The following is a 72,089-nucleotide window of genomic DNA, read 5'->3' on the forward strand; positions in this document are numbered from 1 at the left end:
TCCTTTTCCCCAACCCTCGCCTCAAACATGATATACTAAGGGAGGAAACTGAAGGATTTGCGCGCAGGTAAGGCAACTTTCTCTCCTATTTATTTAAAAAGATAAGGTGGTGGCATTTAATTCACGCAGCGTCCCAAGGAACGCTACAGACAAAATGTCTCCGGCTCGACTTCCCACGCCATCTGCAACCATGAAATTAAAGGAGTCTCGTGAAGGCGCACCTCGAACACTAGGACGCCAAAAAGTACCGCGTGACCAAAGACTACGGAAATACCTCTTAATTTGTGGGCCCAGTAAACTCGCGGCCCAGGCCCGTTCTGTATGGGGGCCCAGGGACAGAACCAAGGCCTTGCATGGTCCTCGGACTCAAACCTATGGGGAAACCAAGTACAAAAAAGAAAAATTACAAGTTTTGGACAGAACCAAGGCCTTGCATGGTCCTCGGACCCAAGCCTATGGGGAAACCAAGTACAAAAAAGAAAAATTACAAGTTTTGGACAGAACCAAGGCCTTGCATGGTCCTCGGACCCAAGCCTATGGGGAAACCAAGTACAAAAAGGAAAAATTACAAGTTTTGGACAGAATCAAGGCCTTGCATGGTCCTCGGACTCAAGCCTATGGGGAAACCAAGTAAAAAAAAAAGAGAAAGAAAAATTACAAGTTTTATAACTGCTCGGATGGGAAAAGTCCCCGGCTCAGATACTGTAAAATGTTAAGGCCAACAAAAGTGTTAGGATGATGGTGGGGCACTCCACTATTCGGTAGCCTAAGGGGGCTGTTCATTTTTGCGGGTGATATGTCTTCGAACGATTACTTCCTACACCGCATAGAGCATCCAGTTCTAATCTCGGCATTGTTTCGGGCAATTACTGTTATTCATAGGTACGCATTGCTAGTTCAAGCAATTCTATTAAAGTTGTGGTGACTTCTTTTTATTAGCAAGCATTTTGGCCTTAGTTGTCATCGATTCAAATGCTATATTATTGTGCTGAGCAGCGTTTGCAAATTTGTAAAAACATAGAGACAGAGCATGCGAAGTAAAATAACAACAATTTTTATTAATATGAAAAATTATTACAACGTACAAAGAGGGGCTCAAACAAGCCTATACAAAAGGTGAGCTGTCGAAGCAACACTAACATTCGCAGTACAGATAAGTAAACAGCCAGGTGTCTTTTAAACTCGTCTTCAAAGTCTCTCCAATTTCTGCCTTAGTATTGCTCATATCGAAAGAAGAACCTTCTTTGGAAAAAGATGAAGGAGAAGGAAGAAGAATTTGAAGGAGAAGGAAGAAGAAGATGGAGGAGATGAATGAAGAAGATGGAGGACATGAGTAAAGAAGGAGGAGAAGAAGAGAGAAGAGATGAAAAGAAAGAAAAATGAGTAAAAGAGGGAGAAAGAAAAGCACCAGAATGGAACTGGTGCTGGGAAAACTAAGAAAGGGAGGTAAAAGGAGGCGCCAGTGAACGAAGAGAGGAAGAAGCAGGGGCCCTTAGTCCCTGCCTCGATCCTGACTCCCAACACACTGGAGCCATATTAGGTATGCTCATGAGAGCGCGGTTGGTACTGATGATGGGTGTTCTCGACTCAGTCACGCCGAAAGTTTGACGTGACGAGTCCCTGCTTCGGATTTTGGCTGAAAGGAAGGTAAGACGAATCTTAAGCCTCCGCCATCCTTGCCCTGACTGAGCCGTTTCGAGCTTTATTAGAACATAACGCTTTGAGGAGGGGTATGGTTTCTTCATCATTTGTTATGGTGAATGTACTGTGATTTAGTGCATAACTACTGGGTTAAGTAAACGCTAAGGAAGACAAAGGGTTTCAAATCTCAGAAAAATAAAAGGGTCTCTGCACGAAAATGATAGCCTCCTACTTGTCTTCTTATAGGAAGGGCAAAACGGAAGGCATTAAATTCGTTCAGGTTTCCAAAAGAATCTGAAAACGAAGATGTGTCCGTTTCATTTCTCCGCCTTGTCAGACGAACCGTCGAATGTAAATAAGTCTCGTAAAGGGAAGTCATTAAAAGCGTGTTTTGAATAATCAAACGACGAGAACGCGTCAGGAGTAAAATCAAAAAACGCCTCGTAGATCAGTATATTTCTTGGACAGATGGAAAACCGTCAGCATTAATGAAGGGCCGAATTAAAGGAGCCATCATAAAAGCTCGGCATTACCAAAACCCCCTTTCCAACCGAGAGGTTGGACAGCCGGGTTTTGAGGGGCTATTGTGGGGCCCAAATGATTTATGGGCCAGGCCCATCTACCCGGGGAGAATCCAAAGGCCCAAGCCAAGGAGGGCTATGGCCCAAACTCGACAAGATAGCCTATGGATACCGCCGAGGGCAGTTCAGTCCTCGGCAGACCCAAAGTCCCCCCAGAAAGAGGGGTAAAAACGGTATAGGACTGAAACTTGGAAAAAAGATCTAAAATATCCAGGGAAAGCTGCCCTTACTGCCATTCAATACTCTTAACCTGACATAGCCGCATTCTTTGGCTTTTACAACCACCCCCAACGACTTTGGGTATGGGCTGATGGGACAAATATCAGCTTTGGAAATGTTGACCCTATACGTGGACGAAGGACAGTGAACACAGGCGAGTATAAAAGGAAAAATCAGTAACCTAGAGAGGAGGCTGGGAAAAATGGCCAAAAACCAGAGCCTCCCAGCCCACCTCCAAGAGAAAGACTCAATGGGTGAAGATAACCTAGACACGTACGAATACCACGAAAAACCCACCGCCTGGCGATCAAGGCTTAGCCTTTTAAACCCACGCTCTACAAATGATATTGTTTGGGCCTTTTTACGTGGCGCGAACCCGATACTGTTACGGTCCGTCACGAATCGTGTCCTTACATTAATATATTCAAGTTTTATTGTTATTAATTTTTTTAATTTAATTATTTTTAATGACCACCTTGAAAAGAATTTCTAGAATCGCCACTGCATTATAGGTACTCATAATGGGAGATGATATTGACTTGGCATAACCATAACTTGTAGGACACAACTTTTACTATACATAAGCTCATAAACTAGTTTTAAAATCCAATTTCAGCTTATAACCCAAATGCAGGCTTAAAATATGTTTAAAAAAAATTAGGAGATCTCTAATAATTATAACTTTTTTCCTAGGCATATCTTGAATTCAAAATGAGCAGAAGAATTAAATGGGTGCGCCTCTCATAGTCTCATTGTAATTATGGTGTGCAATCTTCATTTTTATTTATAATCAATTTCTAACATATTTTGGAACACATACTATTACTGTATCAATGATTGTTGCTTTATTTTAATGTCTTTCTGTCAAAGGAAAAGAGAAAGATGAGACCCTTCACCAAATCACCAAACAAATACTATAAAATACCACATATGTGGATCCCATTACTGTTGTAAATTTTGTAATTTTCGCATTTTGAATGAACTACCAGTGAAGATTTCTTTGCAGGAAAGTTGACCCAAACTTCACTTTCACAAATGGAGAGTACAGTATTACTAAACCATTGACCAATAAAGAAGTCTTCGTTGGTATTTGGTAGTTCATACAAAATTATTTTTATATTTCATCAATCCGTGTGGACCTATCTATATAATTATATATATATATATATATATATAATTTTATATACCCTCCCTACTTTTCTTTCGGCTCCATTTCAATTTACATTACATGGTGATTTATATCCTATATGCACCGACATTATATCTTGTTCTTCTATACGGTCGTTACTTTGTTCCATGTTTTTTATCCCTTTGTTGAGGTTTGTTCATTGCGTCTTTGTGCTTTCTCGTTTGTGGACTATTGCTCTGTGTTTTGGTGCAAAGACAAATGTTTTGGTTCTTTTATTATTATTATTATTATTATTATTGTAGGTGGGGATAGACGTGGCAAAACAGGCAGGTCGTGTCAATTGGGTCGAGTTGGGTTGCGGGTTGGGTCAAGTTGACCCGTATTTTTCAAACAATTTTTTTTTTTTTTTAAATAGATGCAATTTGTCAATTGTTTATAAGTTCCTTAACTATAATTAAATTCTCACTAGTGATACTGTTACCACTTACCAATTACCACTAAACACTTTATACCCAAATTTGGTGCAACTCTTGTTCTAGCTTTTTATAAGCTAATCTTGGTATAATCTTTGATCTGTTTAAAGTAGGAAGAAAAAATGAAGGTGGCAAGTAAAGAATGACAAACTATAATGAAGTATATAACATATTAAGTAAAGAAGAATAAGTAAATATTTTATAAGAATTACACTTCAATCTCAATTTACTTAACGTTGGTAGACATGGCAAAACGGTCGGATCGGGTCGCAGGTCAAAACGGGTCATTTTTAAATGGGTCAATTGGGTTGCGGGTCAATCAGGTCGGGTCAGAAAATTCTGACCCGTTTTGCCATGTCTAGGTGAGTGCATATATGGTGATGGGTATTTGATGTAAACTCTCAAAAAAAGGTTTGTTTGGCTGGTGCCTACACACAATAAACATGATAATCCCAACTAGGGTGGCTATAAGCCTATAAGCACTCTAAAGATTAAGTTAGTATTATGGAAAATGTCTAATTGGGTGGAAAGTGGAAACTAATTGGGTTAAGGGTTGCACGCCTTTAGGAATGCTACAGTGGGGTATTTACACCATTGATTGGCACAAGCTTAACTATGAAAATCCATCATTACCCTCTTATATTGCTTTCATTGAATCAAACATGCATGTTCTACTAATCTGGGCATGACTCCAAATGGCAGTTAGGAATCCCACTGAAGGGACAGGTTACATCTCATTAAATGTTGAGTGAGTGGGTGGTTAGGTATAATAAATGTAATTTTGTAGATTTAACCATCAAACCCGCCTTTTGAAGGGTTCCCTTTAGATAGATTGAGATGATCGTTACACTAAATTGATTTGCGTATTTTTCTCATCTATTGATCTATTGTCTAGTTGACAGGTTCTTCGATAGAGACTGGCACGTATTGACTACGAAATTCCTAACTTATGGCCAAAATGGCAAAATACCCATTTCGTCGAAACTTTCCAATAAAATACCCTTTGTCTGAAACTATTTAGAGATATGCCCCTATTTTAAAACTCAATTATTAGAAAATCGAGTTTCAATAAAAAACTCGATTTGGCGAAAATCGAGTTTCTTGAAAAAACCAACATGGAACTTGAGTTCCATGTTTTTTTTTTTTTTTAATTATTATTATAGTTTGATCCATGTTTTTTTTTTTAATTATTATTATAGTTTGATCGCCTATAACTTGATTTTCTAAAAATCAATTTTTTCATTGAAACTTGACTTTTAGAAAATCGAGTTTAAAACAGGAGCATATCCCTAAATAGTTTCAGACAGAGGGTATTTTGCTAGAAAGTTTCAACGAAATGGATATATCCCCATTTTGGCCCCCAACTTACTCTTATGTTGCTTGGCCCCTCACGATTATTATTATTATTATTATTATTGGTTAAGTAGCAATCTTCATCAAACCAAGAAAGAGCGCAACAATCCATACAGGATAAAATACAAAGATGCATAGAACAATCCACAACAAAGGGATACAAAACAAGAACATAAAACCTTATTCTTACTTTTAACAACTAGATTAGTCACCGATATAGGAGGAATGGCCATTTTAAAATGAATTCAAACTTAAAGGATTAAAGTGAAAACTATATAAACTTTTTTTTTTTTTTTTGAGAAATAAAAAAAACTATATAAACTTAAGAGATCAAAATGAAGAGGAAAAAATAAATCAAACTTTAAGGGTTAAAAATATAATTTAATCAAATTTAGAGCATTCCTAACATCGCGCTCTTAATAAAACAAGCATTACTAATATATTGCATGTGATAATATAAGCGTCTTACCATGAAAAAATAGAGAAAACACCTAATAAATTTGTAGTTGTACTCATGGCTATAATTATAGAGCTCAATCATCTTTTTATTGTCCACTGTTATTTAAATCTCTCAATTTTAATTTAGATTTAAGACAAGTGATATTTACAAAAATCTAATGGTCTTAAAAACTCTATATAAATCACACCCAAAAAAAAATGTCATGTATCTTATAATTAACTAAAAATTTGAGGGATTTAGAGGATTTCACGGAAGAGGATTTTATCCCCTGTAGCATGAGTAACATGGAAATGTTCATCTGAAACTTGAATCTTACCCAAATAGATACTATGTCTATTTAGAATCCCTAATAAGTAGATTTGAAATGAGATGATAATTTCACCCAAAAAAAAAGAGATGATAAGATATAGAAAAGACAAAAAAGATATGATATTATAGGAATCTAATGTGTTATATTATGAATTTTTATATATATGGTGATTTTAAAATGATATGCCAAAATGCATCAATATATAAATCCAGCTTTAATAGATAGACTAAACTAATTAAACATATAGTATAAACTTACTCTTACTTATCTCCTTTTACTTATTTTAAAAAATAAAAAATAAAACAATCAAATGGAATTTATAATAGCCTTACTAGGTCACATTCACACTTTTTCTTGTTCGATTTTTTTGAACAATAGAAGATTTAGTGTAGAACAGAAGTATCTAAATAATTTATGAAGCATATATATGGATTATCGCTGAATTCGAATCTTTTGCTCGTGACACACATTTTGTCAATGGATCAATTGCCTATCTTTGATTTTTTTTTTTTTTTTTTCAATTTTAAATATAACCCATGCTATTCGTAAATCACAATGCTTTTTACGGAGTCAACTTATTCCAAGATTCTTTTCTCCACCCAAAAAAAAAAAAAAAACAACTTACTCCGAGTTTCTCATAATTCTTTATTTCTTACCTAATATATTAGCCATATCTTACTACAATCTTTCTGATATTCTCTTTTAAGGATTCTAAGACATTTTGCAATGTATCCAAAAAGTTGGTGACATATTATTGCAGCATATAATAAGTTTAAAATATATAAAATATCCAAGTGATTGTAGAAAACTTTGGAATGGACAGATTCTATAAAAATAAATAAATTTAAAATTTTGAAAATAAGTCTTTTCCAGCCCATTTAAACAGTGAGAGGTTTAGTAAACTACCTTGAAACTTCTTAAACCTTGAAACTACCATTTTTATTTGGGTTTAACATAACCCACTGCTTCAGTAAACTACCTTGTAACTTTTAAAAAATAGACAAAACATTCCCCTAGTGCTTTTAACATGCAACAATGTGTGAATGGCTCCAAAAATGTACTATGTATTGCCATGATGTTGATGATTGGTGACAACCCAAGATGAGTAAAATGCCAAAATTCTTAAAATAATTCTAATATGGGAGGAGAGTATTGTTGCAGTTTTTTTGAACACCATGAATCAATGATGACAAAAAAATAAAATGGTGAAAACACCAAAATTTGTACTTCACCTCCCTAAAATGGTTCCGACAGAACTCAAAGAATAAACACTTTTGAAACAAAGGTTAGTAATGTTAGCGGTCCACTACATTTATTATTATGCACCAATCACAACATGTCTGTTATATATATATATTTATTGGAACCTCAAAATTCAGTATTCACTATTCGACTAGTTTTGGCTAATTACAATCTATGAAGCACGGGTGCGTTTCCAAATTTAGGTGCGGGTGTGGGTGCGGAACTCGGTAATTTTTGAAAAAATAAGGTGCAAGTGCGGCGGGGTGGGGAGATTAAAAAATTATTTAAAAAATGATTATTTATATTTTTTATATATTTTTACTATTAAAATATTCTTAAAAAACACATTACGCCTTGATTCACAAAACAAAGAAAGAAGAAGACAAGAAACACAAAACACAAAACACAAAAGAATCATCAAATATTCAGAATGAAATTGAGAAATGACAGATTTAGGATGTTTGGGCCTCATTCAAAGCTGATTTTGGTTGTTCCGGATTAAAGGCCGATTTCGACAGTTTTGGCCTTTTTGATCGCCAGCTAATACTACTCGATACAGCTTGATTCTGGCCGAATCGGCCCGGTTTGGTACGAATAGAAGCTGAGTTGACACGAATCCGTGAAAAAAAAAAAAAAAAAAAAAAAAAAAAAAAAAGGGCTTAGAGGCGGCACCGACGCGCAGGCAACCGTGTCAAACTCCGGTGCAGCACCCTCCCAGCCGCATCCGTGCTTCATAGATTACCGTCAGAAACGTATAGTTTCATTATAGCAAGGCATTTAGTTTGTTGTCACCACTGATTATTGGTACTAATCCAAGCTTTGCTAGCAAATTACATTGACATTGTATGTATAAATAATGGAATTTATAGGGAATGAAGTAAAACTCTGAGGTGACCCTACTAACCCTATTACGGTATTACACTATTACCCATATATTATCTGATCTTCATTTTCCTGTACAAATAGACAAAATATATATATATATATATATATATATAAAATAAAATAAAAAACCAACAATTCATCTGTATTTGTTTGCAAAAACCCATATTGATATTATCCATTATTGATCAGCTTGAAACCTCATCCAAAAGCTTGTACCTTCTAACCTTATTCCTGAATACTTGCCTTGTGACTCCAATTCTGTTTGCTATTTCCTCTGACTTTGTCCTCCTTAGCTTCTCTTCCATTCGAGCTCTGGTTATAAGCCTCCTTCGTGTTGTTGGTGATGGGGTTGGCGATGGTGAATTTTCAGCAGGCGATCGCTGTTTCTTGATTGGGTCATTGAGTTTCAATTGCAAAGTGCCTCTTTGGCCCTTTAGGTTTGCAAGGTTGTCACTTTTTTTTGTGTTCCCATTCCCTTCGGTTTGGCTCTTGTTTGATGAGGAAGAATTGGAAGAGTTTTGTGACTTTTCTTTGGTGTCATCCTTTTGACTTAGACACCAATTGCAAATCTTGTAGGACTCAGCCTTTGGGTAGAGATTGCTACAATACCTGTAGTAAAGATTTGAATTGTGAGATAACAATCAGATAGCTAAGATCACAGATACACAAAAAATATTTAAGATCCACAAAGAGAAAACCAAAATTGAATCATAAAACTGTGTTCTTGGTATATATACATACCTATGCTGTGATCTGAAATGGCAGACTTTGCATTGGAAAAGCTCGTGGGATAAACCATAGTCTCCACACATGCAACACTCAAGGCCAGGTTGTGAAGGCACAACAACAATACTAGTCTCTTTGTTTGTTGTCATAGTGTTTCATTCATTCAGAGAGAGAAAGAGAGAGAGAGAGAGAGAGAGAGTGATGATGGTTTGGGTAGCTAGGAAGACGGGAAAGCCACAAAACAGAGCCACAAAATTGGGTTTTTAGGGTGTTTTGGTTGAGTCACATATACTATTGATTAGTGCTACTTAATAAGGATGTTTGGGTGTCGCCGTGTGTACGAAGCAATAGAGTAATTTCCAATTGTTGCCAGGAAGAAAGAAGTTATAATTGAGCTGGGGCCAGATAACAACATTCTTTCAAGGTCAAGTCTTTATAAATAAAATAAAAAAATTTAAAAAAATCTCAAAAAAAAATTCTTTAGAAAATTAGCTTGTCCTATAAAAAGTTAAAAAGAAATTGATTATCTCATAATGGTAGATGAAAGGTTTACTTGGAAAAACATTAATGGGGACAATATATTGGTTAGAGGAAAGAGTTGTAATTTTTTTTTTTTTTTTTGCTAGGTGATTGCGGGGGCTAGAACCACCCGAGCATCAGGTCATACGGGTACCTGGGTGTCAATAGGCTACTGAGGCCAATGGCAAGTGAGTTATAATTGACATATATATATATATATATATATTGAATGAATGTATTATAATATAATAGATCATGATAAATTCAAGACAATATTGGATTTTTTTTTTTTTTAAATTTGTTTGTGTGTGTAGGCTCTAGAGGGATTTCAAACTCAACATTTTATTTAGGACAAAACTTATTTACAGTAGTTTAAGTATTGTTCTATAGGTTTACCTCTTAAGATTCAGTCATATGACTACTTAACTAAAAAATACACTTTCATTTCATGAGAAAAAATCCACATAGCATAATCTTAAGAGAGAAACCTAAAGAACAGCACCTAAGTACTTTACCTAAGTCTTACAATTTTATTTAATGATAAGATAGTTGAGCTAATTAGAACCTAAGAAATTGATGAAATGTAGATGAAAATTTTTACTCAGTATCAATACTAAGGACACAATCATTCTCACACCTAAATTCATAACTTTTTTATTTATGTGATTATGAGTAGTCAACGAAAAGTGATAGGTCACACAAATCAATATTCTATAAGAAATGTTCGCCCCTTACAGTCCCACAATTCAACAAGTTGTGAAATTAAGTGTACCATTTGGTGTATCTCTAAATATAATCTTTTACTTAAAAAAACAAAAATGGGACAAGATATTGGCTATAGGAAATTTCAATAAATATATATATAGACAATATTGGACTTTTTTTTTTCTATAAGTGGGATTCAAACTCAAGAATTTTATCCAATAATAATAATAATAAATTTTTTTTTTTAAGGTTAAGCTAATTGGAAACCAAAAATTGATACTTCATTACTTGGTGGTGAAAAGAGCTAGTTTGTCATGGAACCATCATATTTTCAAGGTAAAAATATTTATTTATCACACTATAAAAAAATCATTTCACGTTTAATGTATTTTTATTATATTTTAATGAAGTTTTAGGTTACACAATCAAACTAGTTTTTATCCCTTTCTAAATTGTGTCCTCTCAACTTATTACCTTGATCGCTTGTCTAGGAGAGAGGTATCGTATATATATAATTAAAAAAGTTGGAACTCAAACTTTTCCTAATGTTAATTGCCAACATGAAAGTAAGATTCCACTATGAGTGGTTACTAGGCAATGAAAATATTACTGGCTTTCCCTCTCGGAAAAAGAACGGTTGTTGAATTCGTGTTTGGTCCCTTTTAGTTATCAGTTATCAGGCACAAGATTGCGAATGCAACATTATGCTTGAAATTAAGGCATCAAACCATTTTAGGTATACCAGATTCCTTCTTGGACCATAGACCCCACATTTGATGTGGCCAGTCAGGGTTGGTTGACCATAAAGGAGTAGGAGTTACTTACTAAACATTCATAATCCATAGAAACTAATATGCTTTTTTGGTCAAATTACACTGTAAACCCTATATTTCAAGGGTAGTTTTAAATTTAATCCTAAAATTTAAAAGTTAGAAATTAAATTATATAGTTTCGTTAGTTTCAATTCAACCATGAACATTTTAAATTGTATCACTTTAAACTCAAAAATCAAGATGCCAAATCGAACTTGAAAATTTCAGTATTAAATTGTGATATAAAATTTAAATTGATATGACTTTAAAAGTTCAGAGTTCGATTTGAAACTCTTGAAATTATAAAATTTAATTTGTAACCGTTTTAAACAGGCTTTAATTTGAAACTATTAAAATTATAAGATTGTATATTGCAATAAAATGAGTTTTTTAGGGTGAAGTGCCTAAGGAAAACCAAAAGGGTTTAAAGACAGAGGAAAAGTAAAAGAAAAAAAAAGTTAAGGCTTTTTCACGTGGAAAACTGTCCTAGGAAGAAAAATATAAATGAAAAACAAGTTTCTTTCTCTTTTTATAGGTACAAGGAAAGGAGAGATATTGAGTAGTTTTAGGATCACATTATTTCACAATTTTGTCGTAATTTTGATATGATAGATTATGATACAATGAATTTGTTAGGGTGAAGTGCCTAAGGAAAACCAAAAGGGTTTAAAGACAGAGGAAAAGTAAAAGAAAAAAAAAGTAAGGCTTTTTCACGTGGAAAACTGTCCTAGGAAGAAAAATATAAATGAAAAACAAGTTTCTTTCTCTTTTTATAGGCACAAGGAAGGGAGAGATATTGAGTAGTTTTAGGATCACATTATTCCACAATTTTGTCATAATTTTGATATGACAGATTATAAGTTTTATCACTTATATAAGGATTTACTATTTTTCCTTCACCACTCACGCTCTACCACATAAAAGTTGTAGTAAAAAAAATTGTGAGATAAGTTGTGATATTAGATTGTTTCATATATATATATATATATATATATATATATATATAAAAGGTTAGCTTCTCATTGGCTAAGATGCATTTACATATGGTAACAGTTTTTACAATCCTTATCCTATAGGTTCGAGACATTGGGGCATGCAACCAAAGCTAATATGCAACTTCACATGGTGCTCAAATCGTAGGACACGTGAAAGGACTCCTGAGATCACCCAGTCCAAGATAAAATTTCAAAAGGCAGTTTTTTTATTAACACTTTGCCTGAGCAAACAATAACTCCTGTCAGTTTTTATCATGTGGTGCATGCATGTGCTTAATACAAATTTTCCATTCCAAATAAGTTAAATAACACGGACATCTCAAACAGTTACTCTCTGACATACTGCCAGTTTTGGTTATATACTCAAGGGTGTTTGGATAGAACTTATTTTGCTGAAACTGAAAATTGAAAACTGAAAATATTATAGCAAAATAATTTTTAAATGTGTGAATAGTACTGTGTGACCCATTTTTAATGAAAAAATTGATAAAAAATGAAATTTGTGGGTCCATAAACAGTGCATACGTAAACAGTGCACATATGCATTGTTCACTGCAGGAAGTCAACATTTGCGGTTACTGTTCAATGAACAGTAACCGCGAAACTCAAAAAACGCGTGAAAACATATTAAAAAAAATTTAAAAAAAAAAAAAAAAAAGAACCAAAACGCAGAAACAAGAAACGTAACGCAGTTAAAGTCGAACCCAAACACACACTCAGTATCTAATAAGGGGAGGAAGAAGAAAGAAAGAAAAAATGTAAACATTGGAGGAAAATAGCAATAGGATAAATTGAATGAAATAGAGGGTAGGCAGTTTTGGTTAATGCCAATTCTTGCCTATAGATGGGTTGGAATTTCGGCAATTTAAGGGAGTGTTTGTTACACCCACTCAAACACACATTTTCATACACTTTTTCATTCACACGTATTTTCACACATATTTTCAAACACATACTAAACATCCCCTAAGTAAAAAAAAAACATAAATTATAAAGTAGGTTGGAGTAAGATAACTTTAAATATATTTTGGAACCAAATTTTTTCCTTTAATTTATATGTATTGGCTATTTGCATGAAAATGAATGCTTCACACCCAATGCAGGCAAAAAACCTGCCAGATTCCATCTGGAATATTGCTTCATAATGGAACACATTGCGCTACTTGAATAATTATGTCCGCAATTCCTCCCATAAAGTTGGTGAGTGAGTCGAGACCGTAGTACTGTGCACACAGTTGTGCACAGAATTTGTGTTAATAAACTACTATATTTATTTGAAATGCTAATCTTTCTGTAATACTTTTCTTTGATCCTCTTTTTTATTATGACAAGTCCTAAAAGCTAAAACGTGATTTTTTATGAAAAGTTAATAGATAAATATTGATTACTTTTCTAACCAAAGATTTAAATTATTTGATATTGTTTTCGCTTGCTTTATTTAGTGTGTGTTTGCATAGCATTGCGTTTGCGTTTAAGCTGCATTTGCCTTTTTTTGGCTGGTCCCATGACATTGTTCATGGACCAGCCAAAGCACAAAAATGTGTGAACAATGTTTTGTCTTTATAAATTATTTTGTTATAATATTTTCAGTAATAAATTTTCAATTTTCAACAAATAAGCGATATCCAAACACACCCTTAATCATAATGAAAAGTCTAGTCACTGAATATTTGACCAAAAATTTTCACATGCTTTGCCGACTTAAATGAGGTTAAACATGACCAAAATTTTCACACATTTTTCCAACCTAAGTGAGGTTAAACATGAGCTCATACAGTTTTTAGTGTAATTATTGGTAGATCATCTCAATCCCTCTCCACGAGAGGCTTTGGAAACCACATGGATCAATAGTATGGTAAATTGATCCTAAATTCTCTAGGTTCACATTGCGCTTGAGACCAATGAACCCACCACTCGAACACTAACTATTACTTGAGAGTAATACTAGTATATTTTATATAAAAGAAAAACCATTTAATAATTTGCCCATAAAAATTAGAATTTTCTAAGAAAATCCACCCAAAAATAAAAATCGAATTAGAGGAGTGCCAAGTGCCAACTAGTTTTCTTGGAAAAGACAAACATATTATGTATTGGCCGACAATGTTACTTAAAGCGTACACGTCAATGATTAAAATTTATTGGAGTCGACTTTCTTATTCTACAACTTTTAGTCAAGACTCATACAGCCATTCACTCCGATCCCCTTCTAAAGTTTTCTAATCAAATGCATGACATAAATTATTGATTTGCATTAGACGAAGTACTTCCATTTTGTTAAAATAAGACATCAGGTACAATATAAATAATGTGAACAAAGTCCGAGGAACCAGCTAAAGACAACAAACCCAAGCCTATAATATTGCTGGCATGTTGGGCTAACTTTACGGAATTGGTGTGTTAAATTTGTAGTGAATTAAAGAATTCAATATCCAGAAGTTTCGAATTTTTAAGTAATCAACCAGAACTATGATGAACACCGTTATGATCGATGGAAATGATAAAAGTGATTACATTACAGGTGGCAACTGCACTGTGCACCATGTTATAGAGAAAATTTTAATAATAAAACACAAAATGTGAGAGTTCTGTGTTCTTATTCTGTACACCAACTATACAAGAAATTTTCAGATGTATATTACCAAACAGATGTATGAAAATTTGAGAGGAGAACTCATTAATATTAGCATGAAAAGAGCCAAAAAGCTCTAACCAGGGATGAAGGGTGTCCTTATTCAATCTTCAATTTATTTTTGCAGGACGCCACTTAGTATCAAAGTATCAACTGGTTTCCTATTGCCAACACTATGGTTGATCGTATCTCTCCCTTTCACGACCTTCTGCATTTCGCTTAAACAACTCCACTCAATATATACATTTAAACAGGCAGCAGCTGTTCATGGTATAAAAGTAGAAAGCAATCAGGGTCCGGAATATAATGTCCTTGTTGACAATTCTATAAATAAAACAATCCATAGCTTTTATTCATAAAAAAGAAAAAAATCCAAAGGTATCCAGGGTCGAGAATACGGATATAACAACATCAACTTGTTGCTTCCACTTCATGGTGTGTGTGTGTATACAACTTTCACATTCAGCAAATCAATTTGTTTAAATTACTAGCAAACCTTATACCTTGAGATTCATTTTGATTGTCTGTACATAACAATCTCTAATGATCCGTTTGGATTGAGGGGGAGGGAGGGGGAGTAGAGTAGAGTAGAATAGATTTAGCACAAAATTAGCTTATTTTTAGCCGACACTACTCTACTTCTCTCCACTCCCCCTCCTTCCCCCCTCTATCCAAACAGGCCATAAAGAAATACTAAGCGATGATATGAAGTACCAGGAAACACAAATATAATGATCAAACAGACAGCGCATAACTTACATGCATGCTTCAATAAGAAGCCGATTAGCTCTGTGTACACTCAAACGGATGAAATGTCCCTTCACTAAATTCATGCATCCGAAACCGCTCAAAGATTTCCAAAGGCCTGCACGTTAACAGAGTAATTCTTCATTGTGAATATAATCAAAGTAAGAATCCATCTGAAGAGAATGGGATTAACAAAACATATAATCCTTTAGTAGAAACATAGTTTGATTCTGCATGCTCACACATGTTATGTGCAACATGCAATGTGCAGGCTAGTCTAAATCTTAAAACTAAATTTCCCTATTTTTTATTGGTAAACTACACAGACCCAGTAGACCTTGAACCCACAACCTCATTTTCCGACCCATTATGATGAGAGAAGAAAGTGCCAGTTGACCCCCTTTAATTCATTGGCAATCTGAAAACTAAATTCTAGATCTTAACACAAGTAGCAAATTTTATCTATTCATCCCTTCTGATTGACTTGGACGTTGTGTAGGAGGAAGCATTCACATATTATGGCATGTTTGACATTGGTGCTTCTACTCGATTCAAAATAACAATGTGGCATGTAACATGTTTTCATTTCAAAGCAGAAGATCGCATTTCAGTTTTTCAATCTTAGGTATCTGTCAAAAAAGTAGGGAGACTCATGACAATAGATTCAGGCCCACACCCAACTCATTCTTGTCTAACAAATTCTAAAGAATCCACACTCATGAAAGTACTCATAAAAACAATTTTGCAGACAACTTACAAAGCATGACAAATTCCGTGACTATCAAAGAGAAGTATATATTTAGAATGTCCAATGAAAAGGCACAAACCACCAGGACGCGGACTATTAATATTATGAATTTATGATATTTCACAGCACATTAACATATTGCACTCTAGGTTGTTGTTGTTCTAATAATGTTATTTTAGGTCTTCCTCTACCTTTTTTCTTTCCCTCGACTTGAATCAATTCACTCTTCCTCATTGGTGCATTAATCACTCTTCTATACACACGACCAAATCATCTCAAGCAACTCTCCCTTATCATTTCATCAATATGACCACCCCTATATTTAAGGGGATTTCTTCATTTCAAAATTTATTTTTACTTGCATTTCCAATTATCCATTTGACCAAGGAAAAAGTTCTCTTCCTTGGTGAAATATGTAAATTATATCTCAGAATTTCTCCTGGTAAAATCACATCTTTTAAGTATTTCTCATCCTCTTTCTGAAGTAATTATTTGCATTTCTCTTGACTATTGTGGAAGATGTAAATACACAAGAAGGTAGTGGATTGGCCAAGTACCACTTAATACTTTTAAATATTAGCATGATTACACAGATCTGTTCAAGGAAAGAGCAGCTATAGTATGAATCTGGATTTTAACAAATTCAGAACCACACTTTTCCCTTTAACAGAAAACCAGCCTCTGCACATGTCAAAATCTCTTCAACCAGAGACACAGAGAGAGAGAGAGAGAGCAAAGAGGAGAGAAATTAGAGTGAAGAGCGGGGTAGTGGGGTTAGTGAACATCTTGTAGCTAAAATTTATATTTGACCTTTTTCATCTAAATTTTCAATTTTGTTTTGCAACATTATAAGATGAAGCCTTGAAGGGCTTTCTAGGAATTTTATGTGACAAAATTTTTTGAGTGAAACTGTTATTGGGATTGCCTTTTGTTAGTATTAGCAATTAACTAACTGTCTACATATTATAAAAGAAATGAAAACAATGAAATGTAATTTAGTATAATTGACTATAAATATAGAGATAAGTAGGATAAGGGCAACATATATGAACTTCAATTCTAGTATAACCTCCAAAATGGAGGAGGAAGCAATCAAGTTTGATCGCTGGTGAGAAAGGAAACTGATTTGACAAAAGCAGGGAAATCTTCTCACAGAATGATGTACTTGCCAATCCAAATAAACAAATAAATAACCACCAGAATATTGATCTAATAAAATATCAGGAAAAATATTGAAGGCTCAATAGGGCTCACAGTATAGCTTCACGGTTACGGGATAATTTTCGTTGATTGTTTTCCATGGTAACCAGAACATCAGCAGTTTCTGGTCTTTCTGCTCCACCTGCTACAATTGATGGGACAGAAGCGGTTGGAGTCCATATCTACAACAATGGACCACCAAAATTCAGAAATTATCCTTGTCTTCTCCAACAGACTATTACTGATAACCCTTACCTTTATTGTGTTATCAATCCCACTAGTTGCCACAACAGAATCAAATGGGTGGCATTGGACGCAGTTCACAACTAAGAAAGGACACGAAAAAGTGATATCAGACAATACAATCAATTAAGAGACTAAAGTCTGCAATAAATCCCATTTATCTCACAGTTAAAGAAAACAATTACCAGCATCATCTCCCAGAAGCATTTTTATCAGTCTACCAGTTCGCTTTTCCCAGATAAACCATCTTCCATCATCGCTTCCACTAGCAACAAACTCACCTTAAATCACAAAAGAAACAATGTGACTGCTACATTATATTGTCCATTGACTCAAAAATTCCATCCATTAAACTTGGAAGATGCATGAATAAGAGGATACATCAACATCAACTATCATATCAAGGTTCCAAAAAAACAGAAATACTAATGGAGGTATCAACATCAATATCAAATATCAAAAGTAATTTAGAACTAGGACAGAAGTTCATATTGAAACATGCGAATCGTTATGAAAATTAAGATTCAAAATAAACTACCATACATGTATTAGCATCACGCGTGCACACACACACACACACAAAAATAGTCGAAAATAGTATGTACGTATGCAAAAGGCTTTTTTTCCCCCCATAAACGACAATTTTCTTGCAAACCAGTTTAAAGAAATCTCCTCCAATGTAATTTGGCCATTAATAAAATCATTCTCATGTAATTTAAGCACATCACCTATTAAGTCATTTAAACAACTGTACTTTAATCACATCATCTATTAAGTCATTTAAACAGATCAGATGACTATTAAATAGGTCACATGACTAAAAGCATATGTGGATAATCATTTCAATCACCAAATAATAGATTGACGAAATTTTCTTTTAAATCAATTTGGAGGAAAATTCAATTCTTTAATAAAATATAGACATCCAAGAAGCCCACCCTCAAGTAAATGGGAAAGGAAGTGCCATTTACAGTAATAGGGCCCACATTCACCATCTTTCTATAAGTAAGACTAAAATAATTTTTTAAAAAGGCAGAGAGAGAGAGGATATAGGAGGTTTATCTAATTAAACATTATCCACTTAAGAATTTTTTCAAGCACAGATTTTATTAGATGAGACATAATCACCAATTGGAAGTTTGAATGTGAACAGATGCTGACTAAGATGTCAAGTGAACAAAAAAGAAATGATGATGTGAAGGTAACAACCCTTATGTCAGTCATCTTTTACATTTTTTACATATTTAATAAAGGCCAATCACTCTACAGTTGTACTCTCACAATGTGATGCAAGAGACGCAAGAAGATTTTTATTTAGTATTATTTATGTTTGCAAGTCAATTGTATTTTTTATGTTTTAGGTCCTAGTAGTTTATTAGGCTATTAATATTTTAATTTGGAAACAAGATTATTTTCATAATAAGGCAATTAGGGTTTTCTAGCCAATTAGAACTAGGGTTTAGTAATCCTTTATAAGAAACCTATTGTATTCCTTGAGGAGATAGTTAATATTTTGATAAATGAAAACAATGATCGTTTGGTCTTTCCTTGATCTGGTGCTGACTCCAGGTTCACCCTAGGTGCTGACTCCTAGTGATTTCCCCGCTTGGTGCTGACTCCAAGCAAAGCCTAGGTGCTAACTCCTAGGTCATATCCCTTTATTTTATTGTTGTTTCAATTTTGTTCTGGTTGTCCTACGTCATATTTGGTATCAGAGCAAACACCGATCTGTTGAAGCATCACCGTAGAAAAGAACCAGAAAATATCACCCAAAAAAAAAAAATTCATTGCCGTGTTTCTCATCCCATCAAACCACAATACCCACACAAAAGCCAACCACCATAAAGGAAACCAGATCCAGAAAACCCATAACCCACTCCACCAGAACAGAACCGCAAGAATTCATTAATACCGATCTCACCCCGTCGTTCCAAAGCCACTGCCCACAGCCATCACAAGCTGCCGGAAGGGCCAACCACCACAACCACAACACCATCAAAAGCCTCAGCCTCGCACGCCACTGGTTCTACTGCAACGCCAAACCTACATCTATCCAATCTCATGAGGTATCCCACTGGCCTGTCTAAATTCCCCTATTTCCCTTCTTTAGCCATTTACGTAACCAAGCTTTTTGTCAACCAAAAAAAAAAACCAGCGCATTTGTCTCTCAAAATTGTACCTAACCCATTAGCCACTCAAACACAATTTTACCCGGCCCAAATAAAGAACCCAACACAGCCCATTATAAATTTAGCTCAATCCAATAGGCTAGCACCCAATATAAAAAAAATAAATAAATAAAAAGTCATCCTATTGCAAAACCCATAGCCCGATCCTTTTAACAAGCCCTAAGCCCAGCTTATATAACACTAGTTTTCCTTTAAAAGTAGAAGACCCGGCCCCCCCACACACACACACCAAAAAAAAAAAAAAAAAAAAATCAAATCAAATCAAAACATCAATTTCAACTTTCAATCTCTGTGTTTTGTGTCCCTAGGTTTGAGCTAAAAAAAAATGACTTCCTTTCATAGTGATCTTGAAAAGCAGCTTAAGGAGGCTGGGAATAGACTCCTTAACCCTCCTTCCTCCATTGATGACATCCTTACTCTTCTTGATGAAGTTGAAAATTTGTTATCATACGTGGAGCAAGTACCATCCAAATCAATGCGAGATGCACTTTTTCCCTCAGTAAAGGCTCTAATCAATAATAAACTTTTGAGACATGCTGAAATGGATGTGAAGGTTTCAATTGTATCTTGCATTATTGAGATTACAAGAATAATAGCACCAAATGCCCCTTATAAGGATGAGCAAATGAAGGAAATATTTCAATTGATTGTGGCAGCATGTGAAAATATGTCTCATTTCTACTCGCTCTTATAAGAAGGTGACTTCAATTCTTGATACCATTGCAAAGGTCAAGTTATGCTTGGTGATGTTGGATCTTGAGTGTTATGCATTGGTTGTTGAGATGTTTCAAAGTTTCTTGAAGATGATTAGGTCCAACCATCCACTTGCTGTACTTTCAACCATGGAAACAATTATGAGTCTGGTCATAAATGAAAGTGAAGACATTTCCTTGGATCTTTTTAGTTCACTTTTTGCCATTGTAAGAAAGGCAAATCAGAATGTTTCACCTATTTCATGGACGTTGGGGGAGCAAATAATCACTAGGATTAATGCCTAGCTAGAAAAGATAATGGCACCCACTCAAAAACTACCCAGCAAGCTTGAGGGTGCACATGATGTGTAAGTTGAAGTTGTTGAACGTGCTTCTGATCAACCCTCCACAATACTTGAAGATCTACATCTTGGTGAAGTCGAAAAGGTTAAAACCAGAGTGCTTCCTATCATTCATAAGGTTCAAGAAGAGATTATACTGATTCCACACACTGATTTTGTTATTCCAAATGAGTTTGATGTGGTGGAATTCAAGGTTTTTCTTTTCCCTATGCTCCTTAAGGTGATTTCAGACTTGAAACAAGTGTTATTTGTTAGCATCCTAATCCTTCAATGCTTTAAAACTCGAGGTTGAGTTTTCTCCAACCAGAGGAGAATGATACGGGAGACGCAAGAAGATTTTTATTTAGAATTATTTATATTTGCAAGTCAATTGTATTTTTTATGTTTTAGGTCCAAGTAGTTTATTAGGCTATTAATATTTTAATTTGGAAGCAAGGTTATTTTCGTAATAAGACAATTAGGATTTCCTAGTCAATTAGAACTAGGATTTAGTAATCCTTTATAAGCAATCTATTACTCTTTGAGGAGATAGTTAATATTTTGATGAATGAAAACAATGGCCGTTTGGTCTTTCCTTGGTTTGGTGTTGACTCCAGGTCCACCCTAGGTGCTGACTCCTAGTGGTTTCCCCGCTTGATGCTAACTCCAAGCAAGGCCTAGGTGTTTACTCCTAGGTCATATCCCTTTATTTTATTGTTGTTTCAGTTTTGTTCTGGTTGTTCTGCGTTATAATGATTTACTTTCTTTCCCTCTAGCTATTAACAACAGATGATTGAAGCCTGATTGTTTGTGAGGCCTATCCTTTTTTGGTAATTTATCTATTCTCTATGTGCAAGGCCCATAATTGGTTCAGCGTTATTCAGCAAGTCTACAAATGAAGAATGTTAGTGTAGTTATTTTTGTTGGATCAGCATACAGTGCTGGGATACTATGTAGAAGTTTAATACTTGGGACAAATGTTTTTACAACTACTATGAACAGTTGAAATTTAAAACCAGTGCAAACTTGCACAGTATAATCTAATTATAACAAGACCAATACTAAAGAAAGTACCTTTCTGGCCAAGAAAACTGGCCTGCTTTATGTCAGTTCCAACATTACAGTGGCCAACATATCTCTGCTTCATATCAATAGCTACCTCAGGCTGCACAATAAACAAAAGCATGACTTACATGGCCAATGCAAGATGAATGGGAGAAAAAATTATGTAATATATGATAAGAAAGAGAACAAAGGATTCCATATTTCGGGCAACCCATTTAATGCGCTTGCGTGTGCGCATTAATCAGCAATTCCAATGGCTGCTTCTTTCTTCTTTTTTTATAGTTAAAATGACTGCTAAATTATAAAGGTGAGCTATTAAGTAAACATAACATTTATGAGAAGGAAAATCCAGAAACAATTGCATTTGCATATAAAAAAACAAAACATGAAAACGAACCAGATAAGGTATCCTGTCATTTTGTGACGATGATGAAGGTGATCCACATATGCCATTTGCACCAACACTTTCTCTACCTGAATCACCTCTTCGATGAAATCTCACATTTAAACTCCCATGAAGAATGTTTGATTCAACATCACGTCCTTCATCACCCGATATTGAAGTTTCAAAGTCCAACTCCACTTCCTCATCATAATCAGAATCTTCTCTTTCAGATCTTGGACCATCTTGCGAAGCATCACTATTAGCTTCTGAACGGTAGAGTATATCACTTAATGAGAGTACTCTTCCACCTCTTGATTCAGACCTTGGCAATCCATCATTTGCTTTATTTTTTTCAGCTTCAACTATTAATGCAATCATGAAGTTAGATTTACATTTTACACAAAACCAGGATTTGCTAACATAAGGCAACCTGTCCTACCATGGTGACTTGAACTTAATAGAATTGGAAGTCACATTATAGGAAAACACTTTTCAAGGGCTACAATGAGCTTAGGTTCTTTGCCATACACTGGCCAAGTTTCCTGACAAGCATACTGCATATTCAAAATATAACATGTGGCAACCAAGTTTCTTACAAGAATATACCACATTTAAAAGTATCCTCGTAGACCTGTTCAAGCAGTGATTCCAGCTGGCAAAACTAACTTGCCCTAGATTACATATGCTGAATTACAACTTCCAAGAAAATTTTCATCTCTCATATGACAGGCTCCACTCTACCTCCAATTTAAACAGGTAAAAATCACATGTTATGCCCTATTTATTATATTTTGGCTTAAACATGAGAGGGGTTAGAATAATAGTTAAATGATTAAATTCACTGTTTCCTAATAACTTAAGCTTTTCGAACATATGGTCATTTATCAATATCAAGTCCCTAATGCACAGGAGAATTGATAGTGACAGGTCAGCAGTGAAATCAAACCAATGAAAATGATTTATCTAAACCTCTGTCCAACAACCTTTCAATCAAATCTAGAAACTACTTCAACCAGGGTTTCTATATATCCTTTCCCCAGCAGAAGAATAAAATATCATGGGCTAACTACATTAAGCTTCAGTGAGGTTTCTGATAGTTAGACTCATCTATTCTTCTAAACTAGACTGAATTTCATCTTAAGATTCTTAACCCACAAATGCTAAAGCCTCCTCTTTGTAACTAAATATTGAAATGCGCACTGCAATACTAATGACATTCAAGGTTGCTTAAAGTTGGCAAGTTATCTCACTTTAATTAATGACTAAAAATATCTTAATTTCCAGGCACTATTATGGAACCAACTGGATTGACATTACACTAACAGCTGAGAAATAGGGTGTACCAATAGGTGAAATAATAAAAGGAGAAAACATACTATAGACACAAACCTGCAGCAAGATCCCTTTTGACATTGTCCACTCTGTCTACCGCTTTAGAATTGGATGGGGACAACATTTGAGCTGCAAGGGCAAATTCTAGAGCCTCTTTATGTTTGCCTAACTGCAAGAAAATAAGACTCATTAATCACTAAATAACTAAAGGGACAGATTCAGTCATCAAATTCACATGCCTAGATGACAAGGCAGTATCTTGTAGTCCCTGGCCCAGCACAAAACCCATTACTAAGTTACAGATTGTGTTCTGTGTAAACACGTAGACCAGAAGAATAGAATGAAGTTGGATGATCCATACCTGCGATAAAGCTTCAGACATATAGTAATGTGCTTGAAAAGAGGAATTATCAATTCTTCTAGCATTGTAACAATCTCTTACGGCCATATGAGGATCATTTTTCCACTTCCTCTGGGAAAAAGAAAAGAGTATATATCAAATGAATGAAACTGTACTTCCAACCAAGTAACTTAATTTTCAAATAACCTTTTTTTTTTTTTTTTTTTGGAGGAATAACCTGGAGCAACAAAGCAGCACGTAGACATAGACATTCCTGCTTTAGCATAGGCCCAACATCATGAACATATCCATCCAAAACCTCACTGCATGCCTCAATGCCGTAGAAATAATTTGTTGCCTCCTCTAAGCATTTTTCCGCAATTTGAATTAGTTTCCTGCACTTTTCTCTCTGTAACAACCATGTTAAACAAACCATAACATATTCAGGAAATAACAGCCAAGGTTATCATTCAATTGAAAACAAATCTATTCCTAGAACAGTGACAATAATAAGTAGAAAAGCAAAGATGCAAACCGTGGCAGCAACATTGTTTTTCCTAGGAAGGTGACTTGTGAAGACATTGGACACTGGCGGCTGCAATTCTACCCCGTCAAGTATAGGACTGAAGCTCATCAATTTTGAAACATCTCCTGGAGTATATTGCATAGCACTCCTGCCTGCTGTGAATTCAAAAACCACTTAAGCATATCATCTTGACAATTTTGCTGATCTGACTATACCAAACAATAGAATATAGACTAGACAAAAAGAAGATACTAAAACTATGTTGGCAAAAATATCATTGTGGATATCTAAAGAATAACATATTTAAATCTTAGACCGTAACTTATGTTTAACACTTAGCCAACCAAAAACTGACACCAAAACCTATTTTACATCAATATCAGCTTAGATCACATTTAGGGTGACACTCTTGGAATGCAGAGGCTATGATATTGAAATTCAAAAAGAAGTCCTAAACTTAAAATGTTTTAGGTAATTCATAACGGCCAGCAAGGAAAGGATTGAAGCCCATTTTTTTTTTAATAAATAAGAGTACATTTATAAGAAATAGGAGAAGATGAGGAAGTTTGTTTGAACTACTCCTAAAGAATTTCAAATATCTAAAAAAATAGAGAAATGAATAAAAATTAACGCATAAGGATTTTAAGTCAAAAAAGAATATGGATCTGTCATCACTAAAATTGCAAAATGACATGTTCTTGTATTTGAAAAATATATTTCAAAAAGTGAAAACTGAGGTTCTGGACTGCTTCAAAAATTGAAATTGTTCTGGTGCCTTATCTTTTATCTTCTTCTTTTTTTAATCAGTAAAAAGTAAGTAATTCATTGAAAGATGAAAAATGAGATATGAGGTATACAGGAAGTTGACACTTTCCTGCACTTATACACACGAAAATTTCATAGGAATTAATTATTAAAGGCAGGTCTTAAGATTCAATTAAAAAATGTGTCTTTGCAGTACATTAACAGAAAGATGGTGAAGAAAAATAAACGTGTCCATTCACTAAGATTTGATTAAAAAAAATGTCTTACCAGTATATCAACAGATAGATGACAAAGAAAAATAAACATGTCCAGTCAGAAACTATTTCTGTGCCCACAATTGTTTGTCCATAGCCCAAATTGGCACAATAAAAGTATCTTAATTTATTACCTACAACAACCAAGCCTTGGGAGTTAGAGGTTTCAGGTGAATAACATACCATTATTTACATCCATCAGGTACACATGCTCTCCACTATAACTAAGGAGAACCTCTTCTCCATTTGGACTAAATGTAACATGAGTAAGGTGCAAGCTTTGACGCCCCTGCAAATATGAAAAAAAAGTAGACAATGTCATTCTTCTATAATGCTAGCCCACAGCAGACAAAATTTTCCTCCAAATCAACTCCAAGCCACAACATGAAAATTCAAATGATCATCCATGTGTGCCTTCAATCACATGACTTATTTAATAGTCATGTTATAGGTCATGTAATTAAAATACACAAATGCATATGGATGCCCATCTGAATAGCCATGTATGAATTGGAAGAGATTCCTTCAAGCTACAACATGGCAATTCAAACAACCATCCACATGTGCTTTCAATCATGACTTATTTAATAATCATGTGACTTCTGTAGATGACTTACTAGGTCATGGGATTAAAATGGACACAGGATGGTCATCTGAATAGCCACATAATGGGTTAGAGGAGATTCCTCCAAACCAGTTCGAATGAATACGCTGTCCTATGGTAGCTAACATATGGAACACAGTCAAAAATGTATCATAAGCAGCAACATAAGAAAAAGTCAAGAGAAGATGCAGTTAGATAGAATCAAAATTGACCAAAAGAGGCTTCTATTAGGGTCTATAAAGATTAAAGACTAATTAATGTCAAAACCCAAAATCATACAACCCTAATTCACAAATGGTAATGAACATCAAAATATTTTCCTCAAAACACAATGAAGATAAAGAATAAGTAGAGGAAGAGAAGTCCCAAAAAAAGAAAAAAAGAAAAAGAGTGCCAAAGAATGAGACCAACAGAATTGAGAATGCTCAAAAAAACATTATAGGTTTTTCTACCATAAGAAATGTAAATTCTTGAAGCACCCTAAATTACTATTCCTATGAGCGATGGTGCCACAAATGCAAAAATAGTTTGAGCAAGGAGGTGGCAGCATCCTTGTAATCACTAGTAGCAAAAATAATATAATATGTAAAGTGTAAATACTAGTGGTAGTAGTCATAATAAAGCGCAATAGTAGTCAGCAAGAACTTCTAAAACTCACACGGTCAGAGAGATGCATTGGGCAGAAATAGTTAACACAAGGAGGTGGCAATGTCCTTTTCCTACAAGAGGTCAGTGGCGGCAGCATCCTTCTATCATATAAACGTGCAAATGCATCACTGCAAACATATGAAAATCAGAGATCTGTTGGATCAGGAATGTGAGTAATTTTTAACTTATGAAATCATTATTCACCAACAAAATGAAGTACCTCCCACCAACAAGGAGCAAATGAGGCCTAGTGGAACTGATATCAAAAGATTTTAGAGCAAGAACTTGTTTAGGAGGATCAGAAAGTGACCTCTTTGCTCCACTCCGCAAATCAAGCTGCCATTAAATAATAATTGAGAAAAGAGGAAAAATATTCAAAATTTCCAAAAGAACTAAGCTTGGATGAGATGAAGTTCAAACAGAAAGCACCTCAAGGTCAGGAACACCAAAGAATCATTTCAACAAAACTTAAAAAGCATATTTTCAATGCATTATGTAAATGCAGCCACCCAGCCAAAGGTCAAGGCAACCACAATGTGGATAACTGCCTAATGTCTCAAGGATCAAGCTGTTGGCATCAAGCCTACTAAGTAAGGTATCTCACTCACATTGTTTGCCAAGAAGATCCCTCTTGTATAGGGTTTTCATGTAAACTTCAACAAGAAAAATAACACTGCAATATTTGAAGTACTTTTTAGAGTACCATGACAGAAGTAATCAAGATGAGAGTTGTGATCACTCAAACATGAAGAAGCGAAATTCAATCCAGGTTTCAATCATTAGCATTAGCACACTTTGATAAACAGCAAATTGGGTTTACATTGCAATCCAGAAAATTTTTTACTTAAGTAAGCGCAAAGTTTCTGTTGTATTATAAATGGGATGGAATATAGGTTTTTCCTTCTGATGTATTGATTGAGAAGTCAATTAGCTGAAGTTTCAGTGTCTTAGTGGCTGACAAGAAATATGTAATATTTCCCCCAACCTAATGTTAATGTGTGACAAAGAAAGAAATGTCTATATGCACAACTAAAAGCAAAAATTTTGCAAAGACAATCACATCAAGCCAACACCTGACAAGCATATGGAGGCCAAGCTCCATGAGATTGTGATGATAACCACGAAGGGAAGGCCCAATTGTATATGCCACTTACTAGAACATTGCGACATTCTTGATGAGAAGATCCAGCTGGAGGACAAGATGTGCCCTCTCGAAAGTCATGCTGTCTCAAAGTCCCATCTTCACTAGCACTCCATACCACATTGGGGTTTCCAACTTCAACCTACAACCAAAAAGAGGTAGGCAAAGTTACTAGAAGAAAAAGCAAGAGAGAGACTGTTAATATAACATGTGACTTTCTATTTCTGTCTTCATATAACAGCATTAAACCATTAAATTAACGCTTTACAGTGATTTTAAACAAGATCTTACAGCTAATTTTTTTACTCTTCTAGTGTGACACTGATACAATGCTGATGGAGCGATAACATTATCATCAGGTCCTCTCCCACTTAAGCGTGACAAATTAAATAGCCGCACCTGCATAATAATCAGTAAGTGAAATCACCAATTATATCTACTAACAGCACACAAATAGCTCCCACGTACAAACATACAAACTGATTAGGAAATTACTTCTGCATCTCCAGCACCAGAGGCAACAAGCTCATCAGAGGTTTCGGGCACAAACTTTGTACAGAATATGTTTGCAGAATGCCCAGTCTCTATAGAATGCAAAAGCGTCCGACTGTAATAGCTCCAAATATTAAGCTGCACAAAAACAAAGCATTAATACTTTCTGTCAAGAAATAGGTAACACAAGAATATAGCAGAAAGGCCATAGAAAACCTAGCATCCATAGATGATGAGTTGATTAGCTAATTAGCAGTCTCCTTTAATTCATTCTATCAAAAACACCATCAAGTTAGTAGCTTTGAGTTCAAAGATAAGGTCATCTAAGTCATAGAATACTCATTTTCCTCACCCTACCTCAAATCTGCAAAGTTTATAGCTAATATAAGAATAACAGCCCCCCTACTCCCCCCCCCCAAAAAAAAGGCACTGCGTACTTTCACTCTTTTCTTAGCCGACCTCTTGAATACCATAGAAATTATTTTTTCTTACCAAAATATCCTTAGGTTTATAAACACAGTGAAAAACGTGTTACCCGTGAATGTAAGCATAATATTAAAAAATAATTAGAATAAAAATTGAATACATAGCATAAGCACCTGGCAATAGAGGAGAGATGTTTGATTAAAAAAGTGTTCTATTTTAGATAGTCAAAGGATATTCAATTATGGTAAAATTGACACTTTAAAAAAATTGACCTTTCCCAATCTATGAGAATATGGAAACCTACCTTTTTAAAGGAGAATCCAAATGTCTATTAAAGTGAGGATGGTGGGAATTTAGATGCCCACATACATCTGAATTGTCCTGAGCTATGTGCAACGAAACATGGGTGTTATGAGTATGTATGTGATGGGGGTAAAATTTTCATATTGTGATACCAGTTTAACAAATTAACCCTAAACTTCAAGTTAGCATCTTATATTCTCCTAGAAGATCATTATTTTCATGTCATCATTCCTATGATGAGACCAATCTTTGGACAAAATTCTCAAATCAAACAGCTGAAAATTCCCTTTGCACAACCATGTGACACAATATATGAATCATCAATTATCAATTTGCAATTTCCAAGAAACCAAACTGCGTAGAGGACCAATTTACAAAGCTTGTATGAATTAAACCAAATGATGTAGCATGAGGTGCATGATAATTGACAAGTCACTCAGAAAATGGCTAGAATTTATCAAAAATACAAATTTGGAAAGTTTTATGCAATAAAGTGGAAGAGAGAAAGCAAGAAATGGTCGAAGTAAATAAATAACAGCCTCAGTGGGATAAACAATGATACCTATGCGTAGAAAACTTAAAATGTTCTCATATGTAGCATATCTATATGCAAACCTCTCAAATAATGCATAAATAGGTCGCATATAGTGCAAACTAGCCTAATGAAAAATACAATGATAATTATTATTTATCAATAGAGAGTAAATTCCAACTTATAAATATCAAATAATCATACCCTTGTATCATCTGATCCAGATATCAAAAGCGAACCTTTGGAATTCCATGCCACAGCATTAACACAACCTTGATGTCCCTATTGAGAGAGAGATAATAAACACAATTACTTTTAATACATTGTAAGAACTTTGAGACCACATACCATTTACCACATAGTTTTATAAACTAATTGGAATTCCCTGGTCCTTGGCTTAGCACTTATTTTTGGTAATCGCTAATCCAAAACGCTAGGGAGTCATAAATACCAAGGGCTTTTACATTATAAAAAAAAAATTCTCAGCTCCTTCAAGAGACAGTGGATGAACTGAACTCTTAGCACCTTTTTTTTTTATGAGTAAGAATAATTTATTGAAGAACTACTACATGTACAATGGACACAAAGAAACCTAAAGAATTACAAAGAATGAATTATGTACAAAAATAAAATTTAATAAAAAAATTTCTTGCTTATCTTGCAGCTGTTGGACTTGAGTGTAATAGAACTAGAAGATTCCAATTTGGATTCAACATACTTTTAGTGTTTCAATTTAAAATAATTTTTCTAGGCTCCCTTAAACCTTCTCATTATTTTTTCCTTTTTCAATACTTTTTTTTTTGTTGATATGTTACACACTCATCTAGTAAGTCTTGAATCCATGACCTCACCCATTATTATGGAAGGAGAAAGTGTCATTTGAGCTAATGCTCATTTGCAGCCATTTTTACTACATTGTTTAAATATATTGTGAATCCACATAGGTGGACCTCTCAGAATCTATTATATACTTTGCTAGGATCACAGAGGAAAAACAAAAAATTAAATTAATAGAGTCCAAGGTAAAAATAAATAAATAAAATAAAAATAAAAATTCAAGAGATAATATGGATTTGTGACAAGGCTGCATAAACCATGACCATTCTATCATTATATACAAATATCAAATACTGAACCACATACTAACCTCCATCACTTTTTCAAGGGAGAGCCTTCGTACCAATGATGAGTGCATCTGCAAATTGTGATTAACATCCTATATAGACACCAAAAATATTCTCTTAGACCTTGAATAAAGCAAAATTACAAAATAAAACACAACACTCTGTTATATAAAATCAGTGCCCCAAGTGGCAATACGATATGAATCACTCCCTTTGATGTTGGTCAAAATTAACTAAGTTAAATTTGAAAATGGAACTGGTCCAAGATCCTAAAAACAAAAAAGATGAAAGACAGAGACCCTTTGGCAGCAAAAGAGAAAAATCAAAGACAGTCAATTCCCTGAGAATCATATGTAGCACAAATTTAAAGGTATATCAATGTAGATTCAATCACTATAATTTATGGGACAAACTACTAGGATTTTTTTATCTTTAAAAACTATTTCCTCCTAGACTCTTCTTTTTAAACCCTAATGAAATATTAAGAGGAATATAGCTGCCATATTAAAACACATAGGAGAGTAACTCTCAACCCAAACTCCACAAAAGTGCTCACATAGCTAAAAAGGAGCTTTGTAGCTCAACTAGAACCTCCTGATGTTTCCAACGTAAACATCCAGAATTCAAATCCCACCACCCCCATTGTAACTATTGCATTATCAAAAAAGTGCTCACATAGCTGAATATAGCTGTCCTCAAAATAAGAACGTTAGTGGAATACAAAACACAACCATAGGACATAGCTGAATCGTCTATCTCGTATACTTGCTTAAAATTGTACCTTCTTCCATTCTCATTTTTTAATTTTTGCAAGCAATAAGTAGAATTACCCAATTGGGTAACAAACCCTAATCCTGAATAATGTCTACACTAAGTGCATGTCAACTCAATTGCAAGCATCCTTCATTAGTTCTCTTTAAGATGGTCTTTTGTATCGAGTCTCACAGATAGTAACTCTGTTCATTCCTCATAGAGTCGACCCATATGTAGGTATTTTTCCAACTGTAATTCTCTAGGCTACTTAGTGACTATTTTCACGAGGTCAATAAAATTACATTTACCTATCCAAAAAAGAAAAGCTGTATTTCACACTATCACCAGCTCTCATAAAAATGTGAATTCCTCTTCCTACACCAACAACTTTCTTCTTTCAGGTTCACCAAGCCTTAATATAATAACTAATTTATCGTCCAGCAATTCATCAACAATGTATATACCACTACTAACCAAAATTAAAGCTGTAAGCACCTATATCATACAATTTACACTTCAAGAATCAAAGAAATTCAATTTCAAACTGTTTGTCCATTCTGTGATTCATTTCCCAAAATTAAACAAAACTCACAACACGTTCCACACATCCAAAACACAATTCAATCAAGAATCACAGTCAAAATTGGAATAGGAATTAAATCAAATTCAAATTAAACAATAAACAAAATTAACACAATCCAATTCAAATTCATCATGGAAAATGTAAAGTACTTGGCGAACGTTGTAGTAACGATTCTCGAGGAAATCGTAGATGTTGCCGTCGTGAAAACCAAACGACTCCATTGAAGGAGCTCCGAGCAAAAACGGAAGAAAAACAAAACCCTAACCCGATCGCCGACTCCGATCACCGCTGTGAATAGCTAGCTCTCTCAGTAAAGGCGGTTTTCCGATCCTTTTGTGTGTGTTTTGTATGTACGTATTTTTTTTTTTTTTTTCGTTCTGTTATAATTATTATCACCAATAAAGGAATGGCTTTTATAGTTGAAGTTTTTATACTACTTTTTTATATATACACGGATGCAAATAAGATCGCATATTTTGTGTACGTGCCTCAACCGTGGTGGAACTTCCCTCTAAATTTCCTGATAACTCTTAACCGGAAACCTCTAGTTCTTTCCACTCACTCTTATGCCATGTTCTATGTTTTTTTATGTATGTTATTATAGAATATACTATAGATACTTATCAATTATAAAATTATAAACATGGATTTTTTTATTTTTATTTTTTTGAGAAACTCTTTTGTTAGAATAATACTTATCTAATACGGTCAAATTCTTTTGTTAGAGTATATCATGATATATTATATAGATGTTAAGATATTTCCTTAAATAATAATTATATTATTGGTTTAAAATCCATGAGTTACATTAGTTTATGTCTTTATGATACCATGGATTATTGTAGATTAAAAAAAAAAAAAAAAAAAGGAGAGGATTATTGTAGTCTTGACTCTTGATGTTATTATATTATAAACAAAATTTAGGTACAATATTCTAGATGTTGTTCTTTAGGTTTCTCTCGTAAGATTTAGCCACGTGGCTACTTAACTAAAAAATACACTTCCATCCCATAAGAAAAAATTCTTGTGGCAGAATTTTAAGAAATGAACCTAAGGAACAGCATCTAACTACTATACCTAAGTCTTGCCCTTATATTATTGTCCCTTCGAGATAACTAATGGTGGTCTCAATGAACAACAAGTCTTAATCCCAAAATTTTTGGGATTGACTATGAATTCTTAATAGAAAGGATAGGGTCAATCTCATCTTTTCCTCCAATATATTCTATCTCAAGTCATATTCCTGGTAACTTCCTCGACTAATAAGTTTTTTTTTTTTTTTTTACTAATGTTATTTTGAGTTTTCCTCTACAATTTTGCATTTAATTTAATAGGTATTCTACGATCATACAATATTTTTGATATGATTCTCAACTTCATCAACCATCCTTTTATCCTCTTGATTCACATCCTCTTGAATTTCTTTATCTTTATGAATGATTGTTCCAAAATATAAAAAATTCTCGCTCTTTATTATCTTTTTGACTATTAAGTCTTACCACCCTTCTTTTGAATGTATTTCTACTTTTAATAAACTTACATTTCAGGTCTATGTTTTAGTCAATCGAAAGTCTTTAGACACTAGTGCATCTTGCCACCAAATTCCATTGAGACCCAAAAACAACAAACAAAAAACAAAAATGTTTTAGTCAATCGAAAGTCTTTACATTTCAGGTCTATGTTTTCATGTATTCTCACTTATCTATCTTAACATTCTTTTTTTAGCTATACTTATTTTATGAATATGCTACTTCTTAATTGCCCAATATTCGATATCATAGAGCATAGCTAGTCGAAGAGTAGTTTTATACAATTTTGCATTTAATTTAATAGGTATTCTACGGTCATACAATATTTCTAATATGATTCTCAATTTCATCAACCATCCTCTTATCCTTTGATTCACATTCTCTTCAATTTCTTTATCTTTATAAATGATTGGTTCAAAATATCAAAAATTCTGGCTCTTTATTATCTTTTTGACCATTAAGTCATACCACCCTTCTTTTGTATGTATTTCTACTTTTAATAAACTTACATTTCAGATCTATGTTTTAGTCAATCGAAAAGTCTATAGATACTATTACATCTTGCCACCAAATTCCGTTGAGACCCAAAAACAACAAACAAAAAATTATTTTTTATTCAATTGGGCCGACGGTAAAGCTTTTTTACTTTTAATAGGTGGTGAATGACTCAATGACACGTTCATGTAAAGATAATAGTGCTAAGATAACGAATTTTTCTTTTCTTTTCCCTGTTCCGGTTAATGCAGAAATCGAATGTATGTAGGTTTCGGACTGGCCCAACCAGCCTTTGATCTTGGGGTAGAAACAACGATGGGCTTCAATTTTGAATTGATAATTTCTATCCATTTCATTGATATGGCAAAGATTTATTGAACAGGTCCAGGACCCATATGTACTTGTTAGTTATGCATATGTGGACTTGGGCTTGTGGTAGAAACATCGGTGGGCTCAAATTTGGATTGAAAATTTTCCATCCAACCCTTAAATTCCAGTCATATTGATATCTACTTCCTAAGGTTAACCTTAATGTATCATAAAACAATTCTGAACTATGTTAGCAATCAGCATATGAAACAAGAATCTAACAATGTAAGGGCACGTTTGGTAAACTGTAACAGACACTGTAATGTAATAGATATTCCTATGGCATTATTATTCGGTTGTTTGGTTATGTTTTTATTACAATAAATAGTTATTCCTTATGAATAGTTATTCTTCAAAATGAGGAATAAATATTCCTTATCAAAAGTACTGAATATCTATTCCTTCATCTTAAGTAATAATTTTTAAAAAAAATTTCCTAAAAAACCATTAGTTGCCACATCTTCAAAAAGAAAGAAAATAAATTTTCCTTATTAATTATTAGCTCTATTTTGAACACCCTAAAATAAGTGTATTTTAGGAAATTTAACTTAAAAATGATTTAATTACATCTTCTTTTTATACTCTACTAAATTATGGATATATATTTTTATACTCTACTAAATTATGGATGTATATTCAGGATTATATTCCTAAATGGTCACCAAACTAATGAATAGTAATACTTATTACATTTCTACTTAATGTATTCCTTGTAATACTTATTCATATTCCCATGTAATAATCATTACAATGTACCAAACATGCCCTAAGAGTTGTGAAAAAATCGATAGTGCATGAATCAGAAAAGCATCATAAAGACCACTCATTTATGTGCTAAGGAGATACCACCTTGCTTTCAAGTCAAGAGGTTCCATGGAAGAATTGTTTTGGGATTTGGAGAAATATTACTCAAAAAGTCTTTTTAAATGAATTTTATCCTGATAATATGTAATAAGTATATAATGTTTCTACTACGCGCAATATTATCTCTCACATTGTGTAGGTTTTATTCACGTATATGTTATGATCCTGGTGTCCCACATGGATTAAGTATAAGTTTAACCATGTGTTTATAAACTCTTGGGCACCCTCCCCTTACATGTTGGTTTTCAAGGGTGAATTATACTCATGGGTTTATAACATTTGGTACTAGAGCTAACCACTAGCAAAACTCTGTTTGGAAGCAAGATTTTTAACATCTTCCTGTAAAACTTCTTTAGCACTTTTACAATCAACTCAAATTAAAAACTTTTGATTAAAAAGATCATTTTGAAATTTTGAAACACATAATATAGTAAATAAAATTTCTTTATTAATAGTGCTGTAATTCTGCTGGGTAGCTAACTAGGAGCCATAATGGAATCTAACAATCTATTCTTTGGCATCATTTTTTGCTACCTGTTTTAGAATTCCACCATAACCTATGTCAGAAGCATCTGTCTTAACAATTTTAAAGTATTGGGGGAAGGAATAACAATACAAGGGAGTTGCTTAACATGTTTTTTTATCTGTTTGATTATCATTGTATGTCTGTTTGTCCATGAAGGAGGATTCTTTTCTAACCTTTTATACAAGGGTCTACATATCTTTCTTAATCCTTGAAAGTAATCTGAAACATAATTTAGGCTGCCAAGAAATCTCTGTAATTGGTTTTTATCTTTTATTTCATTTGGGAATTTATTTGCAAATTAAATGGTTCTGTCAATGGGGCTTAAGGTTCCCTTATAAATATTATGACCTAAAAATCGAATTTTATCTTGAAATAAATTCATCTTAGTGGTTGAGACAACTAATCAATTATGTTTAATTACTTTGACAAATATATCTAAATGTTTCCAATGGTCCTCAATTGATTTAGAAAAAATTAAGACATCATCTAAACAATTGAAAAATCTATAAAATGTGTAAATATATCATTCATTATGTTTTGAAATTCACCAGGTGCATTTTTTAAACCAAAAGACATGACATTCCACTCATAATAACCAAAAGTAACCGTAAAGGCAGTTTTATATCTGTCTTTCTCATCTATCTGTATCTGCCAAAATCCACTTTTCATATCAAATTTGGAAAATATGGTTGCTTCAAAGGGGTTTAGGCTACATGTTAATGGGGATCTTTCTTGGGATGTGTTCAAAGAGAAAGTAGATGAGGTGAAAGACGAACAAGGGAGAAATCTGCTACAGGGAATCGGAGGAGCAACATAAGACTGTCTAGTTCTGGGTTTTAGGGAGTTGCTCTTATCTACAAGGGAACTCATCTTCCCTGTAGGAATTCACGGGTTAGGAAATCAGGAATCGAATTAGTTTCTCCTTTACCATTTAACATAGTTGCATCATTTTTCCCCCTTTAGCCTCTTCCTCTAATCAACCAAAGTATAGATCCTCTACATCTCAGGAAGCCCAAGCCCCCAAAGAAGACCACAGTATTGAACTTCCAAGAGATTCTTGAAATTTTATTTTATGGATTGAACCAGAATACCAGCACATAACAGATACCCTCTTCCTAGTTAGACAGCTCATACCCCCAGGATGGGAACACCCTAAGTAAGGCTGTCCATGGGTTGGGTTTGTGCCCAACCCGAAACCGACTTGCTGAAATCGAATGGCAAAACATTGAACCCGCCGCCAACCGCCAGAGTAATCGGATTGGGCGAATTAAACCATCAACATGTGGCAAGCGGGTCTGTTAGAGTCACAGATCTGAGAAGACGACGAGAAAATGGTGAGAAAAACTTAGATCCGGCAAAAATCTCACCGAATTCAATGAGATTTCGCTAGATCTAGTGAAAATATCACCGAATTCGATGAGATTTCGCCAAATCCAGTTAAAATCTCGCCAGATCTAAGTGAAATGTCGCCGAAATTCGGGTTTTTTTTGGCAAGATTTGGAAAACTTTGGCTGAAATCTGGGTTTTTTTTGCCAGAATCTGGAAAATGTTGGTCGGAATCTGTGTTTCTTCGGTCAGTTCTGGTTTTAAGGGAAGAAAACCGAAACCGACCCGCCAAAATTGGTTTCTGGGGTTGAAGATCCGCCGCCAACCACCAAAGTAGTTGGGTCTGCCGGAGTCAGATCGGATCTGGTCGGTTTTCTCAGGTGAGTCGGGTCTCGGATCATTCTGGACAGCCCTAACCCTAAGATAGAAACTTTAAAGACTCAGAAATTTTGTGAATTTATTTTAGTTGATACAGACTCAATCTTGGTAACACATATGCCTTGCTCCCAAGACCCAAACAGAATTGGCTACTCTAAAGTAGTCATAAAACAAATCCTCACCCCCTCCCAATGGAAAGCACAACCCTGGATCACTAAGAACTTTTCCCAACTCTTTGACCTTCAATTTTATAATTATTATGATTATATAGAAGCCTAGGATAGGTTCATTCTACTCCAAAATAATATTTACAGACATATTTGGTTTTTCCATTTTGATATGTATAGAAAGAAAGACATAATGATACCAAGATGGTTCATTGACTGGTGGAATTCCTAAGGTCCTAAAGCTATGATTCTCCCTCCTGGTCTCTTAAAAACCTATGAGACTTTCAAGAAAGAACCAAACATACCGTAACTTAAGAATTTTCCACGTCTTTTGCAATTCTTTTATAGGTTTTCAAATCTCCCATGGATCATTAGATGGGAATACAGGATAGAAAGACATCCCCAGTATCCTTTCCCCATATTTACCAGAAAATTTAAATTAAAATGGTGGAATAAGTTTAATTTTGATCCTATTTGCCAAGAATTACAGAAAATACCTCTTCCTCCTAGATAGAAAGTTCTAATTTCCTTCTAGAGAAAAGTCAAGTCCAGTGCCAGCTTGCCTCCGTCTTAGATAGAAAACAGCTACTTGAAGCTACATCACAAATTTTGGACGATGAAGATGACACGATAATGGAATCCTCCTCTCCAAACTACAGGACTCACCTAGAAGCATTTTAAGACTCTCAAGATCCCTATGACATATGACTGACAAAACAGAACGACAGATTAATAGCTTGTTCTCTTCAAAAATAATTATGACAAATAACTATTCACCAAGCATGCGTGAATAACTTTCAGACAAACCACCTAGACAGATTCAGAAAATCATACAGATATTTATGACAAATCACTATTCATCTGCACACGTGAATAGTACTCTGACAGATTCCCAGACAGAGTCATCAAAATTCACTTTATGAAAAGACTACTATTCATCTATAGTATTTTACAAGTTTCAACCAACAGATTAACTTGAGTTAACTTTACTAACTCAGGTTACTTTTGAAGACTTACCATGGTTCATTTCATCTATAAAAGGACAAACTCCGAAGACAAAAGATAAGGTTCAAAATTGAGGTTCAATTCTCAGGTTTAAAATTTAGAAGTCCTAGAAAGAAGATAGCCATCTCTCCCTTAGAAAGACTCTTGAAATCTTTCCTCTCCTGTAATCCTGTAACCATTCCCTTCAGACAAAATATTGTAACTTTTCAATTTTAAAGACAGATTTTACTTTGTAATCTTGTAACTCTTCAGACAGTTTTATTTTCAAGCTTGTATCAAAGATAGAAGTTTTTATTCATGTAAGATTTTACTAGTTTTTGTTTTCATATTCTATATTCTGTTTTAACTTATTTCGAATATATTTATTTTGCTGTTTTCTTCTTTATTACCCATTTTATCATTGTTTATGCTTCCATATTACCACTATGCTCTCTCCTGGGGTATTTATGGTATCAGAGCCATGGGTGGTAGATGTATGAGTTTTATTTTTTTACAATTAAGAAGTTACTAGGAATTGATATTACTATATAGCAACTACTTGCTCCTTGATAGCATTGGTTAGCCTCAAGACTCGTTGGCAAACCATAGTTTGGCATTGGTTAGCCCGTTTTTGTTAACCGACGGACAGCCGTTGTTTGGGTGGTCCCACAATGGAGTTTCCCGAGGAGGTGGTCTCAATAGCAAGGATACCATTGGTTAGTAATAGTTCTGCCAGTAATTGTTAATTGCTTTGAAATAGAATAAATACATTTATCAGTTTATCATCTGTTTGCTTGTTCACACTTAAGTTAGGCACACACTAATTAGAAACATGGACTATGATGATACAGATTATAATGAAGGTTATAGCATAAGAAATATAGACAATAATTGGTTAAATAGTAATATGAATTATGATGAAACAGATTCTGATTCTGATAGTGATATAGATGATTATAACTATAATAACAGCACAAATAATTGGAGTACATTAACAAGAGATAAAATCAACCGATAGACTGATAGACACAATAATAGTTTGTTAGACATGATTAATAAAAAATTAGAATCTTTAAAAACTGTTGAAAGATCCATTACATACACTAAAGTAGAAAGAAAAAATAATATTTTTTTGAACATTCTTGAAAGAATGAAAGTTTTAAATTCAGAATTAGAAAAAGAAAGATAAAGAGATTTTGAACCTCATCATAGAACACCTTTAGCAAAAACTGTGATAGATAATTGGCATAATAGACAAAATAATAACTTAGTAAGTACTGACATATCTATAAACATGACAGATATTAAAAATAGTAAAAAAGATAGTTTAAGAGAGACAATTGATGAAGGAAATGACGTAAAGACACTAAAAACAACTCTAACAGATAGTAAAGAAGATAGTCACATAGTGCAAAAGAAGTTAGGAATGATAGAAGTAGAGAAAGAAAGAACTCCTATAGATATAAAAGAAGAGATAGAAAAAGAAAGAGAAAATAGTACTTTAGTATAACTAGTCAACAAGGATGGACAAATAATAATCCTAGGAATAATAATAGTTTCAAAGAAAAAATTGATAAAAGACTAAAATCAATTGAAGGATTTATGATATATACCCAAAATGATAGTTTGTCATAATTAACTAAAAAGATATAAATTTTAAATTCACCTTTAGATATAAACAAAAAAAGAGACTTAACAATTTTAAATATTACTGAGTCATCAGATAATGAGAAAACTGACAGACATATTAGAAATACTATTTGTCATAAATGTAAATGTGGGTCCGAGAGTTCTGCAGTCCGGCCCAAACTCTATCTAGGCCCAGGGCCCGTGCCGAGGAGGTACCTTGCCGAAGACAAATGCTCAGTGGCCGAGGTAGCAAGGGGAACGGCTGAGAACTTACCCTGTCCTCGGCATTCCATAGCTTCAACAGGAAGACCAACACCTTGGTGTAGGCAATCCCCAAACAGCCCCCTCAAAGGGATGTGAACGGAATGGGGCCCATAGGGAAGCAGGGTGTGAACTCGGACCAGAGAAAGTGCGTCCGACCCCCTTCAGTAAATGCACCTGCCAATACCCAGAGCTGGTTAATGAGAAAAGACGTTTGGGCGGTGCGAACGTCGATCCATGCAACTAATAAAAAGTTAGACAGGACAGCTGATGGGATGGATACAGAAACAAGCTCCTGCCTGACCTACAAGTGGAGGGTCCGGATCAGCCAAAACGGACTATATAATAAAAAGGAAGGCGCGCCAAAAGAGGGGGGTTGGGAAAAATGGCCAGAAACCTGAGCCACCCAGCCCACCTCCAGGAGAAAGACTCCAGGGGTGTAGGAAAACTTAAACTGGTACGAACACCGCGAAAAACCCACCGCCTATCAACCAAGGCCTAGCCTTCCAAACCCACGCTCTACAAATGATATTGTTAGGGGCCTTTTCACGCGCGAACCCGACACTGTTACGGTCCGCCACGAAACGCGTCCTTACAGTAAACAATATGGACATACTAAGAAACAATGTGATAGACATAATAAAATTGTTAAACAAATCAGTAAATTAGAGTTTGAGAAAGATGTAATAAATGAATTAATGGAAATGTTTAACGTTAAACAGGAAGAGGTAGAGAAAGTAAAGAAAAATGAAGAGCTAAAATCAACCAACCCACTCAAAGTCAATAAAAGAAAAAGGAAACAAAAAGATATAATAATGAAATTGATAGATAATCTACCTAATCACCTAAAAGATAAAAAAGGCTATTTACTAAATTTGAAATATAGACATATCACATACCTATTGCTTGTATTAAGTGTAGGAAATACGAACACCATGTTACAGAATGTGGAAAAGGGAAAAATGCTAAGAAAGAAAAAGATAAGAAAGAAAGGACAAAAATGAAACAAGATGAAACAAACATAAAACCAATAACCCTACAAGACTTAATGACAGAAGCAAAAATAGTAAAACAAGAAATTAAAGAAGATAATCCGATAGACATAGATGAACAAAATATTGCAGAAATAATAAAGAATTGTCTATGATAGACCCCCCTTCATTAGAAAAAGATGCTCATAATAGACAGAATTTCTTGAGTTTAATTGACAGGGTAATTTTTCAAAAATGGCATACAAAAATCACTTTAGTAATTAATAAAGAGTTTTCTTTGACAGAAATTGCTTTAATAAACTCAAGTGCTGACATGAATTGTAAATAAGAAGGACTAATACCTTTAAAGTATTGTGAATAATCATCTAAAAGATTAACTCAGGCAAATGGAGAAAAGCTCATAATTAATTACAAAATACCTAATGTTCACATATGTAACGATGGAATATGTTTTGAAACTATTTTTGTTTTAATTAAAGACCTTTCTTCAAAAATTATTTTAGGAAATCCCTTTATGGTCTTACTTTATCTCTTCTTAACAACAGACGAAGGAATTAAAACTAATGTGTTAGGAAAAGACATACTTTTTAAATTCATTTTACCATCGATCCCGAAAGAAATCTATTCACTAGATAATACTTCCATAATAAAAGAAATTGATAAAGAAAGAATTTATAGGAAAAACAGACATTTATTAACTTTAAAGTCAGAAATAATATATGAAAGAATTGTTGATCAATTGATAGATCTCATATTAAATCATAAAATAAAAGTATTCAGACAACATATTGAGACAAAAATTTGTTCTAATCTCCCTACTGCTTTTTGGCATAGGCACCGACATATAGTACAATTACCTTATGAAAAAGACTTTAGTGAAAGACGGATACCTACTAAAGCTAGACCAATACAAATGAACAATGAATTGTTAGAACACAGTAAAAAAGAAATTGAAGATCTTTTAATTAAATGTTTAATCAGAAAAGCAAGTCTCCTTGGAGCTGTGCTGCTTTTTATGTTAATAAACAGGCAGAATTGGAATATCTTTATGATACCGTGGATTATTGTAGATTAAAAAAAAAAAAAAGGATTATTGTAGTCTTGATTCTTGATGTTATTATATTATGGACAAAATTTAGGTACAGCACTTTATGTGCTATTCCTTAGGTTTCTCTTTTAAGATTCAGTCATGTGGCTACTTAACTAAAAAATACACTTTCATCCCATAAGAAAAAATCCATGTGGCAGAATCTTAAAAAGAGAACCTAAAGAACAGCATCTAAGTACTGTACCTAAGTCTTGCCCTTATATTATTGTCACTTTGAGATAGCCAGTGGTTGTCTCAATGAACAACAAGTCTTAATCCCAAATTTTTTGGGATTGACTATGAATTCTTAATAGAGAAGATAGGTTCAATCTCATCTTTTCCTCCAGTATATTCTATCTCAAGTCATATTCTTGGTTTCTTCCTTGATTGATAAGACTTTTTTTCTTTTCTTTTTACTAATGTTATTTTGGGTCTTGCTTTACCTTTTTTTATTCCCTCAACTTCGATCAAGATCAACCCACTATTTCTTCCTCTAAACACGACTAAAACATTTCAAGCAACTCTATCTCATCTTTTCATTAATATGAGTTACCCATATCTATAAGTGAATTTCCTTATATTGGATCTTTTTTTTTTTTTTGGTATTCTCATTTGTCTATCTTAACATTCTTATTTTAGCTATACTCATTTTATGAATATGCTACTTCATAACCGCCCAACATTCGATATCATATAGCATAGCTAGTCGTAGGGTAGTTTTATACAATTTTGCATTTAATTTAATTGGTATTCTACGATCATACAATATTTCTAATATGATTCTTAACTTCATCAACCATCATTTTATCCTTTGATTCACATTCTCTTCAATTTCTTTATCTTTATGAATGATTGGTCCAAAATATAAAAAATTCTTGCTCTTTATTATTTTTTTGACTGTTAAGTCTTACCACCCTTCTTTTGTATGTATTTCTACTTTTAATAAACTTACTTTTGAGGTCTATGTTTTAGCCAATCAAAAGTCTTTAGCTACTAGTGCATCTTGCAACCAAATTCCATTAAGACCCAAAAACAACAAACAAAAAACAAAAATGTTTTAGTCAATCGAAAGTCTTTACATTTCAGGTCTATGTTTTTGTGTATTCTCACTAATCCATCTTAACATTCTTATTTTAGCTATACTCATTTTATGAATATGCTACTTCTTAACCGCCCAACATTCGATATCATAGAGCATAGCTAGTCGTAGAGTAGTTTTATACAATTTTGCATTTAATTTAATAGGTATTCTACGATCATGCAATATTTCTGATATGATTCTCAACTTCATCAACCATCCTTTTATCCTTTGATTCACATTCTCTTCAATTTCTTTATTTTTATGAATGATTAGTCCAAAGTATCAAAAGTTCTCGCTTTTTATTATCTTTTTGACTATTAAGTCTTCCCACTCTTCTTTTGTATGTATTTCTAATTTTAATAAATTTACATTTTAGGTCTATGTTTTAGTCAATCGAAAGTATTTAGATACTAGTACATCTTGCCACCAAATTCCATTGAGACCCAAGAAAAACAAACAAAAAACAAAAATATTTTTTATTCAATTGGGCCGACGGTAAAGCTTTTTTACTTTTAATAGGTGGTGAATAACTCAATGACACGTTTATGTAAAGATAATAGTGCTAAGGTAACGATTTTTTCTTTTATTTTCCCTGTTCCGGTTAATGCAGAAATCGAATGTATGTAGGTTTCGGACTGGCCCAACCAGCCTTTGATCTTGGGGTAGAAACAACGATGGGCTTCAATTTTGAATTGATAATTTCTATCCATTTCATTGATATGGCAAGGATTTTTTGAACAGGTCCAGGGCCCATATGTACTTGTTAGTTATGCATATGTGGACTTGGGCTTGTGTTAGAAACATCGGTGGACTCAAATTTGGATTGAAAATTTTCCATCCAACCCTTAAATTCCAGTCATATTGATATCTACTTCCTAAGGTTAACCTTAACGTATCATAAAACTATTCTGAACTATGTTAGCAATCAGCATATGAAACAAGAATCTAACAATGTAAGAGTTGTGAAAAAATCTACAGTGCATGAATCAGAAAAGCATCATAAAGACCACTCATTTATGTGCTGAGTAGATACCACCTTGCTTTCAAGTCAAGAGGTTCCCTGGAAGAATTGTTTTGGGATTTGGAGAAATATTAGTCACAGAGTCTTTTTAAATGAATTTTATGCTGATAATAAGTAAAAAATATATAATGTTTCTACTACGCGCAATATTATCTCTCTCACATTGTTTAGGTTTTATTCACGTATATGTTATGAACCTAATATTCCACATGGATTAAGTATAAGCTTAACCATGTGTTTATAAGTTCTTAAACACCCCCCCTACAGGTTGGTTTTCAAGGGTGAGTTCTACCCATGGGTTTGTAACATTTGGCATGCACACAAAGAAACTTGAAAGGTGGAAAATATCAATGTTATTGATGAGATTTTGGTTGAAATTCAAACTACACCATATAAGTTTAAGTGATTCATTTTTTTTTTTTTTAATCATTGTAGTCCTTAAACTTCAACATTCATATTAAGCTGATATTCTTGTCCATTGCCGTTTATAAAATGCATTCTTCACATGTATTAGACAATTCAATAGACAACAAATGGATAAAAGAACCATCTATAGTGTATGGTTCAAATTTAACAAGCAAGTTGACAAAAATTATATGATTTTCTAACAGCACCATTGATATTAAAAGACTTTTTTGTTTGTTGGAAAGAACGGGATAACATATCTCTTTCAACCAAATGAATCTGGCACTACTACATTGATGAGATCACATCAAATACAAAATGCTCAATATAAAAAACATGGATATTCTCACACAAAAAAAATATAAAAACATGGATGATGAAGGCATGAAGCTATACTTTTATACTAGTAAAGTTGCCAATCCCCTGAAAATTGAATGTTAGCTTAGATTACCAAAAACAATCTCAACATTCAGGAAAGTTCTTTTTGTTTTTATTCCAAGAGGTAGAAAGCACGTTTAGATTAGGAATCTTGATGTCACGCGGAATATATTCTTGCCTCACCTAATCACATCATAGCAAAAATCAAATAGGAAAAAGAAGGGAGGGAAAAATAAGAAAGTAGGAAGAAGGAAATTGATGTCATTGATCAGTCATAAGATTCTTAGGTCATTAAAGTCATCATTTATAAGAAAAGAAAAAAAAAATAGCTGTTATTTGCCAAGAATTCTCCTAATTTTTATGTGAATAACCCATGTTCACACCTTTCTTCCTTTTTCCTTTTTAGCTGTTTTCTTATTTTGTTTTACTTGTGAATTGTCACTCATCTCTTGTTCATATAAACTCTTTTTTGGCCACCCACCTTTTCCTTTTCTTCCTTGCTCTTGACAAGTTCCACTTTTTTCTCTCTTTTTTTTTTTTTTTTTTTTTGCATTTTTTTTTTTTTTTGTTGTTTGCAAATTGATCACAGGATCACTATGTACTACCAAGAGCTAGATGGCCTTGGCCCACAAACCAATTTTGGTTGGACCCTAATATCATTCACATCAGTTTGTGCAAAAAAATTCTATCTATTTTAGCATAAGAATCTACATTTTCTATTTTAAATACTTATTTTTCAAAACACTCCACATCAAATTATCTATTTTATACTACATTATATTAAAATATTTTTTCTTGATTTTTTAAAACTGTTTCTCTTTTTTTTTTTTTTACACAACAACCATCATTCATGCTTTTTCTTTATCCTCAAGGCATGTAAATAAATAATAAAATACTAAGGATTCGTTTGAGAACAGTTTATCTAGCTTTTTGCTCAAATTTTTTTTTTGGTTGCTAAAAATGTGCTAAAATATATTTGTACCTTGAAATTTTTTGAAAAAATAATAAAAAACGGAAAAAAGTAAAGTTTTAAAAAAACTGTACATAAAAGATAATAACTATAACTTAAAGCTAATGCCAAACTTACCCTAAATATAAAGTGAATAGTATCGGTATAAATTTGATACATATTTTATAAGGTAAAATATTATTTTGATCCCTAAATTTTACAAAAAAAAAATTGTTTTTCATCTTTAAACATTAAGAATTTCATTTTTTATTCTTAAATTATTAAAAAGTTCATCTTTCATTCTTAAACTATTGAAGATATTTTATTTAAGTTGTTAAACTTTACCAAAAATTTGGTTTTCATTCGTAAACTATTGAAAAAAGTTATATTTTCATCGTTGTTTTTCTCTCTAAATTATTGAAAAAACTCTTTACAAAGTTTAGGAGGAAAAAAAAAAAAAAAAACCTTCTTAAGGTTTAGGAATGAAAAACAAATTGTTAGTAAAGTTTAGGAACCAAAATAATATTTTATCTTTTTTTTTTTTTTTCTTTTGTGTGTGTGTGTGTGTGTGTGTGTGTGTGTGTGTGTGTGTGTGTGTGTGTGTGTGTGTGATGCAAATGCTCTAATATTATAAGTCTGATCATTGCATAGCCATAGCCCCAAGCTAGGAGTTTGTATCATTACCTATCAGGCTATCACTCAAAAGAAAGGTTAATTCAGCTAAAAAAGCCTATTTATCAAAGATATCATGCTGAAGTGAAATCACAATCTAATCTTAGGCACTTCTTTTTGTTTCTGTTGGGTCATAATTCACTATATTTTTTTAAAACATTATGGGCCACTCAATTTCAAACACATCACCCGTGCTCTCATGCACAATGCATATGCTTCCTCTGCCTAATAATGCATCGTTGTGGTCCCCTCACACGCCATCATCAATTCATAGAAAGATAAAAACACATCAAACAGCTAAGAAGTCACAAAAAACACATCGCTGTCTCATATCATAAATGCGTGCATGCGACGTAAGTACATAAGCATAGAGACAACAAACAATAAACACTGAAACACAAAGTAAAAACTTACACCCAACCAAGATATCATCTTTTTTTTTTTTTCTCTTCTAACAACCAAAACCAACCACAATAACAGCAACACCAACTACTACTACTTAATAAAAGGCCTCGATAGAATCAAAAGCACATTTCATATTGTTTTACATAGTATTTCCCACTATCACATTACAATTCCATAAAAAAAGGTAGAAATGAAAGTCCCACAAGAAATAGTACTATTACATAAACAAAGCTGGAATTGGTTTTTCATTGAGGGCCCTCGTTGCATTGCATGATGAAGTGGGAGACGCCTCTTGGGCTAGTGCAAATTTCTACATCAAGGAAAAAGATAACCCCACAAACAACTAAACATGGACAAGAATACAAAAAGGGTGAAGAAAGTGAAGGTTGGGTCCCAATCCAACCCAAGGGGTACGCACGCTCCTCTAAATGGGACCCTTTATGTAACAACTATAGTCTTCTCATCCACACAGCAAATCTCACACCCAAGTGTGAGTATTACTTTCTCTAAACCCTAAGACAAGACTAATGATTCAACACCCTTTATTGAAACACATTATAACCACACCCCTTCTTCTCTATATCTCTCTCCCTCTCTAGAAACTACAGAGAAATTTTACAAGCCAAAGGGTGCTGATTTCCAACTCAATCATTGAAGAAAGACTTTAAGGAGGTTTTCAAGCTATATATCTCCACACTGTTCAAAGTTTTACCTCCAATACTGGGAACAACTCCAAGGTTAATGGATGCACACCCTACATGCCATTTAGAACTTCTAACAGAGACAAGGACTATATTTCCAAGAACTACTAATATAAAACTACTAGGATGAAGAATAATCCTATATCCCCAAGTGTTTCACTTTGTCCACCAATCACAGCCTGTCAAGCGTCTCACAATTTTTTTCTTATAAAGTAACAAAAGCTAAGAATAGAAAGAAAAAGAAAATCAGACATATGAAGTCCTGCATATGGCGGAGCATAAAGTGAGCTCAGTGTGGGATATAGGATTTTATTCTACTAGGACATCGTCCTGCAACTCGGAGAGTAGTCAGAGAGCATTAAGCCCTAAAGCCATGGCCTTGAGCTTCAAAGATTTCAAGTAATGTATGGTTTCATCAAGAACCACCATCGCATCCTTGCCCCTGACACCAGGAATGATGCCCTGCAGAATGTTCACAGTCTCGCGAATTCTCTCTCTCTTCATCCTCTTGTTGCCCGATAAAGAATCCACTTCTCTTGGACCTGTGTTGTTGCCACTAGCACAACTAGATTCTGCATCCTCTTCATGCTCAAAGGGTCCTTTGGTTTTCATAGAACTTGCTGTGTCCATCAGTGATGGCACATCATCACAACCTCCATCATCAAAGAGTTTCCGCTTTTTACTTGGTACAGCAGAACTAGCAACTTCTTCAGTATCGCCCACAAAACAATCTTTCTGATCATGGACAGTCATTGTACTAGGCGAATGACCTGTGCTAGTAACTTCATCATCTTCGCTATACTCGCTCTCTCCGTCTTCTTCCGAGTAAAGCAACGCGTTGAGTTCTTCAGTGTCCTCGTGCATTTCACTTTGGTCGTCATCTCCATGATTTTCATTGAACTCATCAGTCAATATTGGTCCCAAGGGGTCATTCAAGGCCTTCTTATATGCAAGACCTACTTCCCCATCCAAATCACGAGCGACATTATGTTTTGGACCCCAAGAAGTAAGGCACTGAACAGGAGTCCCAATCCCAGAACTATAAATCAAAGTTGTCTGGTCCTTGGATTGATCAATTACAACAAACCTCTTCTGGGCACATCCAGGCCCTGCATTGGGTGTGGTAGCCTCCCTACAGCTTTCATAGGGGTTAGCAGGCAGGTCTCCTTTGCCAATGGGGTATTTCGGGTCACAGGTAAATGCCTGCCGATAACGAGGCAAACCATAGAACCAACCAAGAGGTTCATTTGTTTGGCCAACTGAAGAAGGGTGTAGTCTGAAAGGCGCATATACTGGCATATTCCCATTTGTTGCAGCCATATTAGTGCCAAGATTCATATATGCAGACATGAGATTTTGCTGCCCCGAGTCAAGGGGAGCACCCAAGGAATTCAAACTGGGTGATTGCCAATCAAAATGTGGCCGAGGAATCCAGGTTCCACAGTCGCCTCCCATCCAACCCAAACCAATCACCTAGAGATCAAAAACACAAACAAACACCATAAGACTTTGTCTTCTATCAATGTAATTTGAAGACTAAAATAAAATTCAACTATCAGACATGGTTAAACACTAAAGCGTACCTGAAGGATATTCTAAGTCCTACAAATAGCTGATTACTTTCTCTTTCTATCAGGAACTAGGAAAATAACTACAAACTCCAGCTTAACAAGTACACGAAATTGAGAACTAATCTACGTTACAGGTTTGAGCAAATGACGGAAGTATTCAGCCTGCAAAATCACAAGAAAAAAAATTATTAAGCATCATATTAGCTCTCCAACATTATCAATAACCAAATAACCAGATCGAATAATCTTTTACAAACCTGGCAATCTTGTAGAGGTTGAAAGCATGCTATGACTCTAACAATAATAGTAGCGCTCCCTGCAATCCCATTTTCGTGTTTCGTTGCCCGAAATCTTGTTTGACTCGCTGCTTGGCTTACCATAACTACTTTCCAACCTTTCACTATGAGAGTAAAAATGACCCAACTTTCTGAAGAACAATGACTTGAACACACAAACCCAATACTTAAAAAGTATAACCAGAGAGATCTATTTCACAGAAACTGAACCTTTATCACAATTGGACACAAACCCAGTACTTAAAAACTTCAACTAGAAAGATCTATTTAGCAAAAATAGAATCTTTATAACAAAAACACAGAAAACCCAAGAAAATTAGTTGGACAAAAAGAGAAAACAACTAATAGGTATCTATATCAATGAAAAGGATTTGAAATGAAACTATGGGGTACTGTTCAACTAATCTGGCGAACATAACAAGGAACAACAACGAAGAAACTGGATCCCATGGAAAATAAGAGGGGTAAAAAAAACAGAAGGCTGAGAAAAACTTGAGGACGGTCTGAAATCTGAATGATAACAAAGGAGTTACAGAATTACTCTACAGTAAAGGTTCAAAGAGATGACTTTGCGAAAAACATCAACAGAGAGACTCAACCACCACCGCATGCTGTTCTATCCTTCTTCGAAAAACAGATCGCCACGATTCTTCCTCTATTTCCAAGACCCTGAAAGAAAAAACAGATTCTAGCAAAAATCAGAGACACACAGTCACTAGCACAAAGTTGACTTCAACAACAAAAAATTAGTTTCGGGTTTTGCAGGATTAAAATTTTTTTTTTCTTTTTTTTTTTTTTCCATTACGTAGACATAGAAGTGTGTGTTAAAAAATGTTTAAGTTTAGTTTAGTCATATTTCTCAGGTGAAAGTACATAAATTGAGCATCTTATCAAAGAAAATAAATTCATTTTCTTACACAACAAGAAGATAGAACAGTTAAAAGGAAAAGAATTGCGTGTGTGCATGTGTGTGAGAGAGAGAGAGAGAGAGCAGAAAAATTAACATAGAGTTAGACATAGTGACATACACAAAGCATAGAGGTTAAAAGCAAAACAATAATTTAGATAAGCCAAAACCACATAAAAGAGAAGTCTTAAAATTCAAAACAAACAAAAGCACCGCACAAATTCAAAATAGCATTACAGAAACAATCATTCAACACTAAGACCAGAGACTAAAATAGAAGACTAAGAGCAAGAACTCACAGTGAGAAAAACCCAGTGAGCTTAAGAGTCTTTAGACCAAAACTTCCACAGCAAGAACACACAAGAAAATCTCGAAGTACCCAAATCCTCAAATCCCAAAAGCTGTGCTTGAGCCCCAGATCGAACACACCCAACACTTAAAACTAAGTTTTTCAGAGACAGAGAGAGAGAGAGAGAGAGAGAGAGAGAGAGAGAAGAGAGACAGAGAGAGAGTAAAGTCAAATTGGAAACTTGGACAGAGAGCACGGGGAAGATAAGAAGATAAATAATAGAAAGTGACATATATATCCCTGTTTTGGTTGGGGAATCATAAGAAAAATAAATATTAAAAAAATATAATAAAAGTGAGTTTGATACGTGCGCGAAGAGTGCACGCAAGGTATTAGTGTAAAATGATGAAACATGGTAGACAAGCTCACAAGGGGGTGCTTCTATCATGACCTTTGGTTTGGTTTTTGGTTGGTCAAAGTTTTCAGAAATGACTTTCATATCCTTGTTCTTGTTTTTTTGACCATGTCCTTGCTTTCGAACCAAACTACACGTTTGTGGTTCAAGCCTGGTTTCTATGAACGAATCTTCCTCCTCTTCCGGGAATATCATCATGCATTCTTGCCCATTTGCATGGTACAATCCCCAAAATAGCCCCCAAACTTTTTAGGGTAGGTGTTCTTAGAGCAATTGTTGAGTAAAATTTTGACACTACTTTCTTAGAGGATATGAAAAATTGTCAAAAAAGTTAATTATCTTTTTATTTTCACCATAAAAATTTTCTAAAAATATTTCATAGACCCGTTAAATCAACCATTAACTTTCTCACTATTAGCTATAAAATAAAAATAAAGGTTTATTCATGCATTGCATGGAATGAGTTTTGTCAAACATGTTGTGCGGTAATTTATATAAAATAATTTACATGTGTTTTGAATAACATGGCTTATATATTATTATATAATTATTTATAAAGTATATCATAGGTTTTATCTATTAGTGACTTCATACACCACAAGATTATTGAAAGAGTTTGAGTGATTAAAAGTACATGTTCAATTTTTTATTTGATAATTACCCTTTTATTTTTACCATAAAAAAATTTCTAAAAATATTTCATAAACCCGTTAAATCAACCATTAACTTTTTCACTATTAGCTATAAAATAAAAATAAAGGTTTACTCATGCATTGCATGGAATGAGTTTTGTCAAACATGTTGTGCGGTAATTCATATAAAATAATTTACATGTGTTTTGAATAACATGACTTATATATTATTATATAATTAATTATAAAGTATATCATAGGTTTTATCTATTAGTGACTTCATACACCACAAGATTATTGAAAGAGTTTGAGTGATTAAAAGTACATGTTCAATTTTTTATTTGATAATTACCTTTTTATTTTTACCATAAAAAATTTCTTAAAATATTTCATAGACCCGTTAAATTAAAGGTTTACTCATGCATTGCATGGAATGAGTTTTGTCAAACATGTTGTGCGGTAATTTATATAAAACAATTTACATGTGTTTTGAATAACATGGCTTATATATTATTATATAATTAATTATAAAGTATAACATAGGTTTTATCTATTAGTGACTTCATACACCACAAGATTATTGAAAGAGTTTGAGTGATTAGAAGTACATGTTCAATTTTTTATTTGATAAATTTATAATTATTTAGTAATTCAAATGAATATCTATTAATGACACAATAGGCCACAAGTTTATTGAACAAGTTATGTATTTGAAAAGCAAACACATTATTGGTTTTTATTATTATTATTTGATAATTGATACATAGAATATCATGCCCAAAAGTAACACTAGTTGATATGGATAATATCGTGGCTCGAAGTAACATAAACATGACTTAATTCGTAATCATGAATAAGAATGATTTGATAAGATATGACCTCGATATCCCCTTACAGTCGTCTACGACATCCTTTAGATGAACTCGAGTCAGAACGCACTTAATCAAATGGTGACAAGCTATTACCAACTACTGAGACCTCAAGCATAAGAGCCTGAGTGTAAAAGACAAGCTCAAATCCAAAAGGATCAAGTGCAACGTTTGAGGATCATTCTCGACTTGCAAAAACAATCAATTACATGCCAATAATGAGACAATTAGGCCTCTCATTATATGCTCATTATATTCATGTTCATAAGGGGACTGAAATGAAGAAACTTCCCCGACCCCCATTGAAAAGAGCCAAAACCCGAAACAAGTATGAGACACATTATATTTTTCACTGGTTGTATATATAAACTCTATTGAGTTAGGTATTAGAGTCATTAAGCTAGTATCATATCGGTAGCTATTTAAGCACTCTTCATTATTGTAGGTACCTCATCGATTAGTTTGTAACCTAATAACCACTAATCCATCAACAACAGTTTTATAATTAAAAATTCTATATCTATCTATTAGTGACTTATTAGGCCATGAAATAATTGAATGAGTCAAGTGATTAGAAGCACATACATTTTATGTTTTTTTTTTTTTTAATTACTACCACATAACAATTGAGCAATACTACATACACAAAAAATTGACAACATTTTTTTATATTTGTTGATGTGGTAATCTTGCACTGATTCTCATCACTAATATCATTTTTTTAATCTACTACTAACAATCTACCACATTAACAAATATCAATTTTTTTGTGTCTATAGACTTTCTCGGTAACAATTTGAATGAACAAAAGAAGAATAAAAAATATATTATCAGTACAATGAGCTAGTGATCATGTGCGATTCTCACTAGAATTTTCTAAATTTTCCTACTTTTATAATAGTATTTACAAGTGGCATCTAAAACCTAATGGGAATTTATTTCTGTGCCATAATTTATTGTTGCCTATAAAATTTTTTTTACTTTCATCACTGTTAGTTGTTGAATTTGCAGTCTTGCCGGCTTGGAAATAAGGTTAGGACAAAAGCCATATCAAAATATCGATCTTATGCTTTTATAAACTTATCCGAAATAGAAAATGCATATTATCCTAAGTTCATGTCCTTTTCAATTTCCAATCATGTAATTGTTTTCCTATTCTAATTGCTTCTTGACCCTCTTGCAAAAATTATTCCCTATTACCAAACATGTTTTTTATTGGATTATATAAGCAGAAAGAATATCAAATTAATCATGCGTGAATTAAATTATTCATATATATATTGATGTTCATGAACTAAACTGTATGAAGAGCCAAAATCCTATTAACATTTCACATAAATGCAAAAAATTTCTAAGTGGCTGGATTGGTCAGAACTTCAAAAGTCACTATTCAAAATTTGAGGGAGTTCAAAGTTGGTGGCTTTATAGCTGAATTCAGCTTACACTTTGGCAGTAAAACTAAATCATTAGGGGGATTCAAAGAAATCAAATTCTTTCCCTTTGCAAAGTGAAGGGAAAAAGAAGAAATAAGAGGATGACAATACAGATTTTACAAAGATAAAAAAGGGATGGTATCCAATGTTTACATGAACACCAATGATTTATAGCTTGACCATTCAAACCCATGAATTATTTGGAACTTAAAAAAGGGACCCCACTGATCATGGATGGGGTACATTTATATCTCATAGACTCACTCATACTCCACCTGACAGTTCATCTACATCTATGGCCAACTTTGTGTAGGGATGGTAAAAAAGGGTCCAGGTATGGAGTACATTAAATACTTTCCATTGATGTGATACATGGATGTGTCAAAACCATCAAAATAGTAGTCATATATATACATATAATATTTTGTCCATACCAGAGTGATAGAGTGTTTGATTAAGCTTCATTATGCATATCAATTACGGGTTGTTGGCTTACTTTGCTCTCAATTGATCATCATATTCTTTTATTTTTTTCCTGTTAAGAGAAACTACCATAGGAAAAACTTGACTGCATAGAATTGTACGAGCAAAGCACATTAGTAAATATACTATAATTTTGTTTTATTTTATATCTCATACTTTAATGATGGTTTTCAAAATAAACCCCACATTTGTTATGTTTACTCAAATCATACACTCATTTAGGTTGTACCATATAAATCATCTTACTGTGCAATTATCAGACCTTGATATGGGATATCATTAGTGTAAGCTACGTTTGTTTCACTTGAATATATTTTCCAACCGTAAAATATTTTTAAGTGAAAATATTTTATTTTTAAGTGTTCAATTATGTTCTTGAAAATGCTTCAAAAAAACACACAATTTCTTTTACTTTCTCACATTTTTTTCACTACCAAAAAAGATATTATATAATAAACAAAATTTTAAAGCCAAACATTTAGGTTATGTCTGGTAACAATTTTTGTTTTTTATTTTCAAAAATTTGTTTTTGGGAATATAAAGAAAAACAATTTTATTGTATTTTTGAAATCAAAAACATGTTTGGTTAGTAGAAATTAAAAGATAGTTTTTTGAAGAAAAAAATAGAAAATACTAAAATATATTGTAACTAGGATTTGAAATTTAATGTTAACTCATTACATAAGACAGATTCATTAAATTAAATGCATGTTTTCATTGACTTTTGAAAATTAGAAATTGAAAATGGTCTTTTGCATGTTTCCAGTTTTTTTCACAAATTTAGTTTTGAAAACAGTTTTTGTTTTTTGCCCATTTTGAGTTGCCAAACAAGTTTTTCAATCTCAAAAATAGAAAATTGTTTATGAAAACAGAAAATAAGAGGAAAAAACAGTTACCAAACATACTCTTAGAAATCCACAACCAAAACCCACACAAATCCACAAACAAACATGCCAAAAAGAAAAGCAAGAGAGAGACAAAAAACACCATATCAACTTCCCTTAATGAGTGATGGCAATGTGTATGGGCGAAGAGACATGGCAGTGCCTCAACAATAATGAGAACGAGGCGCGAAATCTAAAGGTAGGGGTGGGTGGTTGGGAGGATCGTGGTGGTTGGCTGGGTGAGCCTAGGTTTGGGTGGGTGGTTTTATTGCTCGAATGTGACTAGTGGTTTGGTGGGTGGTTTTATTGCTTAGATGTGAAGGAACTCTTGGGTGTGACGTTTTGTGACCAAAAGAATATTGTAAATGTTTTACACCAAACTCCCCTTATCTTATGATCAACCTAAAATTATTTTCAGGATGACCAGTAATTTCACTCACCCCAAACACCCATAAATACTAAAAATATTTTTTAGAAATCAATTTCAGGTGAAACAAACGGAGCCCAAGATAATGTATGAATGAAATTTGTAAATCATATGATCCCTTATGACATAATTTATAAAAGCATGATGAGAGTTAATCAATCAAATGGGAAGTTATAGATATATTAATCCCTTCATGTATGTATGAACTCAATTTTAATCATTTATCTCCTCCATTTTTTTGGGAAAAAATATAATTTAAATTGTTCATATGTTATATGGACAAGACACACAAACATTTTGATTCCAGGGGAATACAAGGCTGGGAGAATCCACAACCATCTTGACTACTGTCAAACCTTATACCCCAAATACTAGAACGTTGTATGGCTCTAGCAGCAGGACATTTGAGAAACAGGTGGATTCTAGACACCACTGCATGCCCACACAACACACAATTTGAATCATTAAAACCTAATCTCAACATTAAATTTTCTTTTGTGGGTAGAGAGTTTGATCCAATCCTCCATAGCAACATTTTTATTCTTTTAAGTGCCTTAAGCTTCCACAACATAGACCAATGAAAATTAGAGGATACTCATTAATTCAAGCAATGAATTAATGAGACTAGAGACTACCAGAGGGGTTTGGACTTTGGAGCATACTCATTTCTAATTTGGCTTGAAATAAGGTAATCATGACACCCAAGGTTCCATCCAAGCATTAATGGAAACACCATCACACACATACGCGTATATATCCAACATGTTGTTACATAAATCCCTAGAAGTAGACAACTAAAGAATGTTCACAAATCAAACATGTATTTATTTACGAAAAGCTTATAATATTTTAAGTGGACTTGGTAGCTCCAAATGTCACATACATACGTGTTCTATATGACACATAAGAGTGCTTGAAAATTCACATATTCCTTGACATATAGAGTGCTTGGATATTGTGAATTGGCTCTTCACGAATTAAAACTTCATCTTGTTACCGAAAAAATTTTAATACATAACACTTTGAATTTTTTTTTTTCTCTTTTATACACTGTTGTTAAATAACTGGACCAAACAAAAAGTTAATGGAAATTATTTTATTTTTTAGAGTGGTAGCCCTTCTATTAGAGAAAATCCATAGAACAAGATTCAATTGCCAATAACTCAAACATAGGATTCTGAATTTCCCTCCTTTATCCGTTGTCTTTAAATAACCAGACCAAACACGACCCAAAATTAAAAAATTGGAGAAAGAGAGTGAAGCATGGAATTAATCATACTATGCCAAAAGGATATGGTTCAGACCCAAGAATTAAAAAATAAATAAAAATAACATAAATATATAAAGGAAGACCCATGATTTTATCACCTGAAAGAGATCTTAGGAACAGAGTAAGAAGATCCGCGGCGCACAATTATATGTGAATTCTAGCAATATTTAATTCATAGTGATTAGCATTCTTTCATGCCCTCTTGTTTGGAGTGGAGGGAACAATAACCACGCCCAATCAAGTCCTTTAACTGCCCCTCTCTAATTCTCAATTCCATTGGGTCTACACTTTTGGTGGCACTAAAACAATAATACACTACAAAATGAGATGTAAAGCTATACGATTCCTTTGTTTCATCGCATCCAAATAAAAGAAAAAAAAAATATTTTGTTAAATAAGCAAATTAGAGTTCAATTACCATTTACATCAGAAATTAATTGGTGTCTTGATTTGATAATAAATAGCACAATTATCAGAAGTTAGCGCTGTAGGTTAAAACTCTATTAAAAAAATGAAAAATATTAACCAATATTTTATGGGCATTAATTTATGAAATATTTTTAGAAACTTTTTATTAGAAAAGAAAAAAGAAAATTTTTTTTAATATGTTTTATATTTCCCATAAAAGTAGTATTAAAATTTTCTTAAAATTATCTATTAACAAATACTCTAATTGCATCTGTTAACAGGACCCAAAAAAGAAATTAAAAAAAAAAAAAAAAAAAAAAAAAAAAACTGAAAAGGGTTCTTCCACACGCATTGTGTTATTTAATCATCATAGTCACTATAATTTTAAAATTTAAATTTCAGAACTTTCTATATTATTTTTGTCAGGTGGTCCAATAGCTAGGCTATGAAGTCTCATAGTCTGAACAAAAGATGTGAAAATGCTGGTTGTGGATTCACTACTTGAATGAAAGTATTCACGGGTTTTTCTGAATTCTGAATTCTTTCTGATACTTAGCCATAGAATCTAATAATCATAGATCTCAAGCTGAGAATCCCACCTAGAAACAAAAATGGATGATTCTGTGTAACGCACAAATACATAATATTCACTATTGGACCCGCCATATTTAATGGATGAGAATGATACATCAAATTTGATGGAATGTGGCTCCTTTAAGAGTATGATGCACGAATAGTTTATCGTTACTCCTAGATGCCCATGGAATTGTACAAGTACTAATATACTTGTCTTAATGATATGTTTATTTTTATAAGAAAAAATAGTTACTTTTTTTTTTTTTTTTTTCAAGTTACATGCTTCAAATTTCAAAATTAAACTTCATCAAGGATTTATATTTGACCAAGAAAGCACAAACAATATTATTTTATTTCAAACAATTAAATTTAGAAAAAAGTTTGGCTCCGAACACGTTTCAAATCTTAGGTTTTAACTTCCAATATAGATATAACATGTCTCTATTTTGTGCAATGCACGTTGCCCATGACTCATGACTTGCTTAGTTGGTTTTGTTAATATAAATATATGTAAATATGATTTAATATACTTAAAAAAATTAGATACAACACTTTTTGTACAATACAATAGATTTTAAACATATGATGTATTTTTAATAATAATTACTCTTTCTCACCAGGTCACAACACTAATTAATTTCTGGTGCAGGTAAAATTCGAACTTCAGATTTCTTATTCGAGAGATAAAAGACTTAACTATAATTAAACTATCTAGAACTCAAGGTACAACACTTAAATCACTTAAATTTATTTATTTATTTATTTTGAAGGAATGAAAAAGGAAAATGGGGGAAAATAGAAAGAAAAGAAAGTATCTATCAAAGTTGAGGTAGAGAACTTCCCTTGTTCATTAACATGTACTATTTGAGTTCGGTGGGGAAAGCATGAAGAGAGAGAGAGAGAGGTTTGAAGCGTGGGACATGAGACCATGGAGCCATTTGGTTGTGGATTCTCCAACAAAAACATCCACGCTTGGAAAGCGAAAAAAAAAATTAAAATTAAAATTAAAATTAAAAGTATACCCTCTCCACCGGCCCGCACTAAAAAGATAAATATGTTGTGCTTTTCAAAATAAAACCCACACCCAATACAAAGAAGGAGCAAAAGGAAGGGAATCCATGTCCCTTCCTCACAAATATTATATGCTACATATCACCCACTTTCTTAGACTTTTAGCCCACTATACTTTATATTTTTTATACACTATATATTTTTAATCAAAAGAAAAAGGTCCATTAGAAAGTGTCAACCCTCCTCTATTCCTTTTTTAATTGGATGTTTGGAACTTAGTTTAGTGGCTTTAAGATTTTAGACCATTCCTAAGGTATGGTTAGGTTTGAAATTTCTATCTATCACCAAAAACGTGCTACAGGCACGCTTTGTGAATTTCATGACTAGATAAGCATGATTGCCAATTTTTCCATCCATCCTTTTTTTTTTTCCATTGTTTGTGAGTTTTTAAGGTTTTGAAGCAAAGATTTGTTTCATATTTTTCCCCATTTATACTACATCGCACTAGCTAGCTATAGAAGTGATGGAACATCATTTAGACTTGTTGTTGCACATTTAGTGTCCCTTAGATGGCAAGAAAACAAAAAGCTTCGCATCATAATCTTATAGATGTGATGTTGAAGGCAATTTAAAGCTTCCCATTTTTCATTTTCTTCCCACAATGAGTGAGGACTGAAAATATTGTGCAAAGGGTTCCCTTTTATAACATAATTATATGTTTTTTTGGACACATTAGAGTATAGAAGGTGGTATTAATCATATCAGCCCTATATAGTTGGATATAAACACATCAACCACCCATTGAACATTTTGTAGTAGTTAATTATGGGATCCAATTTCGTACCGAATGTCATTTCGATTTAGCTAGGAAAACAAAATATTTCGGTACCGGTTGATGTCGGTATACCATTTCAGGATTACCGTTGTTTATATAATTCTATACATTTATATATGTTTGTATTTATTTATGTAAGTATTAATTATTTAATTTTTATGCTATTAGCATAAAATTTAAAATTCATATGTTTTATAAGCCTAAATATAGCTTTAAGTACATTAATCTAGTTTTTTTTTTCTAAAAAAAAAGTACATTAGTCCAATATATTTAAAAATATAACATGTTTTTCACAAATTTTTTTTTCAATTTCTTCACATTTTAAAATTTTTTTTATTGTACCTACTGAAACATCTCGATATAACATGATATTTCATCCAGTATATTTTAAATGGGTACTGGTACTAGTTTAATAGCAGGTATGATATACTTTCGCGGTATAGTTGGCATCAGTGTATTTGTTTTGGACTAACTTATAAGCTAACTTTTTACTTTTTAGCTTTAATGTACAACTTTTTAAAACTTTAATTTTTCCAAAGTATAAGTATACTTTAGCAAATTCTCAACAAAAATTTTCAGCAAAAAGCCAACCATGATTTAAGCCTTATTATGAACATTATGTGATCGAACACCTAACCCTTAAATGGTCATGTATTTAATCATTCTTAAATTTATTAGTGTATCTTTGCCATTATTTATGTTTAGCATCATATAAATTATTCACAATCAATTCCAACCCAGAAAACAAGAGAAGGGTAAATTGGTGACCAATGTAAAACTTAATTACTACTTTATTATGATTTAAAAAATAATAATAATCTCACTCGTGCAACACAATTACTTTATGCAATGCATTGTGGCCTTTATGTAAGAGTACTGATTATAGGAAATTCTAGTGGAGAACATATTATGTTAGTCTTACTAATGACTTGGGAGTTTTGAACGTTTTCATGAGTTGCACCGTGTGTCCATTTCCAAAGAAATAATAAGAGCATTCTTCTTTAATTAAAAGGGAAAAAAGAAAAAGAAAAAAAAAGTAATAATAAGAGCATTACTAACTGCACGAAGTGCTTCATGCTTCTACATTAATCTTCTTTTTCTTTTTTTCTTTGAAAGACATAAATTAATCTTCTATCCATAATGACTTTTGCTCTGTCTATCCAACTGTTCTAATTAACAAACCGAGTTTGAATATTAACTTTTTCTTTAACTTGCATAAGCAAGTCAAGATTATCCACCAATAAAAGTGATGTAATTATTATGTGGACTTAAAGAACAACTCTAATCCCTATTTCCACGGAATGGTTATGAGTTCGTGCATTGTTGGGTTCAATACCCAATAATTGAATCTGATTTTTGTAAGAGTGCATCATTTTCTAGGAGCCCAAAACACACTTCGGTTTTCATTTGAGTAATTAATTTGGAATATTATTACGCGTGCTATTTCAAACCAATAAAAACAAGTTTCTAAACAGTATAAAAAAACTAACCTTTTAACATAATTTTGCATTAGGTGACAAATTTATATTAGTTTGATGAAGTACTACTTCAACTATACATTTGAAAATATCCAATAATTAGTTACTTTATTATAGTACGCATGTGAAAATAGTAACGTCAATATGATTAAATTAAAATGTTTTCCAAAAACAGCCCTATGAGAAAGGGAGTTGATACTGATACAATCTCGATATACTTAATTCCTTTTCCACCAATGGGGGAAAAGGGAGGGAGGGAATAATCACTCTAGCTTTTGAAACTACTCCTCTCAATCTTATATTTTCTATAAAGAACAAATATCACATACAAAGGGTCCCCTAAGATTTTTTTTTATTTACTTGACTGAGCCTAATTGTTTTTTCCTTTTATCATTTTTACGTTATACATAACTCAAAATGTGTTTAAGGTGTATGTTTGCATATTTTTAATTAGAAGCCTTTAAAAAAATCATTTGAAAAATTATAGATAAGGGTTTTACTTTTAAAAGACATGAGAATTGTGGTTTTTATAATTAGGAGTTATGAATTTTAATTACATTTGACTTATAAATATCGTATTCCTTTTAGTATTTATTATTTATATTTTTCATATATTTACTTATATATCTTTAGAGACATAAAGTGGCCTCTATTATTGAATGATTTAAAATTAAATAAATTTTTAACATGTTTCACAAATTTTAAAACTCTAGTATACTCTAGTTGTGTTAGCTCTAATTTATTTAATAAACACATTGATATAAAATATTTGAAAAATATTAAATTACAATCAAGATGATTTAAAAGATAATTTATAGTTTATTGATAATAAAGAAAAAAACTACAATGTAATAATTAACTTGATGTAATTTTTTTTTGTTAAATATAACTAATTATGTGTTAAAACATCTTATCACATATTTTATATATGACAAAGTTTGGCTATAAACTAGTTTATATCCAATGGCTACAACTCCACTTAATATTTTTTTTAATATAAGTGAATTTTAACAAATCTACCATTAAATTACATTCTCTTCTTGTATTTTCTATGCTTGTAATATTTTCAAAAAGATAAAAAAAAAATCAATAGTTATGTTATCAATCAAATGTTTAAATTTAAAATTTTTGTAATCTAAAATTATGAATAAAAAATAATTTTATAGATCAAATAGTAAATAATATCTGATTGACACAAAATTTGGCATGCGTATTAAGAATATGCAATCTAATGGTTGGATTTTCAAAATATATAATCATTTTAACGTTTTCAATGAAAGTTATATTAGTAACAATTGACTACATACAACCAAGTTTATAGCTAACTATTGTCTTTTTATATATAAGTAACATGTTATCAATCAAATGTTTCAATTTTAAATTTTTGTAATATAAAATTATGAATAAAAAATAAGTTTATAAATCAAATAGTAAATAATATCTTATTGACACAGAATTTGGCATGCGTGTTAAGAATATGCAATCTAATGGTTGGATTTTCAAAATATATAATCATTTTAACGTTTTCAATCAAAGTTATACTAGTAACAATTGACTACATACAACCAAGTTTATAGCTAACTATTGTCTTTTTATATATAAGTAATATGTTATCAATTAAATGTTTAAATTTTAAATTTTTGTAATATAAAATTATGAATAAAAAATAAGTTTATAAATCAAATAGTAAGTAATATCTGATTGACACAAAATTTGGCATGCGTGTTAAGAATATGCAATCTAATGGTTGAATTTTCAAAATATATAGTTATCTTAACGTTTTCAATGAAAGTTGTACTAGTAACAATTGACTACATACAACCAAGTTTATAGCTAACTATTGTCTTTTTATATATAAGTAATATGTTATCAATTAAATGTTTAAATTTTAAATTTTTGTAATATAAAATTATGAATAAAAAATAAGTTTATAAATCAAATAGTAAGTAATATCTGATTGACACAAAATTTAGCATGCGTGTTAAGAATATGCAATCTAATGGTTGAATTTTCAAAATATATAGTTATCTTAACGTTTTTAATGAAAGTTGTACTAGTAACAATTGACTACATACAACCAAGTTTATAGCTAACTATTGTCTTTTTATATATAAGTAATATATAATTAATAGATTATTATTTATATTTAAAATTTTGTTATATTTAACATTGACCTCCAAGAAAAAGAATCCTGCACTAGGTACCCGTGCAACAAAAACCAAATAAAGTACTAATTAAATTATTATCAAAATATAATCATCAAATTAAAAAGCTTGGGAATTTCCTCACGGGCATACACCCCCATTAGTTGCAGAATTATTTTTTGGTCGGATTTTGCTCCGCTGGATGAGTTGAAGGTTCATGCTTTTGAAGCATGTTTTTAGTGTTTATTTTTATGGCCAAAGTACAAAGATTCTTACACAAAATTTATATATATAGTCATTGAGTTTGGTGCTTCATGCCTGGCGCCTCTAGTTACAATCTGAGAGTACTTGACCAAACATATAAGCCAAACTTAAGCAGAAATGTTTAAGCTAAAAAGTTTGACTAATTGACTTAGATCTTACATTTATTATTATTATTATTGAAAAACTGTATAGCTATACGGTGATTGGTAATATCATTTACGTGTGCTTTTAGTTACTCAATCTATTTAATGAGTGATGACTTATGAGACTTCTTCAAATAACAGACGCTGATAATTTTATAGATCGCCATATAAATAATTTGAAGAGATTCCAGTAAAAGGTGGCGCTCTAGAGGAAAATTTTGTCCTATTATTTATGTTTACATTAGAATTCAAATAGTTGGAAACTTTGAATAGTCGACCTTAAAACAAAGTACGTATCAGCTAAACTATTGTTTGCACGCTCACTTGAACCAACAAGATGGCTACACTAATGTGTTCCCTATGGTTGTTTTATTTTTATTTTTTAAAATATAAATAATATAAGATTTGAAACTTATGAATTTTATTTTATGATGATTACAATTTATCATCTTATTAAGATAAAAATAATAAAAATAATAATAATAATAATAATAATAATAATTGTGGGGCTAGAGAATTTGTGATCCCGGCCCACTTTTCATTAGGGCCCAAGGCCCGCGCCGAGGAGAGTCGTTGCCGAGGACATGCAGCGAAAGTCTAAATGGCCTAGAGATGCAGCCGAGGATGACCCTATCCTCGACATCCCAAGGCCTAGAAGGGAAGAATGACACGTCATCAAAGGCAGCCCCCAAAGCGCTCACAAAAGAAAATGCGAGTAAAATAGGACTCGCACGGGGTACAGTGTGGGAGTGGTTCAAGAAAAAAACGTCACTTCCGCATTAAATGCGCCAACAAACGTCCTAGCCACATTGATGAAAACAGATTCCTGAACAGTGTGGCTTCGGTTATTGCAACTAACAGAAAGTGGGGGAAGGCGGCTGATGGGACAGGCACTTAAATAGTTACCTGCCTGATCAACAGATGGAAGGTCAGGATCAACTGAGAGGGGCTATATAATGTAAGAATTCATGCGCCAAAGAAAATGAGGAACTCTTGAACCATTATAACCAAAAGTAAAAGGAATAATAAGAACATTAAGCTCATCAGACGAGGTCCAAGGACCGGAGCCGCACAAGCTATGTCAGAGAGAAAGTCTTCTTGGACAAACTTAGTTCACCTCTGTGCGATTACCATGAACACCATGACTGACTACTGTCCAATAACCAAGGCCTAGTCTTTTATCCCACTCTCTACAAATTTTATTGTTTGGACTTTTAACGTTCGAACCCAATACTAGCTTGGGATCGTTACAAATTGAGTCCTTACAATAATAATAATAATAATAAGGATTCAGACCTAAATTCTTTATTCAACAACAATAGTTTCTATTAATTTGACCAAAATCCGTGGGATCAAATCACTGCAATTGTGAAATGCTATTCATAAAGTCACAATGCATGCCAAGATTCAAATTTCAAAATAAGAATAAATGAAAGGCAACTAACACGAAAAATATGCATGAACAAAACCCTAATCAAAAGACTAGAAAGAAGGGAAAAAAAAAAAAGTACTCGTGTTCAATAAGCGTTTGAGAACATTTTTGAATTAAGCGTTAGAATTCTCTCTACGACTCTTCAAGTGCTTTTCATGTTTTTTTTATAAAAAATGTTACGGGTCATGATCAACCTTTTGATCAATTTCATCATCCTTTCACATCCCAAATTCCTTTACTCTTTTTAATTTTAATAATAATAATAATAATAAGAATAAGAATAAGAATTCCTTGGCTCTAGCTTTACATCTTTTTTGTTTATTTACTAATAACAGATCATATAAATAATAATAACTACTAGAAGATAAATAGATCAACAAGTTCATGAACGAAATCTAAGCACACCTTAATAATAATAATCTTTACACGACAATGCTGCCTAACAATACTGTAATACGACAAATACACGTAGAAGAGAGCAAGTTCAAGGCTGTATATTCTTTTTAGTCTGACTCTGACTTTCTTAATTTTTTTCTTTTTTTTCTCGTTATTCTTAGGGCGTGATTAGATGAGTTGTTGTTGCAAAACTATGTTTTAAATTTAAAATTAACATTTATAAAAAAAATGAGGAATTACAATTAAAAAACAAATTTTTAAATTTTAAAAATACTTTTTTAAGCTCTCAAAACGCTAGTCAAACGAGCTTTTACTCTGAGTTCACACTTCACAGCTCACACGTATGTAGTTCCATACAGGGTAGGGTTATATAACTTATAATCAGGCTTCTGTGTGAAAACTGAAAAATGATCACAGTCATTTAACAAAACAATAAAAAAATAAAAAGGTACTTCGATCCGGTTTGCCTGGGATTATAAAAATAGTAATAAAATATGGTTAACTTGAAAAGGGAAAAGTTTCTGTTTTAGTATATCAAAGAATTTAAAAATAACAATAGCTTAAAAATATGTAAGAAAATCTTGCAATCCCGACCACCAAATCTTTAGTACAGTAAGAAAGAGCAGACTTTAGGTGAAAAAGGCCTTCACGCGGCTCATGGACCTTTCAAGCATCCACGCCCTCCTCTTCCTAATATTAATGCCACCTAAATTAACACGCCGTCTCTTTTTTTTCTTTTTCTTTTTTGACACAACTAATTTTTCTCAATTGACTATTTACTTATTTATTTGTTACGAGTGATAGGGTAAGATTTGAACTTTGATTCTTCTTATAAAAGAGATTAGACAATGTGAATAATATTATAAGATTCTTAAACAAATTTTAATTATTAATATTTGTGATTGATATATAATAAAAATAATTTTATTGATGGTTCATAAAATTAATAATATTTGCTCTCTTAAAAAAAAAAGACATTGTTCTAAATCACAATTCACAACTTCTCACTTAAACAAGTTTTGAACAAAATTGTATCTATAGTGTAAGTGTGTTTAAAAAAATTAGCAAGTAACCATAGCAAGGATTTCCATTAAGATCAAGCACATGTGACAGATTTTATGGAAGCTATGTAATGATGGAATAAGTACCTGGTAGTGATGTTATTCAGTGGTGTGACAATTTAGGATATGAAGAACTTGAAATTGGCATGAATTGTCCCCCAAAATGAGGTGTTTTGTCGCATTAGTTAATTGTTGTATTTTTCAATTGAAGGGACAACTAGGGTCAACAACCCTAACATTGCAATTGCATGAAATTGGTAATGTGATTGATAGTTCATGAATGTAATAAATACTAATATGAGAGAGAATCAGTGGTACTTAATGAATACATTTATTAGTGAGTATCATACACGTCGACCGATCAAAAAAATGATACTCGTGAGAGTGCAACCACATCATTCAAAGACGGATTGAACATCAAAAGCCTTAGGGTTCAATGATCGAAGAGTGCTCAATTATTGAACATCCATTATGAGGAACACGAGCCTTCAATGAAATTTAGGTTGCCATGTACTTTGAGTTAATCGACTTCACTGGATGTAATAAATATTGGTATGAGAGAGAATCGATGGTATTCAATGAATACATCTTTTAGTGAGTATCATACATGTCGACCGATCAAAAAAATGATACCCATGCGAGTGCAATCACGTCATTCAAAGACGGATTGTTCATCTAAAGCCTTAGGGTTCAATGATTGAAGAGTACTTAAGTACCGAACATCCATTAAGAGGAACAAAAGCCTTCAATGAAATTTAGGTGCCCATGTACTTTGACTAAATGGACTTCACGGGCCTAACACTCATGGGCAAAAAGATAAGAGATTCTACCATCTTACAAATACACAAATTATCGTAATTATGTGGTATGTATAGGATGTAAGATTATAATAATCGAGAAAATTGTCATATATTCGAAAGTCGAAACACCTTAGAGACACACATTAAGAAAAAAAAAAAAAAAAACAAAAGCACACCCTATGACCATTTGTATATAAGATTTGAAAAATGAAATGTTGGGAACAATTGGGATTAATCATTAAAAGCCAGAATTATTCTAACAGAGGGTTTCAGTAGAAAAAAAAAATGAAAAACTAGAAGAGAGAGAGTGGGAAGCACACGTGGCGGGAATCTAAAAGGTCACGCCTCGATAAGTGACGGGTAGAGAGAGATAAAAAGATGCAACAAATGATGAGCGTGAAAAGAGGGAAAGAAAGAGAGAGAGAGAGAGAGAGACTGACCGATGAATGTGTATAGTAGTGTCAAAGTGTGAATTGTGTGTGTGCGCTCTATGCTGTGTGCAACGCATCAACTCTATTGGGATCTTAGAGAGAGAGAGAGAGAGAAAGATAGGGGGCGCATGCATTTGTGCACGCTTTGGCTCGTGTTTCAATATAAGATAGAAAAGAAAAAAGATTCATTGGATTGGAGAAAATTTTGAAGTTTTTATTTTGGGTCAAACTATTGTTAAATGGGGCTACCATGCACGCGCAGAGAGAGCTAACTGTATGACTTGTGAATTGTGACAGGGTGTGTACGGAGAGAGAGAGAGAGAGAGAGAGGCTATCTGTGTACGTACGTGTGTGTGTGTGGGGTTAATAGAGATTAGCATGTGGAGTCACTAATTAGCGACGCGTGTGTCAGAGTGTGAGACGGGTTTGGCTGTGCAAGTGTGGGGTCCATACACCAGCGGCTACTGCGGACGCGTAGCCGCCAGTGGCGTGGGGCGTGCTTTTTTCTTTTCTTTCTTTCTTTGTTTTTAACTGGAAGTTTTTAATCACTTTTTTGCATGCTTGGAATACACCCTAATGTATGACCAAATTCAAACATTACTTACGTCTCAATTTTTAATTAAATTTTTCAATTTTTTAAGTACATGTGATGAATCCATGTAAAAGTTTTAAAAATCAATTTGGAATTAACATTTAAGTAAGGTGTGTATTTTTGAGTGTGTCTTTAAAATTCAATTTTTATTGTTTTATTTGAAATATAGTGCTTGGCCTTTCTTGATTTGTACTTGGACTTGATTATAGATTTTTGTAATTTTATTTATGCCATAGCGTTAGCATTATATCTTTTTTGATGAGAAAACAAAAAAAAGGATAACTCTTAGCATCTAGCTGTGTTCATTTTTCCACTGTCCAATTAAACACTCTCTTACATGGTATTAGACCACCCAAGCATTAGATGTGGCATACTATTACTCGAATCCACAACTTTGAACTCATAATTTGATGAATTATGAGGGTTTCAAATCATTAGGTTATCCTCTCAAGTGTTCCCAATGTACTACAATAAGTCATTTAATTTTTATAGAATCTTATACAATAATGGGTATGTAACAAAAAATTCATACTTATGTCCATTTTGGGGACATTGATGAAATTTCATAGCTAGTAGGAACGCACTTGCAATATATTAAGTTTTCCAATTAAATCCAAATATATATTTATATTGAATTTTTTTAGAAGAATTTAATTGTTCTTAAAAAATTGTATCAAAGTTTATGCAGTATAGTTCGTAGCTTTGTCTTTAAAAAGGGGGAAACATTATATTTTAAAACTTGCAGATTAGGCGTATAACAAATTAAACTCTCAATATATAAGTTTTTGAGTTGATAATTTTGTGCAAGAACGATGAACGTTATCAGTTGCACACTACAACATTTTCTTTGTAAATACCAATGTATGAGTCAAACTGAAAAACTTGTATCATACACTATACAAGAGTTTATAGGGACTCTAAAAATAATTGTGTATTTGATTTTGAGTCAAAAGATTGATAATAAACAATTGAAGGTGCAAAGTTCCAACAAGTATTGAACTCTGTAGATCTTGTAGGCTTTTTAATCGATAGCCACTTAGCTACATTCACATTCCTAGGTTACGTACGCATGTTATAAGCACATAAATCAAAAAATAACATGAAAAAAAAAATCTTTCGTACTGCCTAATTTGCACCACATTTTTCGTACGGGCTAAATATACATTATGATGCTAATTCATTTTCCTTTTTCCTGTACTGTAAGAACTTATTTTCTTTCTCTTTAGACCTCATGATTCTTTTTTGCACGAGTGCACATTTCAGCTGTTGCAATCGTAATTATAAGATCTCATAGTCTTTGAAGTGAATTTCTACTTCCACACGCATGAATCATCACCTTGGCAATCGTAATATATAACTCGTACTAAAATTTTTAAAGGTCTCGTTTTCAACACGTATAAACATCTCAATGTTGTGGACTAGAGTACTTTTGCATACAAATAGTTTGACAAATGTGTATGTTAGGTCTAACTATCAAAATCAAATTCAGTATATATATCCCAAACGAAAAAAAAAAATGCCTTTTTGTAACTTTTAATGGTCCTATGGTTGCCCTACAAAAACAACCCTACCTAGTGGAACAAGTTAGGAAAGTTTCAAAGTAGAAGCGCACTAAAACATGTTTTGGTATGCATTGATAATCTTTTCTAGCGTGTTATTACTTGCTGGGACATGTCTTGGATTGTACAATCAAAAGCAAAGCAAATGAAAAGAATCAGAACTGCTAGTGCCCGTACCCTACAAGGAGAATTGGAGTCTCTTTGGGAGAAGGGATCCTGGAATAATGGAGAATGAAAGATAGATTTGTGGTGAATTGACCATTTGATATAAGAATATAGAAAAAGGAAGGGAGAAAATAATACTAAGATAAAGCAATACAAAAACTATTGTGATATTATTTGATGCAGATGAATTTGACTAAAGTTCTCATTGACATCGAGCGATCATGATAGTGGACAATCTCGACTAGACAAGATGAGTTAGAGAAATGAATGACCTTAGTTGTAGAAGGTCTCCCCCGACGAAGGGGATGCGATTATCAAAACACGTTACTTAAGTTCATTAATCACTATAATTATTGAGATTGTAGAACATATCAAGCAACTTTAATGGTTCGTTTGGATTAAGGGAGAGAGAAGGAGAGTAGAGTAGAGTAAATTTAGTTCAAAATTAGCTTATTTTTAATCAACTTTACTCTACTCTCTCTCTTTCTCCTCTCCATCCAAACAGACCATAACATTTTAAATATCTACTTATTTTCATACAAACAAGGTATAAGAAAATGCTACAAAACCATTGCATTATAAGAGAAAAGCATGTTGAGTAAGTACTTGCTTAAGAACAGAAAAGTTTGGGCCTTCATCATCATACCAAATCCCACCTAAATCATTCGATCTTTCTTTGTGCAGGTAAATTGCTCATAATAACTCCAAGCAAGCCGTGTAATCATTGATACATATTATTCTTAATTTCTCAATAATTAATGATGCATCAAAGTGTCAAGATTAATTACTTTGTAAAACTTGCTTTTTCTTTGTTGTTAGTATTTAGAAAAATAAACATAAATTTTTGTATTACACTCTTTTATTCTCCTACCAAAAACACAATAATAAAAAATTAAGTATATATTATCTTTAATATATATATATATGTACATAAAATTTTCCTTGTTTCTTTTGTAACATACATCTTCTATTCTTTCTGCCAAA

The 72,089-nt window shown here is 33.0% G+C and overlaps 3 protein-coding genes across 7 annotated transcripts; all 3 read right to left on the bottom strand.

Moving 5' to 3' along the window:
- Positions 1 to 8,251: 8,251 nt before the first annotated feature.
- Positions 8,252 to 9,337, bottom strand: LOC115959446. The gene is made up of 2 exons (XM_031077832.1): positions 9,035 to 9,337; positions 8,252 to 8,902 (listed from the first exon to the last, which is right to left on the bottom strand). Exons 1-2 carry the CDS (start codon positions 9,166 to 9,168, stop codon positions 8,479 to 8,481), a joined length of 558 nt encoding a protein of 185 aa, XP_030933692.1. The 5' UTR covers positions 9,169 to 9,337; the 3' UTR covers positions 8,252 to 8,478.
- A 5,144-nt stretch (positions 9,338 to 14,481) lies between these two features.
- On the bottom strand, positions 14,482 to 32,658 carry LOC115959445 (WD and tetratricopeptide repeats protein 1). 5 transcript variants are annotated; one of them, XM_031077830.1, is made up of 20 exons: positions 32,274 to 32,658; positions 30,803 to 30,871; positions 29,860 to 29,937; positions 28,398 to 28,532; positions 28,194 to 28,301; positions 27,916 to 28,044; positions 26,982 to 27,097; positions 26,772 to 26,889; positions 25,693 to 25,798; positions 24,500 to 24,645; positions 24,203 to 24,373; positions 23,986 to 24,096; positions 23,682 to 23,793; positions 22,305 to 22,654; positions 21,917 to 22,007; positions 17,806 to 17,901; positions 17,633 to 17,703; positions 17,432 to 17,559; positions 15,442 to 15,547; positions 14,482 to 14,943 (listed from the first exon to the last, which is right to left on the bottom strand). In XM_031077830.1, exons 1-19 carry the CDS (start codon positions 32,334 to 32,336, stop codon positions 15,466 to 15,468), a joined length of 2,280 nt encoding a protein of 759 aa, XP_030933690.1. In that variant the 5' UTR covers positions 32,337 to 32,658; the 3' UTR covers positions 14,482 to 14,943; positions 15,442 to 15,465. The 5 variants fall into 5 exon arrangements, with proteins under 5 accessions (XP_030933690.1, XP_030933688.1, XP_030933687.1 ...); XM_031077828.1 differs by having other exon boundaries at positions 24,500 to 24,642; positions 32,265 to 32,658; XM_031077827.1 differs by having other exon boundaries at positions 14,482 to 14,890; positions 32,265 to 32,658.
- A 15,003-nt stretch (positions 32,659 to 47,661) lies between these two features.
- Positions 47,662 to 51,673, bottom strand: LOC115959611 (transcription factor bHLH143-like). The gene is made up of 4 exons (XM_031078056.1): positions 51,408 to 51,673; positions 50,163 to 50,870; positions 49,918 to 50,067; positions 47,662 to 49,807 (listed from the first exon to the last, which is right to left on the bottom strand). Exon 4 carries the CDS (start codon positions 49,787 to 49,789, stop codon positions 48,683 to 48,685), a length of 1,107 nt encoding a protein of 368 aa, XP_030933916.1. The 5' UTR covers positions 49,790 to 49,807; positions 49,918 to 50,067; positions 50,163 to 50,870; positions 51,408 to 51,673; the 3' UTR covers positions 47,662 to 48,682.
- Positions 51,674 to 72,089: the final 20,416 nt, after the last annotated feature.

This window comes from Quercus lobata, chromosome 9 (assembly GCF_001633185.2).
Source record: "Quercus lobata isolate SW786 chromosome 9, ValleyOak3.0 Primary Assembly, whole genome shotgun sequence".
NCBI classification, from domain to species: Eukaryota; Viridiplantae; Streptophyta; class Magnoliopsida; order Fagales; family Fagaceae; genus Quercus; species Quercus lobata.

Coding starts and splice junctions, on each gene's coding strand:
- LOC115959611 (XM_031078056.1), bottom strand. CDS start 49,789: ATGGGAGGCGACTGTGGAACCTGGATTCCTCGGCCACATTTTGATTGG.
- LOC115959446 (XM_031077832.1), bottom strand. CDS start 9,168: ATGACAACAAACAAAGAGACTAGTATTGTTGTTGTGCCTTCACAACCT. Junction 8,903..9,034: donor CATTTCAGATCACAGCATAG/GTATGTATATAT, acceptor TCTTTACTACAG/GTATTGTAGCAATCTCTACC.
- LOC115959445 (XM_031077827.1), bottom strand. CDS start 32,336: ATGGAGTCGTTTGGTTTTCACGACGGCAACATCTACGATTTCCTCGAG. Junction 30,872..32,264: donor GTTACTACAACGTTCGCCAA/GTACTTTACATT, acceptor GTGTCTATATAG/GATGTTAATCACAATTTGCA. Junction 25,799..26,771: donor CAATGCATCTCTCTGACCGT/GTGAGTTTTAGA, acceptor TCATATTTGCAG/GGGCGTCAAAGCTTGCACCT.